The sequence below is a fragment of the Hibiscus syriacus genome, unplaced genomic scaffold (assembly GCF_006381635.1).
Source record: "Hibiscus syriacus cultivar Baekdansim isolate YM2019G1 unplaced genomic scaffold, ASM638163v2 tig00110201_pilon, whole genome shotgun sequence".
Taxonomy (NCBI): Eukaryota; Viridiplantae; Streptophyta; class Magnoliopsida; order Malvales; family Malvaceae; genus Hibiscus; species Hibiscus syriacus.
In genome coordinates this window covers 1,793,070-1,865,158 of record NW_024062624.1, presented here as the reverse complement: position 1 = coordinate 1,865,158, position 72,089 = coordinate 1,793,070, and the positions used below count along the sequence as shown (strand labels likewise).

At 34.0% G+C, this 72,089-nt stretch overlaps 5 protein-coding genes and 3 pseudogenes across 5 annotated transcripts; 4 read left to right on the top strand and 4 right to left on the bottom strand.

The window, feature by feature from the left end:
* Positions 1 to 6,975: 6,975 nt before the first annotated feature.
* LOC120218821 (serine/threonine-protein kinase VPS15-like) lies at positions 6,976 to 14,990 on the bottom strand. Its single transcript, XM_039215720.1, has 11 exons — positions 14,601 to 14,990; positions 14,252 to 14,374; positions 14,117 to 14,162; positions 13,861 to 14,021; positions 12,640 to 12,719; positions 12,094 to 12,199; positions 11,698 to 11,874; positions 8,461 to 11,613; positions 7,798 to 8,045; positions 7,616 to 7,715; positions 6,976 to 7,385 (listed from the first exon to the last, which is right to left on the bottom strand). The coding sequence occupies exons 1-11, from the start codon at positions 14,871 to 14,873 to the stop codon at positions 7,209 to 7,211; spliced, it is 4,644 nt and encodes a 1,547-aa protein (XP_039071651.1). The 5' UTR covers positions 14,874 to 14,990; the 3' UTR covers positions 6,976 to 7,208.
* A 5,315-nt stretch (positions 14,991 to 20,305) lies between these two features.
* On the top strand, positions 20,306 to 22,091 carry LOC120218819 (glucan endo-1,3-beta-glucosidase 13-like). Its single transcript, XM_039215719.1, has 2 exons — positions 20,306 to 20,501; positions 20,768 to 22,091. Exon 2 carries the CDS (start codon positions 21,297 to 21,299, stop codon positions 22,080 to 22,082), a length of 786 nt encoding a protein of 261 aa, XP_039071650.1. The 5' UTR covers positions 20,306 to 20,501; positions 20,768 to 21,296; the 3' UTR covers positions 22,083 to 22,091.
* Positions 22,092 to 22,178: 87 nt separating this feature from the next.
* On the top strand, positions 22,179 to 24,897 carry LOC120218817 (annotated as a pseudogene).
* A 435-nt stretch (positions 24,898 to 25,332) lies between these two features.
* Positions 25,333 to 26,322, bottom strand: LOC120218920 (profilin-1-like). The gene is made up of 3 exons (XM_039215806.1): positions 26,311 to 26,322; positions 26,066 to 26,203; positions 25,333 to 25,636 (listed from the first exon to the last, which is right to left on the bottom strand). Exons 1-3 carry the CDS (start codon positions 26,320 to 26,322, stop codon positions 25,502 to 25,504), a joined length of 285 nt encoding a protein of 94 aa, XP_039071737.1. The 3' UTR covers positions 25,333 to 25,501.
* A 4,429-nt stretch (positions 26,323 to 30,751) lies between these two features.
* On the bottom strand, positions 30,752 to 35,461 carry LOC120218820 (annotated as a pseudogene).
* A 4,599-nt stretch (positions 35,462 to 40,060) lies between these two features.
* On the top strand, positions 40,061 to 42,857 carry LOC120218818 (glucan endo-1,3-beta-glucosidase 13-like). Its single transcript, XM_039215718.1, has 6 exons — positions 40,061 to 40,211; positions 40,474 to 41,820; positions 41,908 to 41,931; positions 42,029 to 42,292; positions 42,415 to 42,438; positions 42,584 to 42,857. Coding segments are annotated over exons 1-6 (1,716 nt in total). The 5' UTR covers positions 40,061 to 40,156; the 3' UTR covers positions 42,586 to 42,857.
* An 8,317-nt stretch (positions 42,858 to 51,174) lies between these two features.
* Positions 51,175 to 53,592, top strand: LOC120218816 (annotated as a pseudogene).
* A 6,884-nt stretch (positions 53,593 to 60,476) lies between these two features.
* LOC120218918 (leucine-rich repeat extensin-like protein 4) lies at positions 60,477 to 61,472 on the bottom strand. The gene is made up of 2 exons (XM_039215805.1): positions 61,467 to 61,472; positions 60,477 to 61,268 (listed from the first exon to the last, which is right to left on the bottom strand). Exons 1-2 carry the CDS (start codon positions 61,470 to 61,472, stop codon positions 60,771 to 60,773), a joined length of 504 nt encoding a protein of 167 aa, XP_039071736.1. The 3' UTR covers positions 60,477 to 60,770.
* Between the last annotated feature and the right edge of the window lie 10,617 nt (positions 61,473 to 72,089).

Below are 72,089 nucleotides of genomic sequence, written 5' to 3'. Positions count from 1 at the left end.
GTTTATTTAAGTCTCCGTGCCTTGGTTGCCTAAAAGCTGTACAGAATGTAACTCTTTTGGTCACCATGCTCAATCATGTACTGTGGCTAAACAGTCTTTGCAGAAGCCTAAGGAGATTCAGGTTTGGAGGAAAAAATGATATGTCTTCTTTGGGTAATAGTAGCAAGGATGTTATTGCAGCAATTGCGTCTGCTTCTGAGGTGTTACCTAAAAATTCCAATATTTCTAAAGTAGCCATCAATAGCTCTGAGCCTCATTCTGCCAACATTCATAAGGCTACTGAAATTGTGCAAAACATGGATCTGCAGGTTGGTACCGCAATTGAGTTATCAGTTAAAGACTTGCAGGAGGGTTGTGGGGTAAATGTGGAGTTAGAGGACCCTGCTAAGCTTTCTCTAGCTGGTATTGTTCTCCAAAATAAATCAGAACCTCATATGACTGAGATTGTTCCTGTTAATGATCCTTCACATGATGTTCACCATGGGGATTTTCGTTCGCTTCAAGACTCTTTTAAGAGAAAGACGAAAGGTAGGAAGAAGGAGATTGTTGGCTCTTCTAGTAAAACTGAAGGTGTGGCTGAAGGTCCTAGAAAAGCTAGAGTTACTTCCTTGGGGGTGGTTGTGTTGCTTAATGAAATAAAGTCGAAAAAGAAAGACCATTTTGAGAAAGCCAAGAGTGCTATGGTGAATTTGGGTACTGGTGGTGCTGTGCATTCCATCCCTTCTTAATGATAATAGGATTTTGGAATGTTAGGGGGTTTAACAACTCCCTTAAATAACTGAAAGTGTTTAGAAGATTAGATAAATATGGTGTGGACGTTATTTGTTTGATGGAGTCTTATATTAGGAGGGACAATGCTGATAGTTTCTGCTCTACATTGTCTGTTGATTGGCATTTTGCTGAAAATTATGACTTTATTGATGAGGGTCAACTGTGGATTTTTTGGATGAAGCATTTGTTTTTTTCTATACTGAGAAAACATGACCAAGCTATTACTATTTGGGGGACAATTGATGGGCATACGACATTTATAACTGCTGTCTATGGTAACAATAGTGGAGCTGCTAGAAGAGGACTTTGGGACCACTTAAATTCTGTTAGAAATGATATTGGTTCCTCCTCTTGGATCCTTGGAGTGGATTTCAACATCATAGCCAAAGCAGAGGAGAGCTCTGACTTTGATGTCATGGGTATTCATTGCACCTCAGACATGAAAGATTTTCAAGACTGCTTGGAGAGTCTTGACCTCATGGATCATCTGTTTCTTGGTCCTTTATTCACATGGTCCAATAAACACGAAGATTCCTATTTAGCGCGTAGATTGGATAGGATCTTAGTTAACAATCAGTGGTTGTTTGATTATCTAGAATCTTTTGCTGAATTTGCTGCTCAGGGAGTTTCAGACCATTGTCTCAAGTTATTGTGGACTCGTAAAGGAGGTTTGACCAAGAGGCCTCGACCTTTTAAATTTTTTAATTGTTGGGCTGGCCATAAGCTATTCTTGGCCACTGTTAGAGATTCTTGACAGGGTTCTTGTGGTGATAATGCCATGGATAGTCTGTTCCTAAAGTTGAGAAGGCTCAAACCTATCCTAAAGAATTTCAATAAGGAGTATTTTTCTGATATCTCGGGTAGGGTTACCAACAAAAGGGCCGAATTAGAACAGATCCAGATTTTTAATCTGGCTAACCATGATCAGAGGAGGATTGGTGATGAGAAGAGGATTCATGCTGAATTAATGGATTTAGAACTGGAAGAATCTGATTTTTATAAACAAAAGGCGAAAGCACATTGGCTGAGAGAGGGTGATTTAAATACCAGTTTTTTTCATCAAAGAACTCATGCCAATAAGAAAAGAAATACTATCAGGATCATCGTAGGTGAGGATGGGCTAAGACACGATTCCTTTGAAGGAATGGCTGCTGAGTTATTGAATTTTTTCACTAATCTTATTGGCTCCAGCGATCCTATGGTCAAGGGTTGCTCTACTGAGATTTTGAAGGATTTATTGGGGTATTCTCTGCCTGAGGGAGCAGATTCTGTTCTTACCAAGGAGGTGAGTGATCTAGAGATTAAGGAGGCATTATTCAGACAGGGGAAGGATAAAAGCCCTAGTCTAGATGGTTTTACATCTGGTTTCTTTAAGGTTGCTTGGGAAATTGTTGGTAATGACTTTATTTCTGCTGTTAGGCACTTTTTTCATACTTTTTGCTTGCTGCCTGCTTTTAATTCTATAACTTTGGTGTTGATCCCTAAGTCTTTAAATGCTTGCTTGACAAAAGATTTTAGACCCATATCTTATTGTTCAGTGGTCTACAAAACTATAACCAGGATTCTTGTAAACAGACTTATTCCATACTTCCCTGGTATGATTTCCCTCAATCAGACAGCTTTTGTCAAGGGTAGGAATATATTGGATAACACTCTATTAGCACAGGAAGTGGTTAAAGGTTACTCTAGGAAGAGTTTATCTCCTAGATGTGCTATCAAAATAGATCTCCAGAAGGCATTTGATTCTGTCAATTGGGAATTTTTGATGTATGTTCTTGGAGCCTTGGGACTTCCTGATAAATTCTGCAATTGGATTAGAGCATGCATTACTACACCCATGTATTCTGTTTCACTGAATGACAGCCTGGTGGGGTTTTTTAAGGGTGTAAAGGGGGTTAGGCAGGGTGATCCCTTATCACCCTACTTATTTGTCATGGTGATAAATGTTTTGTCATCTCTTTTGAATGCTGCAGCCATGAAGGGAATCTTTCGTTTTCACCCAAAATGTAAAAGAATTCAATTAACCCATCTTTGCTTTGCGGATGACCTTCTAGTTTTCTATCATGGGTCCCTTGAGTCTGTGCTTGGTGTTCAAAGTACTTTAGAAAACTTTTATGAGCTTTCAGGACTTAAGTTGAATGTCTCGAAAACTGAGTTCTTTGCTAGTGGCTTGAATCAAACTACCCTCGATCAGATCCGGCTAGCCACTGGGTTTAGAATGGCTCAGCTCCCTGTTAGGTATCTAGGGGTTCCCCTAGTTACCCGCAAGCTCACTGGTAAAGACTGCACTGCTCTGTTGGAAAGAATTAAGGACAAATTGAGGCAATGGTCCAGCAAAAAACTTAGTTTTGGAGGAAGATTGCAGTTAGTCAAATATGTTCTATTCAACATCTTTAATTTTTTGTGTAGGCAGCTTATCATTCCTAAAGGGATTATTAAGGAAGTGGAGAGACTTTGCATTCATTTTTTTTGGAAATGGTGTGACTCTCCGGCTAGAGGAGCCCGAGTAGGCTGGAGTCAGATTTGCTCCTTGAAGTCTGAGGGTGGGCTGGGACTCAGGGACCTTGCTCTATGGAGTAAATCGTGTTGCCTGATGCTAATTAGGAATATCCTAACTAATGCTAGTTCATTGTGGATAGCTTGGATAAAGGCTTACTGTCTTAAATCAGAAAGTTATTGGGAGGTTGTTAGTAAGCCTCAGTACAACTGGTTTTTAAGCAAACTACTGAGACTTCGAGATGATGTGAGGAGATTCTTTGTTCCTGGTACCGATTTGAGCCAAATCAATGGTAAATGGATATGGGATAGTATTCGAATTAGCAAAGAGAATGTGAGTTGGCACAAGATTATTTGGTTCCCTTCTCATATTCTAAATTTTTCCCTTATCGCGTGGATGGTTACCCTCGATAGGCTGCCAACTAAGGATAGGCTTGTTCATTTTGGTTTGGATATTGATGATGTATGTATGGTATGTGGTTATGGCAGGGAATCACGTGATCATCTATTTGCTGACTGCCCTTATGCTAAGGATGTTTGGAGTGTTGTTCTACGGCTGTGTGGGATTCGCTGTGTGGATTTCAGTTGGGATCAGCGCCTTAATTGGTTGATCGAGAACTTGAAGGGCAAAACCCTTCGCAGTCGGATCCTTAAGCTTGCTTGGATCGGGTTCCTTTATTATATTTGGGAAGAACGCAACCACATGCAGTTTCGAGGTCTTTCAAGCACTAGTGAGGTAATTGTAAATAGAATTAAGGTAGCGGTGAAAACCAAAATGTATAGCCTTAGTACACTCAAGTTGATAATGGCAATGGATACTTGTACACAAATTGAGACTGGTCTAGGTTGAGGCAGGTTGTTTGTAGCAGCTAATGCTGTTTCTTTTGGATGAAATATAATTTACTTATCCAAAAAAAGTACATTATCATATTTAAAAAAGTATTATATATAAATTTAGAGATTATAAAATATAATCTTTTTTCTTGGTTACCAAAAGTTTAACAAAATTAAAAGCGACCATTTATTTTTGAGATGTAGAACTTTTAATTAATAGATGAAAAATAAAATAATAGAATGAAATTATGATCGGAGAAGGGAGGAGTTTTAGATTGTGAAGATAAAAATGATTAATTTTTGATTTGACAAATGAGTTTAGGAGACAAAGAGAGGGAGACACCATTTGGCTTGCAGCATCGATTCAAAACTTTGTGATGGGTTTAGTTTAGGGTTAGAGGATTAAGTCAGGTAAACACTTGTCAGTGCTGTGGCAGAGCATATGGCCGGAATTTTTTTCCAGAAAAAGGAGCCGAAACTTTAGGAATCTCCTCCACTCAGAGCTTGGCCTGAAAAATAAACGCTACCTACCTGCCCTACGCCCAATGACACGAGCCTTTTGTGTTTTTTTTTTCACCCTTGAAAATGATTTCTCCATTGAATTTTACACCTAAGATCAAAGGCTAGTCGCAAGCCGTGTACTTCTTTGATATGAAAAAAGGGACAGGGTTTGGCCTTTTGTGGTATGGGTAACCTTATAGCACAATTCCATTATTTTGAGGGCGAATTTGCCTGATTAGGCTTAGGTTCCTACTACAAACTCACGAAAACATAGGCGGTAAGATTCGTCACACGATGTGACAGAAACTTATTTAAGCTCCATGCCTCCATGTTTGAAACAACCACCGACTTATCTCTACACTTTGAAATGTATGGGTAAGGATGACAACGGCCGGGTTCGGAGTAGATTCTTTATTTTATTTTTATACCCTAATTATAAATTTTGACTCAATTTTTATTTAATAATAATAGTAATTGATTTTCATATAATATAAATTTAAAAAATATTTTTTGTTCAACCTGACAGTTTTATTTAAAACTTCGATTCCAGTCTGATATAATTTAAATTTTAGTTTTTCACATAATTTATCAAAACAAAAAACAATGAAATAAAACATTTATTTAATTTAATAACATAAAATCAAAATAAATTTTAATATTTTATATACTATATATATAAACCTAATAATATATAAATGCATTAAATGTTATTTTTCACAATTATCCCAAAGAATGAGTTGTCTTAAATTCAAAATTGATTCAACTCAAAAACCCAAATTTTATACAAGAAATTATCCTTATCGGATCAGATATAAGTTTATTTAGCATGGGAGTAAAGCGATATACAGACACATTTCGATGAATGCAACGCAGGTGCTGCAGGGGAAAAAGGATTGGTGATCCTTGTACGGTAAGCACTAGCTAACCTATAATTTACATGTCTAAATTAAAACTGAACATACAGATTATCCTGCCTGCAGATAACCTGTGAAGATATAGAATAAATAGCAGAAAGTTTCCAATATGTTATTCAAGGCATACATAAATGCATTAATTTAGACTAATGTAAACAACTATATGAACAATAAATGCCAAACCAAGTAGGCATTCTCCATTCACTGCACTGAAAGAAATTATTCATTCTCTCCTCGCACCAGGTCGATAAAAAAACAATACCATAAGCGTTATGACATGAGATAATAGAACAACCGGTACTCCGATGAAGACGGTAGAATCTGAAATGATTGCCGGTAATTTTTATTTTGGCTTAATACAAAATTAAGTGTCTAAATTTTGCTTTGACAAATGTTTTAATAGAATTTTTTGTTAAATAAAGGTTTTTAACGTTTTTTCAATTATACTTTTAAGTGTCTACCGTTATATTTTTTAATTTCTAAAATTTTTAATAATAAAAATATTATTTTTAAAAAATAAAAAAAAAGCTTAATTTATTTTTAAAAAACCCAATATTTTAATGAATTTATAAAAAAACTCTAAAAAACTAAAATATATCATTTTAACCCCATTACCAACCGTCGCCGATCATCTCCGACCAGCATCGTCGCCGACCATTTGGGTTTTGATCACAATTACACGGTGATTCAAATGGTGGCGGAGGCATGGCTTATAAACGTCGGGATCGATCGGAATTGATGAGAAACAACAACGGATGTTTAAAACCCGACGAACCTTTGAACATTTCTCCATGGAAAATGATGGCAGTTTATAACGAAAGGTCAACTTAGGTTTGCTCGAGAGTCGACGCCGGTGCTGATGAAGGCGGCAGTGACGGTCACGGCTGGCCGGTTGGTGACTATGGAAGGAGGGAATAGGGTAGGGGAAAGGAGGAGAAGCACGGGTGGGTTATTTCCTTTTTTAATAAAAAATATTTTTTAAATAAATTCTCAAAATTATCAGAACTTGACACGTGGCTCTTAACGGATAAATTTAACGAATGTTACGGTCCAAACACCTAAAAATCTCCGCTGAAAACGTATTTTTAACAAAAAAATTCTTAAAGAACTAAAATGTTTTTCGAGGCAAAATTTAGTTACTTATTTTTGTATTAAGCCTTTTTATGTTTTACCATCAGGAATGACTCAAAACCCATAATACTGTTTAATCAGATCTGAAAGATCATCACTCCTATGCATTTGAACTGGATAAAACAATGCCAAGTGCTGCGGATTCAGAGATCTCATTGTTTGCAACCATAACACTGTTTAATCAGAGCATATCAAGAGAGCATTAATTTAATAACTACAAACAAATAGAACTAATGCAAAAGAAAATGTAGATTGGACATAAAAAGGGTTCGGATTTAATATCAATGAACTTTGCACATAAATGCAAGAAACTGTACGGAGATACAAGTTCTGTTTTCTCCCTTTCATTGATAAATAAGGGATTGTATTAATAATAATAATAATTAAGAAACATCCTACGTAAACCTACAAGCGTACGAACTGTACAATAATACGATCCAAAGGAGGTAAATGGTTAGGCTGCAGAATTTAAGATCTGAATCTGAATGTACAATTTCACCATGTACAATTTTACTACTGTAACTAAATATGTGTATTAAAGCACTCAAGCTTTTGGGTTATTCACTTCCAAACCTTAATAGCTCCATCTCTACTGCTTGATATCAAGTGTCTCTGGTTCAATTTCACAGAAGCCAAAGAGAGGACCGAATCGTGGTGGCATCCCGCAGAATCAGTAGCAGCAGCAGCAAGAACTGCTTTTGCTGTCAACTTTGTTGTTAGAGGTCGTCTCTTAGTCTCCTGTTTGCCCAAGAAAACAAAACATAAATATTAGAAGCAGCAGAGCGTAAAGCAACACTTCCAGAAGGCACACTTGCGTTCTAGTGAAAAGGTAGTTGAGAGAATTTGCACAAAAAAGCATGATAGAAAATGAGTGAAAAGTGAAAACGATAATACATGGTAATCCAATAAATTTCTGAAACATAAAACACAAGAATGAGGTTTCACGTAAATCTATCATCAGATGATACCTGTACAACTTGTGCCCCAAAACTTGATCTTGCTTCATAGAAATCATCATTTCCAACTCCCTTAAAATTTGGGCCACAAATACAGTAACTTCTATCAGGGCTGCAATGGGAATAACGTAAATAATGCAAAAAAAATTCCATAAGATCACTGAAAAGGGATAAAAAAGGAATTCAATAAAAACCTGCAATGGTCCCAGCGGCGAATCCTTAAGTCAGTGCCTCCAGTCAATAGATCACCACCAGGTAAAGGAAGTAATGCACGGATACCCGGAAGACGTGGTGGAGGTTCATTTAGTTCATCCACTCGATACTTTGGATTTGCATTCCTCCTTGGATCAGATTTAGAGCTTCTTTTAGTGGATGGCTTTGCCAAGGCCCATGGTAAATCAGACATTTCTGCATCAGTGTCATAATTTGCAGCCCTAAATACCTGGGGATAGAAGTTGGGAGGAAAAGAAATTCAATCACAATGAAAGATAGAAACAAAAACTAGCTCTTATTATAGAGAAACAAATCCAGGATTTTATATCCCTCAATTAGTTTCAGTTGTAAATTAATCTCTAACAATTTTTTTCAAAATATATAGCTAGAACAACATCTCTTCCATTCTCCCCTGTGCAATTTGGAAGGACCCTCACTTTTCTGTCCTACAAAGCATGATAAAATCCTCTCTTTCCTTTTTTACCATCGGCCCCTTTTAAGTCTCCAAATGTTTTCTCCTACCAAGCACAGTTTTAATACAAGGCTATTGCTAAAATTTTCTAATTATTTTCTCAAATACCAAAATTCTTTATTTCAATCATGCATACACTACGTCTGATTAATAGAAGCAAGTGCCTCTTTACCTGGTGACAGCTCCCATTCTCTGCATTCCAAAGTGAAACTTCATTGCAGCCAGCAGCCACATAAATAAGCGGCCTTGCAGTTGTAGAAACTGAGACACTCGAAGGAGGAATAAAGAGACACATCTTTTCTACAGGGCATACAAGAGAATACTGCCATGAGTTCACAGGAATACGGAACCTCAAATCCCAAAGGGTAAGCACACCCCTAGAAGACCCTGAAACAAACCAGTTCCCGCAAGGGCCTGCAACAAGACACGATATATAACCTTCCTCTGGAACTGCTTTTAATGTCCATGCATTTGAACTTGATCTTGTATCCCAAAGATGAATACCACAATTTTGGGTGCTGTACATAAATGTCTGAATGCCACAGTTATCTACAGGGTAGTTCAGAAGGGTAAGTATTGCACCTTCCTTCACATCCTTCTTTTTTATATCAGCGATACCTGAATACTTTTCAACAACATTTCCAAGACCTCTAGAGACGTGATCAACAGAAAACATATGAATTGTTCCATCGCATGCTCCAACAACAACTTGAGCAGAACTTCGGAGCATTGCAGTGCATAGTGCTCGGCTTCCTTCCAAGTGATAAGTTAGCCTTGACCTAAATGATATATCCTTCTCCAACTTTCTTGAATCCCACACTTTGACAGTGGAATCATCAGATGCACTCACAAAGAAACTGTGATCATTTGAAACTGCAATATCATTGACAGCAGATCGGTGCTCCTGCAGGTGTGCAACCAACACTCCACGAGGTCTCCAACCTGAATCTGGAATTGATGAAGACCGAGCAAATGAGGGTAGTCCTGTAAAATCAGTTGAAGCAGAAGCATTTTCCATTGGGACAGAAGTTCCTTTCACTGTACCAGATAATCCCATGTCTTGAAATTTACTATTAACATAGGCTATTTGATCATTTTCACGACTTTCTGGTTCATGTACAACTCTGTAGAATTGTTTAGAACCACCAGTGATACCAAAAGAGCCTGAAACAAGCTTAGGTGCTGGAACTGAACTAGACATGCTAAATGATTTACTAACTGGATCTGTCCAAGGCAAAGGAGTATCAGAAGCTGCTGGAGGAGCTACCATAGCTCGCTTGTCCATGCTAAAAGAGTACAAAGGTATACCTTCTGAAGACTTATCACACATGAAACTGTTTAAACCATTGAGCTGCGGAGATGTTAAACCTGAAAACTGTAGCTTCTCTGAGCATAATGGATCACACATGTCAATTACACTAGAAGCATTTCGTATATGACCCCCAAGAACTCTCAGCTTGGTATCGTCATCATCAACTTCTGTTAGCCCAGATTGCTGCAATGCACTATCAATGGGTCTATGACCTCCAATAGACTGTTGTTTCTCAGACCAATACTTCATTGAGTCTAATTCCCCAGCCCCTCTCTTCAGTAAATCAGCAATTTCCCATTGTTTCGATTGCATTGATGAATTGTACCATATTTTTCTCTGTCTCTCCAACATGTCTGAACTCCTAGCATTTTCTAAGACTTCATAAAATACTTCCCTTGATACAGGTGGCTTTAAACAAGAAAGAAGAGCTTTTTCAGAGTCCAGAGATGCAGGTTGTCGACGTAGGAAAGGTTGTATAACTGGAGCAAGGAAAACATAAGAATCTACAGTACCCAAGCACTCACTACTAGCTGCGAGGAAAGTGACAACCGACCTCCTTACCCATTGACTAGGAAAACATAACAATGGAAAAGAACGTTCTATCATTTCAAGCAATATTCTTTTTCGTAAGAAACCACTCTTGCACAGAACAGCTAAACAATCCAGTGCATTGACTATAACAGCCTCTATTGCATCACCTAAAGCCTGCTCAATATAAGGTAAAAGATATTCCTCCACACTTCGTTGGCCCACAAAGAAGCAGACAAATACAATTTGCCCATAGAACACTGCCCTTAGCTGCTCATCTCTATCATTCAAGAAAGCTGGGAGTAAGGGCAACAAAAAATCATTACTCTGTCTCTGGCCAAAAAAGCAGCATAAGTTGCCAATGTCCTGAAGGAGTGCTCTTCTAATGTTTGGAGTTTGCTTTTGGCCCATTACAAGTTCCTGAACTACCTCTGCAATGGACTTCCTTAATTGGCCTAGCTGTGCATCACTATTTGACCTCTGAATACGCCCAAATGACTCACCAGATGATGCTAATGACTTCGAAGGCAAATTCAATTCATTAAGAACCCCGGCCTCACTAAGCCTTATTGAATGAATCAAGAATCCATAAGCCGTTAGAGCCAGCTTAGCTATATTGCTTGCATAACAAATTCTCACGCTTTCCTCTGGATCATCAGGAAGCATGGAAAGCATTGGAAGGATGTACTCTGGGAAAATTTTTGCATCACTTGGAGGAAAATCTCGAACTAAGGGTAGAATGTCACACAAAGTTTCAAGGGCAGCACACCGCACAATTGCTGCTGGGTCAGAAAGCATTGCAATTACATATGGAAGGACTCGCTGCAAGCGATCTTCATCATCAATGTATAATGAAGAGGTCTTCAGCAAAAGTATAGCCCCTCTCCTCAAATGAGGTAACTTAACATTACGTATGCAGGAGCAAAGCAAAGAGGCGATTAAAACCATCCCTTCACATGTCATACTATCTTCAGGTAATGGCAGAAAAGGCATTCCGAAGGTGTCTGATTGACTATCATAGTCAGACATCAATGAGTTTAAATCATCCATTGTAATCTTTTTCAGAAAAGGGTGATCCTTTTTCCTAAACAAATCAGAAATATTTTGATGAAGGAAGGCGGGAGATTGGATGCCGTGTTGTTTAAAATCTTGGGTTTTGGATGTATCCCCTTCTGTTGGATTCTCCCCAAGGTAATGATTGCTCTGTTCAACATCACCAAGTAGAGTATCAATGTTGCCAGGAAGCTTGAACCGATCCCTAACAGAACCATTATCCATCTTTTCTCTTTTTTTCAACAAGTGATTTGTTGAGCTCAACTTTTGTTTTGCAACAATCTCTTGTGGCTGTTGTTTTGAAACACTATCTTGCGTCTGTTTACCACTTAAGGTATGCAACTTGCCAAGACCCCCTCCCATCTCATCATTTGACCTCTTACTCATCATTTGCTTCAATATCTCGGGGAAAACCCTCTGGCACATTGCAATCTACAATAGAAATTACAGAGAAGGGGCATATATTAGATGCAAAAATGATGAACTTTCCAATTGCTAGATTAAAAACATGTTTACCCTCATATCAGAATGAAGAGGATTCCAGCAACAATAAAAACCATGCAGAAATGGTGAGAAGTAGCCAGGAAATACAGCAGCTACATAATTCTGTAGATAACTTTCGGCAGAGAGGCGAGACTCTGGTTCAAGCTGGATCATATGAAGTATCATCTTTTGTACTCCAATATCTGGGATCTGCACATGGAAAGCAAATTGTTAGAAAACCATGAACTGATTTTAACATGAAGAAAGTGAGAATAACTTCTTACGACTAACAAGAATTGCACTGATAGTAGTCTTGTGCAGGCAAGTAAATAGCAGCAATAAGATCAAATAAAACTCAATATGAAGAAAAAATCAGTGGAAAGGGATAGCAAATGCATCAAGTAGAAAGGCAGGGAAAGAAATAATCACCTTTTCAAGATGTTGACTAGGATCATATTGCCCTCTGCGATACGCAAGAAGCTGAGAAAGTTCAAACAGTGGCTGGCCCTCAAGGAAAACCTCCGCAATTACACATCTAAACAGTTGTATAGCAAGCGCATATTATGATATTGTCAGCAAAAAATGATATGGAAGTTACATTTTGTTAAAAACAAGTATATTGAAACCACTATTTCCTCATGAAAGATCAAACTATACCAAAAGGACTTAGAAACCTAGAAGAAACAAAATTTCACAGCAATCATTACTTCACTAGAGGACTTAACATTAGGCGATACTACTCAAAACATTAAGAACATGTTCAATCTTATCAGTTGGTAAGCTAATATCTTTAGAATGAAAAGTACAAATAAGCGGTATATACAATGTACAGTAGTTTATAATGCAATAATCTCCCACCAATCATTTATTTAGTAACATATGGTTCCAGATAAGAGATTGGAATGTCTTTGAAAAAGAAAAACAATTTTAGTAGTGTAGTTTCCACAAAAAAAAAACTATATTCAGAAAGCTCACCCAATAGCAAAGATGTCCATAGATGGCTTCAAAGGTGCATCTTGGGCAACTTGCATTTCACCTCCATGCTCATAAAATCTCTACATAGAAATAGGGAAAATCAGTATCGAAACTAAGAAAACATAATCATTATATTCCGTGAAATTTATTGACCAATATAATTTAAAAAATAGAAGCACATGCCATACACAGAATTTAATATGATTTCTCTTCAAGTGTAGTGCTGAAACTTAAACAAGACATGTTTTATGTATAGGTGAACACAATATAATTAACATATTATAACCAAACGATTACCCAGCTATACAAAATACTAAAACTACAAAACATGTGTCAAAAACCAGACGCGTCAACACGTGATTCACATGTAGTAATTATCATGTCTTAAGCTAGACATGTATATCAAAATAGAACCAAAATCAGTAGGAACTGCCTAATTGATCAATCATCAATTAAGCTAGACAGATGTAGTCATTGGGGAGGAAAAGAAAAATAATGTTCTTTTATGAGAGATGGCCCTAAACCATTTCCTGAATCAAACTAATAACCACATAAACAGGCAAAACATTGCATCAATTCTTTTTCTGAGCTCAACATAAACAGAAACGAATGCAATCACCAATTTTGCATAACTGTCAACCATTATCAAACCTACCTTCCTTGTACATGTAGGTTTAGAACAAAAAATTAAAGGGTGCAAATAAACCTATGTTACTCCAACCCTTCATTTTTCTTGATGTATCTGTGTCTAGCACTTGTGCTCAACACATAGTCGAAATAGATATGGGAATATGATGCTTTGCGGACCCTCCAAATACATGGAAATCTTGGAGAAAGTTAAACATACCCATGTCCAAAACTCATACCTAAGTCAGAGTAACATATAAGTAAACTGCAAGAATAATTGAAAATACTCATTAAGAGGTTTCATAAACCATAGAGCTATTTTGGCATCAGAGTATATATCCAAACTTAGTTGTTTGTGAGCAGTAATTTCAGAAGATCAATTCGAGTTCAGTTTCACTTCTAAAAGAATAGACCCAAATTGCTAGTCAAAAGTGAAAGGTGCAAATACGAAAACTCATATGTCAGTAATTTAGATGGCAATTCATTCTTGTACGATACAATTAGAACATGAGATTGTTCATCGAAACATCTATCACAGGAAACTAACAAAACAAAGAAACATGCAGCAATAACATAAGTGAAACTAGAATCAACCTCCGGTGCAAGATAACACAGCCTTCTTCCTCCAGTGTCAAAGAAAAAGGAGAAATCCGAAGGGTCATCATAAGGAATATATGTAGGCTTGAATGAGGCAAAATCAGCTAGATAAACCCAGTTCCACGAGGTAACCAACACATTCTCACACTTAATATCACCTAAAACAAATTTGAAAGTATAACGATTAAAAACATCATACACATTAAATCACAATATAAACGAAATAAATTCCTTTGTAACTAACTTAACTGACCATGGCATATCCCCTTCTCATGGCACTGCTTCGCTGCAAGAAGCAACTACAACACCACGAAAATAGAAAATATGAGACAACTTAATTCTTCAAAACCTAAGAGTGAGATACAAAGAGGAAGAAATGGAGACAGACCTGAAATGCTAACCACTTCTTTTCAACGAGACTCAAAAAGGGCCGAGTACTTAATCGATCATGTAGATTATTGAAAAAATATTGCCTTAATAAATATGCTGCCTTATCTGTTTCTTGCCAAAACTGTACGAAAACCAGCCATTACAATCAGAAGAGCGCCGGATATAAAATTAAAAAAAAAAACTTTCAATGGGATAATCTCAATCTCATGAATTAATGCTATGTAGATAGGTCCGGCAATAAAATTTTATATCATTGAATTTAAGTCAGGTCTAAGCTAAATTCAAATCAAACACTAAGAATCCAGGATTGTTTATAAAAAGAGAAGAATTAAGCGAAAACCGATGACCTGGAAGGGCCAAACATGGGGGTGGTCAAGTGACCGGAATATTTCTTTGATGTGAACTAGACGGCGCTCGTACTCACGGAGATCGATGGAATCGCCTCGTTTGAAGTAGACCTTAACGAGGACGAGCCCTTCGTCGTGCTTACACAGGATCGACTTGAAGAATCGGCCCCGGCCGAGAACCTCCTTCAGCACCAAATTGTACGAAGACGGCAGGTCGTGTAGGTAATACTCAGTCGCCGAGACTTGAGTCGTTCGAGCGATCTTGTTCCCCATTGAGCATTCGAGTTTTAGCTTCGATTTTGCAAAATTATATTATTTGTTTTCTACGCGAGCATCGTCTCATGGAGTCTGCAGGATTTGGCTTTGTTGGAAAGTTGTGCTTCGGATTTGGTGTTATAAAGATTGAGACATTCAGCAGGATTAGGAGTTTGAAGAGATGAGCTACAACGTTGCGTGGGAAGACGGGATTTGGCTTTGTTGGAAAGTTGTGCTTCGGATTTGGTGTTATAAAGATTGAGACATTCAGCAGGATTAGGAGTTTGAAGAGATGAGCTACAACGTTGCGTGGGAAGACGGGTAAACTATATCGGGTCCGTTAAGACATCAAAGGATCCAATTATCTTTGATATTTGGATCTACGTACATCCGGTTCCACTATATTATGCATCTCATCCCCCGAGATCTATCAAAAAAAATAGAATTATTGTGTTTGATTAAAGGAATAAAAGATTATTAGAATGTATATTTAATCAAATTTTCTTTATTATATATTTGTATAATATTATAAGTTAGAAAATATTTATATATTTTCTTTAAAAAATTTAAATTCATAAAATTTATATAATTTTTTACAAAATTAAAAATATAAAAAAAGTTTAATAAAAGGGTAAAATTTTATTTTAACCCTTGAACTTCATATAAAATTTTAGTTATATACTTTTTTGTAAATCTAAAATAGTTTAAGGATAAATTTGTAATTTAACATTCGTAAAATTTTTATTATTCAATGACAGAAGAATGATATTTTTAGAGAAAAAAAAATTTAAGGGCATTTTAGTCCAAAACGCTGGTAATATTATAATACCTAAAAGAATGAAGATAATGACATTCCTGATAATATACCCTAAAAAATTAACTATTGGTAATAAAACATTACCTGGAATGACATTTCCGGCCAACCAAACGGGGAAATGTGGATTCCATTTCCGGAGAATCCCACATTCCCCCATCCAAACGACCCCTTAGGTTACAACTATGTTACTTGTTTCCAAAGATTAGTCATTTTATTATTACTGTTTGTATTATGCATAAACTTTGAATTCAATTCTTACATCTTAGTTACATAAATCAACTTATTAAAGAGATGATTGTTATTTTTAGAAGTCTCAAGTTTGAGCATCAACAATTATAAGAGAGTATTTGAGCTTTCATTATAAATTGATATATAAATTAATATTTATATTATTAATATTTGTATTATATATAAATTAACTCATATAGAAAAAATATAGTTCAATTCTATGATTTTAAAAAGATAATATGATGAAATTATAAAAGTTAAACATTCAAAGAAACGTTTCACTCGTTTAACCATGCTCACTCAAACACTCCCGTATTAGATTCTTTCATATCAAACAATTAATTAAAATAAAAAAAATAAAAAAATAATTATAAATTGAAATTCACTTATAAATTAATTAAATATAATTATAAATCAAACTTCTTACTTTAAATCAAATAAATATAATTATATTACGTTCAATATGCAAGTAATGCCTTTAAAATAATAATAATAATTGTAATAATATGAATTTTAAAACAGTTTATTATAATATAGAGAAAAATCAATATAAATATAAATTTGATATTAGAAAGATAAATAAAAATTTAAGTAAAAATAATACCTCCTTGTAATAAGCAAAACATGCTCTTTTTTTCTTTCAAATTATGTCATTGAATGGTTAAAATTTATCAAATGAAATTATTATTTTTATTAATTCATATATTAAAACATATAAAAATATATTATTAGTATTTGTATTATATATAAATGCATAAACTTGTTTTAGACATGTACTTTAATTTGGTTACCTTTATTATTTATATTTTTAAAATTTTAATCATTATCTAAAATAATATATAAAATTTGTTAAATTAAATTCTATCACTAATCCATATTTTATATGTTATTTCTACATTTGATTCGTATTCTTCGTATTTAATTCATATTCTTCATTTTGATGATTTTAAACTATATATGTAATTTAATTATATTTTTTCTATGTTATTAAAATTGAAATTTAAAAAGAACATGAATAAAATTTATACCACTATTACATTTGTACATCATGTTAAATTTAATTTTTCAGTCCTGTGAAGAATTCGTCACCGTTCACTATTACATTTGTACACCCAACTTTCGATAAAAAAAATCGAATATTCAATCATTTTACTATCATTTATTACAAAATTATTATCATCTTCTCAAGAAAATACATTTATATGACATTATCGTTTTTAAATTTGATGATCTTAATTCCTTTCTATCACTCACATAGATAATTCATCTTGTTCTTTTATGCATTGGACGTGACAAAATAGCTGATCGAGTTCCTATTTGAATAGTTTCCCAACTTTGAAGATGATACTGAAACTGCCATTAGGGATCTACAAGTGAATGAATGCAGTCAAATTCCTTTGAACTTGAAGCTTAAGCAGAAAAATACTAATCATTGTAGCAAGGACCCATCAGATAATTAGGCTATACATTTTTACATTGTAGATGTTAACGAAGAACTTGTGTTATTCTTTTTCAATAATTTGGGTGATTATAAGATAAAATATATTTAAAATATTTCTTAATCACTGATAATATATATATATATATATATTGCAAACGTTACTGCTCGAACCCGAAATGTATTTGTTAATGCACGAGGATAGTCTTTGTTTGTATTTGTTCTTAAAATGATTTCTTATGCATTTGTTAATGCAAGTTTTACTGTTGGTATTACGAAATTCACTATTATCATCTGATTCTAGCCTCCTAATTTTTTTATGGTAGTGCTGCTTATTTGGTGTATATAAATTCATATAGTACTAATTTTTCTTGTGAAGAGGAAGCATAAATTCTTAGCATCATACATCAGAGATCGGGGCACTGAATGAGGATAGTCTTGGTTTGTATAGGGACTTGGCTCACTTGAGCAGTGTCGTCTTTAACAGGTTCCTCAGCAGAAAAATCTTTAAACCATGTACACAATTTGCAGTCCCCACAATTAGATAGAGCAAGAATTGCAAAGTGTTGACTTGGAAGAGTCAGGGAAGGTTAGAAATTGAGTCTAAATCTATTTCATAAAAATGGTTATATTAACTCATTATATTGCCGACGACACCCCATGCTTTGATGCTCAGTTTTCTTAACATCAATTTAGCTTAATAAAATAATTGAGTAAGCACATTTGATCTGTTGGATAAGTTGTTTATCTTTATTTTCTCATTTTTTTTAAGTTACGAGTTCTAAACTTACTAGGAGCACTCCACTTCCTTTCATAGAGTCTTATTTCCCCTCCTCTCTAGATAGTATTAGGATTTGATTTAAATTTTATCAAAAAAATTATAATAAAATCATTCTTATGGAATAATTTCACCTTCAACTTTCAAAAATTGATTTTAATTTTGTTTTTTATGCTTGTAATAGACAGTCGAATAAAAGAAATTGTATGATTTAAAAAGCTCATCAACGACAGATAATTTTATGAAGGACGTAATAAATCGATCTGAAAATAAAAATAAAATATAATATTTAACACATGTTTTGACAAAATAAAAAAAATGAAGAAAGAGTTTGCCACTTGTGTGTGCAAGTTGAAAACCTATTTTGTTTTTATTGGCTCCGGCACAGTTATTAAGTGCAGCCCCCTCAGAAGAAAAGTCAGTAGTCTAAAACCGGTCCAAAATTCATCAATTATTTAACATTATTATATTTATTTCTAAGGTTTTGAATTCATGATTTTTTATGAAGTCAGAACAATCTTAGCTGGCTGATTAGAGATGTACATATCATATTGTTTATTTTTGGAATACGCGTTTAGTTCACATGTAATATTATTTTTGAGAATACATTACTAAAAAGTAACATTGTTATAGGAATATTGTATTACTTTGTTTGATTTGTTTAACAACATTATAAAATTATAATATTTGGTTGGAAGAATATAAGAATATTTGGATGTATACTTTACCAAATTATTCTTGTGATGTATTTTTTTAAAGTTAAACTTTAATATTAATTTATAAATATTTGAATGAAAATTTTAATCGTTATAATATCTAACCTTTGAAGAGAAATTACATTTAATATATAATTAATATAATTAGTATATTAAATTTATATTTTTAAATAATGTTCATAAGTATCATATTTATTTATATAAAATATAATATAATATAATATAATATAACATAAAAATAATATTATAGTAGTAAAATATTATTTTAAATAATTACTTTGTTACAATAATATTATTTTTTATCCCATAAAATTATAAATAGAAAAATATTGAATATTAAAAATATAAAATATTTAAATTCTCAAAATTATCAATATTTTAGTAAATCAAACTCTTTGTATTATTATTTTTATAATTTTGAGTAAAATATAAAAAATCAGAATTTAGAAGAATAATTATAAAAACAATTTATTAGTCTAAAGGTATTATTGTCCAAAGTAGTGGGAATGTAAGATTACCTTAGAATTTGGAGTTAATAACATTCCCATAATTTTAACAAAAAAATGCTACTATTGGGAAAAAAATATTCTCGGTAATATAAGATTTCGTGAACTAAACGTGATAATATAATTTCGAAAAAAACATTTCCTTTAATAATATAAGATTCAGCGAACCAAACACACCAAGTTTGGTCTTGCGGTATGTTAAAATTTATGTTAAAAGTAAAACAGGCGTTTTAGACCTCGAGTGGCTCAATGTACGCACTAATATTTAATATATGAAATATTCAAAATACATTGACGAATTGATTGGTCTATTGATAAAATAGACTGCTGCAAAACGAGACGTTAGTAATGACTGAAAAATATTAAATAAAATATACAATCAGAATGATAACCGTGTCGTGGTAATCCACTGTCTTATAAGTAAATTCGTCCCGATGTGTGTAATCGCTACAATGGACGAACATCTCCTTAACACGGCTCTCCAAGATTTCGTACACCCGAAAACTGAAGTGAACTTGGTGGTATTGCTCTTCTCTCAACTCAAACAACACTAAAAAAAGAGGAGTGTTTCAAATCAAATGTTTGCTTGGGATATCTAAAAATAAATGAAATTGCTTACTATTTATAGACTAAATAGTGAGGACAAAATCATCATTTTCAATACTAGTGGTATAACCTAATTTGAGCATATTTCTAATACTAGTGGTATAACCTAATTTGAGCATATTTCTAATACATGGCTAGACTAGGGGGACTTAGAGGTGATTTGACCCTAAATCTAATGACTTAAATGTAACACATGGAAAAGAAATGGATCTAACTAAGATTAAACTAAAATCAGTTACTAAAACGCAAAAAGCTATGAAATAAGGAGGAGTTAATATGTGGTTTTACCAAAATTAAAATAAAATCAAACTTTTCCTTGTTAAATTCAAGAACACTATGAACCAAAACAAAAACCCCTTTTTCCAATTTTCATTTTCATTCTGCGCGATGGAACCCTAAAGTTTTATACCTCTTCTCTCGTTCCCTTCGCTCATTACCCCCACGGCAACAGCTCACCAACAAACCGGAGCAGCCTCATCGCCTCGACCGATAACCAAACAAAGGACCACCCCACACGGTGGTCCTTAAACCACAAATCAACACCCAACGATGGCAAGGTATTTCCCCTATCTTATGTTATTATTATTTTTAGATACTATGGAATTAGCATAAAACGTAGAACTAACAATAACAATTAAATTATTTCCTTTGTCGTAACCTGAGAACTGAAGAAATAAATCGAAAAAAAAACTAGAATACCTCTTTGCTCTGTATTTTTGATTGCTGAAAAAAAACGTTTATTCCTGTGAAAATTTTCTGTCTTTTATCATTGAGCGTTTTTCTTAGTTTTTTTTAATAAAAATCCCCCCTTACATTGTTTTAGTGCCTGGGTTTTATACCCTTACAGAGGAAGGAAAAACAAACAATAATGGAGCACTCATGGGCACGTTATGGGACTTGCACAACTTAGTGGAGCAGCATGGGTGAGACAAGTATGGGTGGTGTCCAGCATGGTGCTTCTTGTTGGTGCCTGACAGGTATGGGTGGGGCATGGGCAGCATTAGTGTAGTTGGTTGGTGAGGACAAAATTTGGTGTCTACAGGATGCTAATAATCTTCCATCACCTGATAAAGTAGCACGACTGGTTCAAAACCACAACATTCAATACGTCAGGATTTATGATACCGATCGCCAAGTTTGAACGCCTTTAAGAACACCGGCATTGAATTGACGGTGGGCGTTCATAATTCAGAATTACCGGCGTTCCAGTCCCAACCATACGTAGTTTCCTGGCTCACAAATAGCATCCTCCCATTCTACCCGGCTGCTAAGAGCCTAAGATCACCTACATAACTGTAGGTAACGAAGTGACCGAAAGCCCTGATGACTCAGCCAAATTGGTTGTGACTGCCATGAAAAACGTCGTTTCAGCATTGAAAACGTTTAACCTCCAAGATAGTATCAAGGTCTCAACTGCACTCTCCTTTGGGGTTTTATCTAATTCATTCCCACCTTCTGATGGGGCTTTTAATAGTAACCTTGCATTTGTCTTGGATCCTTTGTTGGAATTCCTGAATGAGAACAGATCACCTTTTATGGTCAATATATATCCTTATTTTACTGTTAAGGACGATTCCTCTTTGAAATTTGCTCTGTTTGAGCCATCCGACCGAGCCTTTGTAGATCGGAATGGTTTCCGTTATGACAACATGTTTGATGCTCAGTTAGATGCCGTGCATTTTGCCATCCTCAATCAATTCAGAAGAACCAGGAAGGTATCTGACGCCCAACTAGATGCTGTTCATTTTTCCTTGGCCGATCAAAACTACAATGACATGAAGACTGTTGTTATAGAATCAGGCTATCGTACGAGAGGTCCACCACGAGATAAGTATTCTACTATTGATAATGCCATGACTTATAATAAGAACTTGATTCATCATGTTACCTCTGTTTCTCGTACAACTGCCATGCCTGGTGAAGTTCATGTTATGTCTGGTACACCTGCTAGGCCTAATGTAGAGGTAGATGTGTACATTTTCTCCTTGTTTAATGAGAACCAGAAGGACGGATCAGAAATAGAGGGATACTGGGGTATATTTTATCCGGACATAACACCTGTATATAATCTGGAGTTCCCTGGAAAAGGAACCAATCCAACTCCAAGCGGGAGAAGCTGGTGTCATTTCCAATACTAGTGGTATAACCTAATTTGAGCATATTTCCAATACTAGTGGGTTAACCTAATTTGAGCATTATCAACATGGTCAATGTACCTTAAATGAATTTACAGGGCCATGAGCCAAAAATTTTCTCTATAAGAAGCAACTTTGGAGTCAGCAAGAGTAACGCAGAGAAGAAGACTCTTCAGCATTAATTATTAAGATATTATAAAAATGTGTTCGAGTTTGAAGCTTTTGTTAGCAGTTTCTGTGTTGCTTCAGCTTTTAGGTATGTTTCCCTTCCTTTTCTTATCTTCATTGTGTGTGTTTTTTTTTCTGCAATACTGACTTAACACCGCCGTATTTGACTGAGATTATGTAGGAAGCAAAAAAGGGAAGATTATAAGCCAATTTCTTGTTAAAACTTTTTTTCCCTGTAGATAAGATATGCAATATTATGTTTTTTGCGGTGGAAAATACATGTTAAATTCGTGTTTTTCCATATGTAAAGGTTTACTGAATTTCTATGCTAATTTCCGTGGGCAGATTTGAGTAGGGGAAACAGAGTAGGAGTTGACTATGGAAGGGATGCTAATAATCTTCCATCACCTGATAAAGTAGCACGACTGGTTCAAAACCACAACATTCAATACGTCAGGATTTATGATACCGATCGCCAAGTGTTGAACGCCTTTAAGAACACCGGCATTGAATTGACGGTGGGCGTTCATAATTCAGAATTACCGGCGTTCCAGTCCCAACCATACGTAGTTTCCTGGCTCACAAATAGCATCCTCCCATTCTACCCGGCTGCTAAGAGCCTAAGATCACCTACATAACTGTAGGTAACAAAGTGACCGAAAGCCCTGATGACTCAGCCAAATTGGTTGTGACTGCCATGAAAAACGTCGTTTCAGCATTGAAAACGTTTAACCTCCAAGATAGTATCAAGGTCTCAACTGCACTCTCCTTTGGGGTTTTATCTAATTCATTCCCACCTTCTGATGGGGCTTTTAATAGTAACCTTGCATTTGTCTTGGATCCTTTGTTGGAATTCCTGAATGAGAACAGATCACCTTTTATGGTCAATATATATCCTTATTTTACTGTTAAGGACGATTCCTCTTTGAAATTTGCTCTGTTTGAGCCATCCGACCGAGCCTTTGTAGATCGGAATGGTTTCCGTTATGACAACATGTTTGATGCTCAGTTAGATGCCGTGCATTTTGCCATCCTCAATCAATTCAGAAGAACCAGGAAGGTATCTGACGCCCAACTAGATGCTGTTCATTTTTCCTTGGCCGATCAAAACTACAATGACATGAAGACTGTTGTTACAGAATCAGGCTATCGTACGAGAGGTCCACCACGAGATAAGTATTCTACTATTGATAATGCCATGACTTATAATAAGAACTTGATTCATCATGTTACCTCTGTTTCTCGTACAACTGCCATGCCTGGTGAAGTTCATGTTATGTCTGGTACACCTGCTAGGCCTAATGTAGAGGTAGATGTGTACATTTTCTCCTTGTTTAATGAGAACCAGAAGGACGAATCAGAAATAGAGGGATACTGGGGTATATTTAATCCGGACATGACGCCTGTATATAACCTGGAGTTCCCTGGAAAAGGAACCAACCAACTCGAAGTGGGAGAAGCTGGTGCATTGCTTCTCATCTGGCTCCAAAATCGGATTTACAGAAGGCATTAGATTGGGTTTGTGGTCCTGGAAAAGCGGATTGTTCCGCCATTCAGCCTGGCGGTGGGCAATGTTTCGAACCAAATGATCTTGTTTCACACGCCTCATTTGCATTCAACAATTACTACCAGAAAAATGGGCTCTCTGATGAAGCATGCAGTTTTGGAGGAACTGGGATCAAAGTTTATAGTGACCCTAGTAAGTCAATTACTTTATGCAGAGTCTAATTACATGATTTTTCAAGGTCTAAAAGCTTTCCATCATCCCGTTTTATTATTTGTGCAGGCCATGGTAATTGCATCTATAACGGTAAGTACATCAGGTTATGGAACATCTCATCACATATACCATAACAGTATTTATTTTTATATCTGATTTCATGAGATAAACCGAGATTCTTTCACAGTAAAAAGTAATGATCAAAATGGTAGAACTTGGTGTGTTGCTTCTAGGCAGGCTTCTCAAACGAACTTACAGACTGCATTAGATTGGGGGCAGGCTTCTCAAACGAACTTACAGACTGCATTAGATTGGGCTTGTGGTCCTGGAAAAGCTGACTGTTCTTCAATTCAGCCTAACCTGCAGTGTTTTGAGCCAAATACTCTACTTTCTCATGCCTCTTTTGCATTCAACAATTACTACCAGAAAAATAGGGCTACCGATGTTTCCTGCAGTTTCCACGGAAATGCCATCAAAGTTGACAAAGATCCCAGTAAGTCTACTGTTTTAGCTGAACTCATTCCAATGTTGATGGTGTCAACTGCCATTTAGTATTCCGATATGAAAGGATCTTGCTTTCCCGGAAATGCTCATCTATTTAATTTATTTGTGCAGGCTATGGTAATTGCATCTATCACTGTAAGTACAAATCCTGAAACATCTCATGTACCATGATAACCTTCATTTTGTCTCCCTTCCTAGTTCCTATTGGATATCACCTTTGTTTTATGGTTGACTGCTGGAACTAATCTAATGTTAGGTAATTCTTGTGGTTCTCATGCAGGATTAGGAAAACTGAAGGTAATATGACCGAGGTGTGCGCATGAGATTGCTAGTTTCTTGCAAATGGTTTTTTAGTTCCTTTTCTTGTTTCAAGGTGTAATATGTTAAGTTGCGTCATTTCAAAGAACGTTGACAAGGTCGCCTCTAGTTTCCTCTTGGTATTTGGTAGTGCTAATTAAGCACTGAATAATGAGAACGTACGTCCACTGTTCTACAGGTTGTAACATGTTTTATCAATGCTATACTACTCATGCACACGAGGAAGTATCTCGACATGTATACGGTTTGATTTAAAAAAAAACCATATATTTCAAATTCTTAGAAATCATATCTCCATTTTCAAGTGTCAGACCCGAGTTTTGGATAAAGGTACTTCGTGAAAAATGGAGAGTCCAAACGATATAGAAGTTAAGGCCTTCCAATCGGATTTCTGTAACACAAATCCTAATGCTTTTAGCAACAAAATTCATGGCGGAATTCTTTGTAAATATAGACCAAAGTACCTCACTCCACAATCTTGATCATAATACCATTCATTAAACAAGTACAGAACCAAAGCAAGATCACAAGCATAAAACTGTTACAAAAATTAAGCCTATTGTTTCTGGATAAAGGTTCCCCGTGACTTTAAATACTAGTAATACTGTTAATTTAACTGCATCCAACCATTACTACGGGAAGTGGCCGATGTATTTTCGTATAGAAAAAAGAAGCCAAGAAGAAATGCGAAGATTAAGGCACACCAAAGAAATTAAAGACCCTGGTCAATGAGATAATAACCCAGCCTTTCAACAATCATGTTGCACTGGCCAGGAGTCATTGGCTCGTCATAGGTCCCGATGATCAAGGCTTGATTGGTCTTTTTAACAGTAACACCTCCAGGTCCCTGAAATTCAAATGACAAAAGGCTCAGAATGCAACCACCGAATAAAACCAATAGCACGAAAAGTTATGCAGTAGTGGCCATATAACTCTCCTTCCACACCCCTCCTTTCCTTCCTCAAGATTTCTCTATCTGGAGAAAATACAATCCCCTAAGGAATATCAGGGTTTGGGGACACAATATAACAGCTGCATATAAAAATGTAAACGGCAAATGCCGATTGCAAACGAAGTAGATATGAGATTTTGCAGTGTCATAAAACAAGTAGATAATAACACTTTCTTAGATGCTTCATGTATTAAAATTATGCTTGGAACAAAATGTATAAATGACAAATCTCTTTGCATCCAACACAATGTAAAAATGCATTTCAGCGTGAGATTTTTCAGTTTTATAGACAAAATAAAACTTGGAAGAAATGGAGAACATCACCTTTTTCCCTCGAATAACAGCTCCGGGTTCACCTTGGATTACCATGGATTTTGTGCCACCAAGGTATAATGCGGTGGGGGCAAGTGATCCAAGTTCAGCAAAGTCATTTATAATGGCAGAGATTTCTTCAAGCTTGAACTGAAATCGCCATAGAACCAAGAAAGACCTAAATATACAAAAGGTGTCCAACCTATGCCCGTTTTTCCAGTTTAGTGTATAACGTTTATTTTGTTCCAGTTTGATGCCTGACGTTTCATTCTGTTATTCAAAATGAGGCAATTCGTGACAGACCGTCGTTAAGTGACACGTGTCACAATCTAATAATTTTAAAAATTTTATATAAAATTTTAAAAAATAAAATTATATATTTTTTAAAAAGAAACTACAAAATTTTGAAATAACCCCAAAACTTTAAAAATCTTCATTTCAACCCCTAAACCCATGCTGCCCTTTGCAGTCGAGGAAGCTCCACCCAACCTCACCTTTCTCGACGACCAAAACTTATGAAATTATGACTGATCAACGGCCGATCGACGGCGAATCGACGTTTTATACCCCGCAAACCCTAAGATGAAAATCGTAATCCCAAGCGATTTTGACGGCCAATCGACGACAACTTAGACGACTTATAACTAGGATGATGACAATGACTACATTGGCGGCGGTGGTCGTGACCATAAAAGGTGGCGGCGATGGTTTAATTTTAGGATTTTAGGGTTTTTGAGGGTTTTTTGAAATTTAAAAGAAATAAGAGTTTTTTTTATAAATATAATAATATTTTTTAATATTAAAAAAAATCAAAATTACGAGATTGTGACACTTATCACTTAATGGAGAAAACTAACGGTCTCACATCTTGACCCAATTTGAATAACAGAATAAATCATTAAGCACTAAACTAAAAAAAACGGATATAGGTTAAACACCTTTTTATGTATTTAAGCCAGCCAACAAACAATAATAGTATGTTTATCACACAAAAAAATAGCAAAACATAACCTTTCTTTAAATCACACACACACACAAAAACTACCTTTAAAATCGAATAGACAGTATTAGCAGAAATATTTCACTCAGTTGTTACCTATATCATCATTGCTTATGGTCATGGTCATTTGCAGAGATCCATCAGCACAACTTATTTCATTTTATTGAAACGATGATTAATTCTTACAAAACGGACAAATAGAAACAAACCCGGAAATCATAAGGAATCTTATAATTTACACGCATGAAAAAGCAAATCTCTCAATACCGCATAAAACATAAACTAATAAATCATAGCCAAAGTTAAACTTTGGAGAAGAGGAAAAAGGCCTCAGTTTTGCTTTCAGCAAATTTGAACAAATACCAATCCTTAGGGAGCAAACCAGATCAGCTAATAAATCATGCAAAAGCGAAATTCAACCACAGGAATCGGATCTCTTTACTCAACTGCTTTGGAAACGGGAAAAGGTAAAAAATGATAAATCAAAGGGAAGGGGGGAATAGGGAGGAAGAACTTCAAAGAAGAAGAAAACAATCTGAGGGAAATTGGAGCTCTGGGCCCAAACGCTTCCGTCTTGACCGATGATGGCTGCGGTAGACAGAGTGTTGCCTTCGATTTCACACAACAAGTGATCATCTACATACGTTTGCCACGACATTTTCTCCTTCCTCTACTTCACTCGAATCTCTTCTTCTTCTTCTTCTTTGATGAAGTTCTGTTGTGTTTTCTTTAAGAAAACAAAATGAAGGCTGGGAAAGTATTTTGACTGAATCGACAAATGCAAATTCCTTTTTTTTTTGTCGTAACTTTAAGACATAAATTTAAAATTGAAAAAAAGAAGAAGGAAACGTTATATTATTATGAGTGTGGATTTTATTTAAATTTAAAACAAAATATATTATGAGATCATGTTAAAATATTAAAAAACATTTTAAATATAATTGGATTTTCTTTATTACTGGCAGAGAAGCTATTACATAACAATCTCTCCTCTTTGGTACTTTGGTACAAAATACAAAAGAAAAATGGTTATAATTTATTCAGTTACTAATTATTTGCTATTTTTAATTATTCTATCAAAAAGCAACTGGAAAGAGTCGTGGCAAACAAAAACAGCTAAGCTCCATTATACTAATGCAAATTATTAAAGGAAAAAGAGACAAGAAATCCATTTTATTTGAGCTCTTAGTTGTTCCCAATTATAATTCGGTGAAAAAAAAGACACATGTATGAGTTTGAGTATAATAAAAATATTTAGATAAAGTTTGAGTATGAATATTTAAACATTTATTGTTAAACGATTGAAGTTTTTAAAATAAATTTTATTTTATAATCTTCTTATATTAATAAAAATAATTTAAGTTGTACTTTTAAATAATGTTTGATAAATGAAATATTTTTAAAAATAAAATGTACTTTTAAAATTTAAAATTTTGTAGGTCTAGTGTAGGGCTGGCAATGGATCGGAGATGTGTCGGGTGGAGCTTCATCTGTCCCATCACCCGCGGTCCAAATCTCCATCCACACCATCTATCTCCCACAAAAAATTTCATCCATATCCGCTCCATCCATAATCCGCAGGTGAAGCGGATGAGAAATGGATGATACTATGAACAAAATCTATTTTTACATCCTAAGCTCAAATTCTTCTAACATTCATAGAAACAAAATATTGATACTCAAACATTCATAGAAACCAAAACATGAACAATAAATTTTCATCAAATTCAAACAAAAATAAAATGGAACACAATTTATATAGTCTAGTGCACTATGTTTGTGATACATTTTTCAAGTTAATAGATGCATCATATATAGTCTTGTACACCAAATATAATCTTCAAATCTTCATCAACAAACTATCACTTCTCAAAAGTCCTCTCCATCCTAGTATCAATAGGGATAAAACCAATATTAAAAAATTAGACATTTTCATCGGGTGATGGATCAAAAAAATTTCATCCATATCCGACCCGACCCATCACTCGTCAATCATCCGTTTCACAACGGATTTTCATCCATTTATTCGGGGGGCGGGTGAGTGGAATGGATAATTGCCAGCCCTAGTCTAGTGAGACCCATGGAAAGATGCAGCGTCAGTGTACAAGGATGGATCATAAGATAGGTTGAATTGAATGACAGATTTATTTATATTCCTAACACCACACCCAATGTATGGCCCATGTAGTTCTCAACTCGCTTTGCAATTCTTATGGTTTTGGGGTCCATTCAGTTCCATTTCTAGAAAAATGATATCTCATTTATTATTTATGCCCAACCATTTCTTTCCTTCGCGAAGCAATTTTTTTTAGCATTTAATATTGAATTTATCTATCATCAACCAATTAGTCTAATAGGATGAGGTACTAGATTCTTTAAGCAAGTTCAGTATTTCAACCCTAACATTTGTGAATAGAGCAAACTGGGTTGAAAAGGTTGTCTTTGCCTTTGTAGTACCTGGTCCGGATTAGTCGATTAAGAAATCGAAAACTAGTGGTTATATATATATATATATATATATATTGAATTTATTTAATTAAACTTATAGTTTTGTAGTTAATTAGTAAATACTTTATACTTTGGTTTTATGAATACAAAGGAAAATAAAATTTTGTTTCAACGATAAGGATTGCAAAATAAACTTTAAAAAATATGAATCAGATTACTTAACACTATTTTTTCCTTAGCTTATATTAATTTTAATTGATATAATAACCGTTTATAGTAAATTGAACTTTTTATTTATTATATTCAGTATGTACAAATGAGAAGAGATCCATTTCCACTATTTTAAAACTAAAACAATTTTTGTTTGTTTCACACCTTCATGTCATGTGCATTATCTTTATGAATAAAAATGATATATTACGATTTGGTTGTCAAAGTATAAATCATAAAAATATTACTACATATATTATTACTTAAATTCTTCACTAATGTAAATGGATTGCTTCCTCTGTAAATATGTATGAGAAATGAAAAAAAAATATGCAAGAAAGAATTGATTATATATTTTATATATAAACGAGGAGTCTTTTTTTAATGTATAAATTTTAATCTCATTATTTCAGATATATACGAGTAAATATATATATATATATATATAATTTTGTTATAAAGTTATAGTATAAAAATTTACAAGTGAAGAAACGAAAGATTTATGTTTTAAGTTGGGGTCTAAAGCACTCCAAAATTCAAACTACAGCCATCGAAGGCGAAGGCATTTGGGCCAAGGAGAGGCTAAGTTTAGCCTCTTTAAGAAGATTAAAGTCCATAATAAATTAGGCCATGCACGTAAGCAATCAGCAGTTAACAGAGTTCCAATATATAGGACGTGAAGGAAGTAGGAGGAAGCTTTATCATAATCTTTCCTGAAGGAATAGAAAATCCATATATTTTCGAAAATTACAAGTCAAAATGTGGAACAGGAAAAAAATGGCAGCAAGGAACATGAAATATGATCCTATCATATTGGTTCATACAATAAATGGGGCATATTCAAAGTTCTAACGTTCATTATATATATAATGGCATCAAATAGTGCCACCCCAAATAAACAAAACCCAAAACCCCACAATCACCGATGGCCGATGGGGGATTACAAATACAAATAAAACCCAACAATAATAAAGAAATAAAACAGGCAGATGTATCCATAAAATTACTTGAAACCTAAAGACTTACAAACTTTTAAAAAAGGGAAATGAAGGCACTGGATATTGATAGCTAGGTGGTCGACTACAGACCCTGTTCGGCAAGATAATCGCCCAACCTCTCCACAACCAGGTTGCATTGCCCTGGAGTCACCGGTTCTTCATAGATCCCAAACACCAGAGCCTGTGCAGTTTTCTTAATGGTGACTCCTCCTGAACCCTGCCCAGACCCCCCAGAAAAAAAATCCACAGTTTGAGATTTTTCAAGTCGGAATAGTTAGTGTTATTTGTACATCAATATTATTCACCTTTTTTCCACGAATGACAGCACCAGGCTCACCCTGGATGACCATAAACTTAGTACCACCAAGGTGCAAGGTGGCCGGGTTCGTCGAAATCCTTCATGACGTCAGTGATCTCCTTGGCCTGGCACTGCAATCAGATAATAAAGAATCGATGATATTGACGATGTAAAGATCAAATAATGTTAATGAATAAGGATTATATATGATTATGACCTTGGGGAAGTTAGAGCTCTGAGCCCAGATACTGCCGTCGTGGCCAACGATAGCAGCGGCGGAGAGGTGTTGGCCAGTGCCATCAATGTCGCACATCAAATGTTCATCTATCCACGACATGGTTGGTTTTTGTTTTTTTTTTTTGGGGGGGGGGGTGGGTGGGATATAAAGATGGTTTTATTAGGGTGAATTTGTGGTATTGGGGAAGAGAGAAACGGGGTGAATGAAATGAGATTTGGTAACGGTGAAAAGATTGAATGGGCATTGAATATGTTGATTTGATGATCTGTCAACCGTCCATTTTGCTTACTACCAGTTAGGTCCGCCTTTATTTTAGCAACCCATAAGCCCCATGACCCTTCCAAGTCCCCTCTTTTTTTTTTCCTTTTTTTTAATTTTCTTTTCACTCTGTCCTATTGCCCACATTCTTTTCTTCTACTTTTACGTTTAATATTATGTTTTAGAAAACATTAAAAGAAAAATAATTTATTTAAAAAGTAGAAACACTTGATTTTGTTTTTTATTGTACAATTAGGTACTTAATTTTGGTTATGAAAAGATATCCCTCTGCTTCGACCCCTCATCATTCCATCAATGTTCTAAAAATTCCAAGAAACAACCAATCCTATCGTGCCATGTCACCTTGCCACGCACGCATGACGCCCACATGACCGAGCCATGTTTGAACGTGACCCACGTATCCCCCCTCTCAAGAGTCAAGTTTCAACCCAGTTTATACGATTGAGGTCTTGAAGACGCTATGCTTTGAAGATGGTCCTACTATAATTTAACTTGTCAAGCTCCAAATTTGACTTTTGAAACATTCACCATCTCAACATCAGAATTATGCATCTAACATCATTTTAAGGAAAATTAATTAAACAAAATTTAAGAAACCCTATATATTCAAAAGCTATCGTTAATATAAACGCATTCAATTATTTAATATTTATTAACATACCTGCAGTGTTAAAGTTTTAATCTCATTCGAAAATTGATCAATAAATATTATTTTTAATTATCACGAAACTAATTAAACGCTTTGGCTTGTCAGTTGAACTGATTTTAAAATGAAGAAAGTGAGAATAACTTCTTACGACTAACAAGAATTGCACTGATAGTAGTCTTGTGCAGGCAAGTAAATAGCAGCAATAAGATCAAATAAAACTCAATATGAAGAAGAAAAAATCAGTGGAAAGGGATAGAAAATGCATCAAGTAGAAAGGCAGGGAAAGAAATAATCACCTTTTCAAGATGTTGACTAGGATCATATTGCCCTCTGCGATACGCAAGAAGCTGAGAAAGTTCAAACAGTGGCTGGCCCTCAAGGAAAACCTCCGCAATTACACATCTAAACAGTTGTATAGCAAGCGCATATTATGATATTGTAAGACAAAAAATGATATGGAATTTACATTTTGTTAAAAACAAGTAGATTGAAACCACTATTTCCTCATGAAAGATCAAACTATACCAAAAGGACTTAGAAACCTAGAAGAAACAAAATTTCACAGCAGTCATTACCTCACTAGAGGACTTAACATCAGGCGATACTACTCAAAACAGTCAGAACATGTTCAATCTTATCAGTTGGTAAGCTAATATCTTTAGAATGAATAGTACAGATAAGCGGTATATACAATGTACAGTAGTTTATAATGTAATAATCTCCCACCAATCATTTATTTAGTAATATATGGTTCCAGATAAGAGATTGGAATGTCTTTGAAAAAGAAAAACAATTTTAGTAGTTTAGTTTCCAAAAAAAACTATATTAAGAAAGCTCACCCAATAGCAAAGATGTCCATAGATGGCTTCAAAGGTGCATCTTGGGCAACCTGCATTTCACCTCCATGCTCATAAAATCTCTACATAGAAATAGGGAAAATCAGTATCGAAACTAAGAAAACATAATCATTATATTCCGTGGAATTTATTGAAGAAAACATAATCATTATATTCCGTGGAATTTATTGACCAATATAATTGAAAAAATAGAAGCACATGCCATACACAGAATATAATATGATCTCTCTTCAAGTATAGTGCTGAAACTTAAATAAGACATGTTTTATGTATAGGTGAACACGATATAATTAACATATTATAACCAAACAATTACCCAGCTGCACAAAATACTAAAACTACAAAACATGTGTCAAAAACCAGACACGTCAACACGTGATTCACATGTAGTAATTATCATGTCTTAAGCTAGACATGTATATCAAAATAGAACCAAAATCAGTAGGAACTGCCTAATTGATCAATTATCAATTAAGCTAGACAGATGTAGTCATTGGGGAGGAAAAGAAAAAAATGGTTCTTTTATGAGAGATGGCCCTAAACCATTTCCTGAATCAAACTAATAACCACATAAACAGGCAAAACATTGCATCAATTCTTTTTTTGAGCTCAACATAAACAGAAAAGAATCCAATCACCAATTTCGCACAACTGTCAACCCTTATCAAACCTACTTCCTTGTACAAGTAAGTTTAGAACAAAAAATTAAAGGGTGCAAATAAACCTATGCTACTCCAACCCTTCATTTTTCTTGATGTATCTGTGTCTAGCACTTGTGTTCAACACATAGTCAAAATAGATATGGCAATATGATGCTTTGTGGACCCTCCAAGTACATGGAAATCTTGGAAAAAGTTAAACATACCCATGTCCAAAACTCACACCTAAGTCAGAGTAACATATAAGTAAACTGCAAGAGTAATTGACAATACTCATTAAGAGATTTCATAAACCATAGAGCTATTTTGGCATCAAAGTATATATCCAAACTTGGTTGTTTGTGAGCAGTAATTTCAGAAGATCAATTCAAGTTCAGTTTCACTTCTAAAAGAATAGACCCAAATTGCTAGTCAAAGTGAAAGGTTCAAATACAAAAACTCATATGTCAGTAATTTAGATGGCACTTCATGCTTGTACGATACAATTAGAACACGAGACTGTTCATCAAAACATCTATCACGGGAAACTAACAAAACAAAGAAACATGCAGCAATAAAATAAGTGAAACCAGAATCAACCTCCGGTGCAAGAACACAGCCTTCTTCCTCCAGTGTCAAAGAAAAAGGAGAAATCCTAAGGGTCATCGTAAGGAATATATGTAGGCTTGAATGAGGCAAAATCAGCTAGATAAACCCAGTTCCACGGGTTAACCAACACATTCTCACACTTAATATCACCTAAAACAAATTTGAAAGTACAACTATTAAAAACATCATACACATTAAATCAGAAGATAAACGAAATAAATTCCTTTGTAACTAACTTAACTGACCATGGCATATCCCCTTCTCATGGCACTGCTTCGCTGCAAGAAGCAACTACAACACCACGAAAATAGAAAATATGAGACGAACTTCACTCTTCAAAACCTAAGAGAGTAAAATGCAAAGGGGAAGAAATGGAGACAGACCTAAAATGCTAACCACTTCTTTTCAACGAGACTCAAAAAGGGCCGAGTACTTAATCGATCATGTAGATTGTTGAAAAAATATTGCCTTAATAAATATGCTGCCTTATCTGTTTCTTGCCAAAACTGTACGAAAACCAGCCATTACAATCAGAAGAGCGCCGGATATAAAATTTAAAAAAAAAAATCAATGGGATAATCTCAATCTCAATCTCATGAATTAATGCTATGTAGATAGGTCCGGCAATAAAATTTTATATCATTGAATTTAAGTCGGGTCTAAGCTAAATTCAAATCAAACACTAAGAATCCAGGATTGTTTATAAAAAGAGAAGAATTAAGAGAAAACCGGTGACCTGGGAGGGCCAAACATGGGGGTGGTCAAGTGACCGGAATATTTCTTTGATGTGAACTAGACGGCGCTCGTACTCACGGAGATCGATGGAATCGCCTCGTTTGAAGTAGACCTTAACGAGGACGAGCCCTTCGTCGTGCTTACACAGGATCGACTTGAAGAATCGGCCCCGGCCGAGAACCTCCTTCAGCACCAAATTGTACGTAGACGGCAGGTCGTGCAGGTAAAACTCAGTCGCCGAGACTTGAGTCGTTCGAGCGATCTTGTTCCCCATTGAGCATTCGAGTTTTAGCTTCGATTTTGCAAAATTATATTATATTATTTATTTTCTACGCGAGCATCGTCTCATGGAGTCTGCAGGATTTGGCTTTGTTGGAAAGTTGTGCTTCGGATTTGGTGTTATAAAGATTGAGACATTCAGCAGGATTAAGAGTTTGAAGAGATGAGCTACAACGTTGCGTGGGAAGACGAGTAAACTATCTCGGGTCCGTTAAGACATCAATGGATCCAATTATCTTTGATATTTGGATCTATGTACATCCGGTTCCATTATATTATGCATCTCATACCCCGAGATCTACCGTTGTTAAAATTTAAGATGTATTTGGTTCACAGAATGTAAGATTATTAGTGGGGATAAAAGATTATCAGTAAATAAAATTACTGGGAATGTTGTATTTTTTGTTTGGTTAGTTTAACAGGAATGTAAGATTATCATGTCTGGTTAAAGAAATAAAAGATTATTGGAATGTATATTTGATCAAATTGTCATTATTATATATTTGTATAATATTACAAGTTAAAAAATATTTATATATTTTCTTTAAAAAAATTAAATTCATAAAATTTATATAATTTTTTTACAAAATAAAAAATATAAAAAAATTTAATAAAAGGGAAAAAATTTTATTTTAATCCCTGAACTTCATATAAAATTTTAGTTAGACTTTTTTGTAAATCTAAAATAGTTTAAGGATAAATTTGTAATTTAACCTTCGTAGAATTTTTATTATTCAATGACAGGAATTATATTTTTGAGAGAAAAAAAATTTAAGGGTATTTTAGTCCTAAACGTCAGTAATGTTATAATACCTAAGAGAATGGAGGTAATAACATTCCCGATAATATATCATAAAAAATCAACTATTGGTAATAAAATATTACCTTGAATGATATTCCCGACCAACCAAACGGGGGAATGTAGATTCTATTCCTGAGGAATCCCACATTCCCCATCCAAACGGCACCTTAGGTTAAAACTATGTTACTTGTTTCCAAAGATTAGTCATTTTATTACTACTGTTTGTATTATGCATAAACTTTGAATTCAATTCTTACATCTTAGTTGCTTGAACCAAGTTATTAAAGAGATGGTTGTTATTTCTAGAGGTCTCAAGTTCGAACATCAATGATTGTGAGCGAGTATTTGAGCTTTCATTATAAATTGATATATAAATTAATATTTCTATTATATATAAATTAACTCATATAGAAAAAATATAGTTCAATTCTATGATTTTAAAAAAATAATATGACGAAATTATAAAAGTTAAACATTCAAAGAAATGTTTCACTCATTTAACCATGCTCACTCAAACACTCCCGTATTAGATTTTTTCATATCAAACAATTAATTAAAATATAAAAAATAAAAAATAATTATAAATTGAAATTCACTTATAAATTAATTAAATATAATTATAAATCAAACTTCTTACTTTAAATCAAATAAATATAATTATATTACGTTCAATATGCAAGTAATGCCTTTAAAATAATAATAATAATAATATTAAATAATAATAGTAATAATATGAATTTTAAAACAGTTTATTATAATATAGAGAAAAATCAATATAAATATAAATTTGATATTAGAAAGATAAATAAAAATTTAAGTAAAAATAATACCTCCTTGTAATAAGCAAAACATGCTCTTTTTTTCTTTCAAATTATGTCATTGAATGGTTAAAATTTATCAAATGAAATTAATTTTTTTATTAATTCATATATTAAAACATAGAAAAATATATTATTAGTATTTGTATTATATATAAATGCATAAACTTGTTTTAGACATGTACTTTAATTTGGTTACTTTTAGTATTTATATTTTTAAAATTTTAATCATTATCTAAAATAATATATAAAATTTGTTAAATTAAATTTAATCATTAATCCATATTTTATATGTTATTTCTACATTTGATTCGTATTCTTCGTATTTAATTCATATTCTTCACTTTGATGATTTTAAATTATATATGTAATTTAATTATATTTTTTCTATGTTATTAAAATTGAAATTGAAATTTAAAAAGTATATGAATAAAATTTATACCACTATTACATTTGTACATCAAGTTAAATTTAATTTTTCAATCTTGTGAAGAATTCGTCACCGTTCACTATTACATTTGTACACCCAACTTTTGATAAAAAAATCGAATATTCAATCATTTTACTATCATTTATTACAAAATTATTATCATCTTCTCAAGAAAATACATTTATATGACATTATCGTTTTTAAATTTGATTATCTTAATTCCTTTCTATCACTCACATAGATAATTCATCTTGTTCTTTTATGCATTGGACTTGACAAAATAGTTGATCGAGTTCCTATTTGAATAGTTTCCCAACTTTGAAGATGATACTGAAACTGCCATTAGAGATCTACAAGTGAATGAATGCAGTCAAATTCCTTTGAACTTGAAGCTTAAGCAGAAATATACTAATCATTGTAGCAAGGACCCATCAGATAATTAGGCTATATGTTTTTACATTGTAGATGTTAACGAAGAACTTGTGTTATTCTTTTTTAATAATTTGGGTGATTATAAGATAAAATATATTTAAAATATTTCTTAATCACTGATAATATATATATATATATATATATATATATATATTGCAAACGTTACTGCTCGAACCCGAAATGTATTTGTTAATGCACGAGGATAGTCTTTGTTTGTATTTGTTCTTAAAACGATTTCTTATGTATTTGTTAATGCAAGTTTTACTGTTGGTATTACGAAATTCACTATTATTATCTGATTCTAGCCTCCTAATTTTTTATGGTAGTTCTGTTTATTTGGTGTATATAAATTCATATAGTACTAATTTTTCTTGTGAAGAGGAAGCATAAATTCTTAGCATCATACATCAGAGATCGGGGCACTGAATGAGGATAGTCTTGGTTTGTATAGGGACTTGGCTCACTTGAGCAGTGTCGTCTTTAACAGGTTCCTCAGCAGGAAAATCTTTAAACCATGTACACAATTTGCAGTACCCACAATTAGATAGAGCAATAATTGCAAAGTGTTGACTTGGAAGAGTCAGGGAAGGTTAGAAATTGAGTCTAAATCTATTTCATAAAAATGGTTATATTAACTCATTATATTGCCGACGACACCCCATGCTTTGATGCTCACTTTTCTTAACATCGAATTTAGCTTAATAAAATAATTGAGTAAGCATATTTGATCTGTTGGATAAGTTGTTTATCTTTATTTTCTCATTTCCCTTTAAGTTATGGGTTCTAAACCTACTAGGAGCACTCTACTTCCTTCCATAGAGTCTCATTTCCCCTCATCTCTAGGTAGGATTATGATTTGATTTAAAATTTATCAAAAAAATTATAATAAAATCATTCTTATGGAATAATTTCACCTTCGACTTTCAAAAATTGATTTTAATTTTGTTTTTTATGCTTGTAATAGAGAGTCGAATAAAAGAAATTGTAGGCTTTAAAAAACTCATCAATGACAGATAATTTTATAAAGGTCGTAATGCCTGTGTGTGCAAGTTGAAAACCTATTTTGTTTTTATTGGCTCCGGTACAGTTATTAAGTGCAGCCCCCTCAGAAGAAAAGTCAGTAGTCTAAAACCGATCCAAAATTCATCAATTATTTAACATTATTATATTTATTTCTAAGGTTTTGAACTCAGGATTTTTTATGAAGTCAGAACAATCTTAGCTGGCTGATCAAAGATGTACATATCATATTGGTTATTTTTGGAATACTTTAAGCTTCGTTTGATTCACGGAATGTAAGATTATCTTTGAGAATATCATTAATGGAATGTAACATTACTATGAGAATATTGTATTAATTTGTTTGGTTTATTTAGCAGGAATGTAATATTACGGTGTTTGGTTAGAAGAATATAAGATTATTTGAATGCATATTTTATCAAATTATTATTGTAATATATTTTTTTTAAAGTTAAACTTTAATATTAATTTATAAATATTTGAATGAAAATTCATAAAAATATTTTAATCGTTATAATATCTAACTTTTGAGGAGAAATTACATTTAATATATAATTAATATAATTAGTATATTAAATATATATTTTTAAATAATGTTCATAAGTATCATATTTATTTATATAAAATATAATATAATATAAAAAAATAATATTATGGTAGTAAAATATTATTTTAAATAATTACATTTTTATAATAATACTATTTTTTTCATCCATAAAATTATAAATAGTGAAATATTGAATATTAAAAATATAAAATATTTTAAATTCTCAAAATTATTAATATTTTAGTAAATCAAACTCTTTGTATATTTTATTTTTATAATTTTGAGTAAAGTATAAAAAATTAGAATTTAGAAGGATCATTATAAAAATAATTCATTAGTCCATGAATATTCTTGTCCAAAGTAGTGGGAATGTAATATTACCTAAGAATTTGGAGCGAATGACATTCTCATAATTTTAACAAAAAAATACCTTTATTGAAAAAAGAGTATTCTCGGTAATGTAAGATTTCGTTAACTAAATGTGAGAATACAATTCCGAAAAAAAACGTCCTTTAAGATTCCGTCAACTAAACGCATCTTAGGAAGTTTCCACGTTTGGTCCTGCAGTATGTTAAAATTTCTGTTAAAAGTAAAACAGGCGTTCTAGACCTCAAGTGGCTCAATGTACGTACTAATATTTAATATATGAAATATTCAAAATACATTGACAAATTGACTCGTCTTTGGTCAATGTACCTTAAATGAATTTACAGGGCCACGAGCCAAAAATTTTCTCTATAAGAAGCAACTTTGGAGCCAGCAAGAGTAACGCAGAGGAGAAGACTCTTCGGCATTAATTATCAAGATATTATAAAAATGTGTTCGAGTTTGAAGCTTTTGTTAGCAGTTTCTGTGTTGCTTCAGCTTTTAGGTATGTTTCCCTTCCTTTTCTTATCTTCATTGTGTGTGTGTGTTTTTTTTTCTGCAATACTGACTTAACACCGCCGTATTTGACTGAGATTATGTAGGAAGCAAAAAAGGGAAGATTATAAGCCAATTTCTTGTTAAAACTTTTTTGTCCCTGTAGATAAGATATGCAATATTATGTTTTTTGCGGCGGAAAATACATGTTAAATTCGTGTTTTTCCATACGTAAAGGTTTACTGAATTTCTATGCTAATTTCCGTGGGCAGATTTGAGTAGGGGAAACAAAGTAGGAGTTGACTATGGAAGGGATGCTAATAATCTTCCATCACCTGATAAAGTAGCACAACTGGTTCAAAACCACAACATTCAATACGTCAGGATTTATGATACCGATCCCCAAGTGTTGAACTCATTTAAGAACACCGGCATTGAATTGACGGTGGGCGTTCATAATTCGGAATTACCGGCGTTCCAGTCCCAACCATACGTAGATTCCTGGCTCAAAAATAGCATCCTCCCATTCTACCCGGCTACTAAGATCACCTACATAACTGTAGGTAACGAAGTGACCGAAAGCCCTGATGACTCAGCCAAATTGGTTGTGACTGCCATGAAAAACGTCGTTTCAGCATTGAAAAAGTCTAACCTCCAAGATAGTATCAAGGTCTCAACTGCACTCTCCTTTGGGGTTTTATCTAATTCATTCCCACCTTCTGAAGGGGCTTTTAATAGTAACCTTGCATTTGTCTTGGACCCTTTGTTGGAATTCCTGAATGAGAACCGATCACCTTTTATGGTCAATATATATCCTTATTTTACTGTTAAGGACGATTCCTCTTTGAAATTTGCTCTGTTTGAGCCATCCGACCGAGCCTTTGTAGATCGGAATGGTTTCCGTTATGACAACATGTTTGATGCTCAGTTAGATGCCGTGCATTTTGCCATCCTCAATCAATTCAGAAGAACCAGGAAGGTATCTGACGCCCAACTAGATGCTATTCATTTTTCCTTGGCCGATCAAAACTACAATGACATGAAGATTATTGTTAAAGAAACAGGCTATCGTACGAGAGGTCCACCAGGAGATAAGTATTCTACTATTGATAATGCCATGACTTATAATAAGAACTTGATTCAGCATGTTACCTCTGTTTCTCGTACAACTGCCATGCCTGGTGAAGTTCATGTTATGTCTGGTACACCTGCTAGGCCTAATGTAGAGGTAGATGTGTACATTTTCTCCTTGTTTAATGAGAACCAGAAGGACGGATCAGAAATAGAGGGATACTGGGGTATATTTAATCCGGACATGACGCCTGTATATAACCTGGAGTTCCCTGGAAAAGGAACCAATCCAACTCCAAGTGGGAGAAGCTGGTGCATTGCTTCTCCCCTGGCTCCAAAATCGGATTTACAGAAGGCATTAGATTGGGTTTGTGGTCCTGGAAAAGCGGATTGTTCCGCCCTTCAGCCTGGTGGTGGGCAATGTTTCGAACCAAATGATCTTGTTTCACACGCCTCATTTGCATTCAACAATTACTACCAGAAAAAGGGACTCACTGATGAAGCATGCAGTTTTGGAGGAACTGGGATCAAAGTTTATAGTGACCCTAGTAAGTCAATTACTTTATGCAGAGTCTAATTACATGATTTTTCAAGGTCTAAAAGCTTTCCATCATCCCTTTTTATTATTTGTGCAGGCCATGGTAATTGCATCTATAACGGTAAGTACATCAGGTTATGGAACATCTCATCTCATATACCATAACAGTATTTATTTTTATATCTGATTTCATGAAATAAACCGATATTCTTTCACAGTAAAAAGTAGCGATCCAAATGGTAGAACTTGGTGTGTTGCTTCTAGGCAGGCTTCTCAAACGAACTTACAGACTGCATTAGATTGGGCTTGTGGTCCTGGAAAAGCTGACTGTTCTTCAATTCAGCCTAACCAGCAGTGTTTTGAGCCAAATACTCTACTTTCTCATGCCTCTTTTGCATTCAACAATTACTACCAGAAAAATGGGGCTACCGATGTTTCCTGCAGTTTCCACGGAAATGCCATCAAAGTTGACAAAGATCCCAGTAAGTCTACTGTTTTAGCTGAACTCTTTCCAATGTTGATGGTGTCAACTGTCATTTAGTATTCCTATATGGAAGGATCTTGCTTTCCCGGAAATGCTCATCTATTTAATTTATTTGTGCAGGCTATGGTAATTGCATCTATCACTGTAAGTACAAATCCTGAAACATCTCATGTACCATGATATCCTTCATTTTTTCGCCCTTCCTAGTTCCTATTGGATGTCACCGTTGTTTTATGGTTGACTGCTGGAGCTATGCTAATGTTAGGTAATTCTTGTGGTTCTCATGCAGGATTAGGGAAACTGAAGGTAATATGACCGAGGTGTGCGCATGAGATTGCTAGTTTCTTGCAAATGGTTTTTTAGTTCCTTTTCTTGTTTGAAGTTGTAATATGTTAAGTTGCATCATTTCAAAGAACGTTGACAAGGTCGCCTCTAGTTTCCTCTTGGTATTTGGTAGTGCTGATTAAGCACTGAATAATGAGAACGTACCTCCACTGTTCTACTGGTTGTAACATGTTTTATCAATGCTATACTACTCATGCACACGAGGAAGTATCTCGACACGTATACGGTTTGATTTAAAAAAAAAACCATATATTTCAAATTCTTAGAAATCATATCTCCTTATTCAAGTGTCAGACTCGAGTTTTAGATAAAGGTACTTCGTGAAACATGGAGAGTCCAAACGATATAGAAGTTAAGGCCTTCCAATCGGATTTCTGTAACACAAATTCTAATGCTTTTAGCAACAAAAACCATGGCGGAATTTAATTAATTAATGTGATTTTGTTGGTGTCGGTTGGTGGATCAACAACTAGGAAGAAAATATAACAATAGATGAAACCAATGTTTTTCAGTCTCCATTACAATGAAAATGATAGTTTACAGTTATTTTGACTTTTTTAATGGCTTATGCACTAAGAAAACCCCGAAATTTAAAAGAAAAATAAGAAAACAAGTTGGAATTGTGATTTTGCTGGTGTTCCAGAAATCGGTGCCTTTTGTTAAACCAAAGCTATAATAAGCTAGGATTGTCTCAGGAAAGGCGGATTAATATACGGCGTTACCAGATACATTAAAAGATATTTAATAAATTTGGTTTAGCGCTACCGGAAATGTTGACTAATAATAATAATGTAGTAGGTCTAAGTCATGAAGAAATATTAAAAAATTATGCAACCGGCAAACTTAACTTGTCGGTTCGTGTCGATCTAAATTAAAAATGTGTCGATCCAAAACGATATAACAGGTAAAACTATGACAAAACCGGTATTGAAATGATAAAACCGGTAAAGCGCTACCGGATACATTTAAAGTATCGGTACTTTAATATAAGGATCGACACTTCGTGAATTTAAAAGAGAAGCAGTTTTAAATCCTATAAAGTGTCGATACTTTTAAAAAAATGTATCGATCCAAAACGATATACCAGGTAAAAATATGATAAAACCGGTAACAAAATGATAAAACCGGTAAAACGTTACCGGATATATTGAAAGTGTCGATACTTTATATAAGGATCGACACTTTGTGAATTTAAAAGAGAAGCAGTTTTAGCGCCTATAATGTGTCGATACTTTAAAAAAATATATCGATCCACAACGATATAACAGGTAAAAATATGATAAAACCTGTATCAAAATGATAAAACCGGTAAAATGATACCGGATATATTGAAAGTGTCGATACTTTCGTAAGTACGTGTAATAAATTATCGACACTTTCAAAGAAATAGGTAATTATCCTTTCGAAAGTATCGACACCTGACATAAAAGTATCGACACTTTTGTATTTGTATCGATTAAATATAAATAACATATCCGATGTGAAATATAAAGGTCATAGCTAAATATCCTCTGAAAATAGATAGAACGGACGAGTTTTTGAAATCGAAGCGTAATTGTTGCTGTATTTCAGAAGGCGTTTCTAAAGCGAAGTTTGTTTGTTTGTTGCTGCAGTCGAATCGAAAAGTATGTTGTCGAAACCCTAATTTTTTATTATTACAGTAATCGCGATAGGTTTTTATGTGTTGTTTGGGTTTTGGAGTAAAGATACATTTGGGACCGATTGCAGGTAGAAAGTGATATTCAAGGAAAAATATAAATGTCGATACTTTAATTAAATATATAGGGTAGAAAATGATATTATAGGTTGTATAAATGTGCCGACACATTTTGGTGTGGCCATTCAAATTCTTTTGAAGAAAACCGTTTTACCACAAGAGTAGTTATCTATATTTGTATATTAAATAAAGTGTATGTAACAAAATAATTTGATTTGCGTAAACTGATATATGAAGAAAAAATGGAGTCAATGGGTTGGAAAATTGTTGGTGGAGCAGATGACTTTGAAATTGAGGCCGAGACTCGAAAGCAACCAAAGGGTTGGATTGTACTTCTAGTAAGTATCAATGTCTTTTTGTTATTATTGTTGAAATGGTAATTGGATTAAAGTATGGATAAACTTTAAATTGATTACAAATTTTAAATGTTGACAGTATGGCCGAATGCAAAAGGATGAAGGAAGATGGCACACAGAGCGGTTCGGTATGTAAATGAAATTGACATTGAGTAGTATTTAGTGTTATGTATTGATTAAGAAACGTTTATGTTTAATATTAGGTGACAAAAGATGTGAGGTCCAAATGGAATTCAATGAGTGATGCTGAAAAGGAACCTTACATCACACAGTCAAGGAATGATAGTAAAGAATACAAAGAACGGAGGAAAGAACATGAAATAAGGTATTCATTAAACTTGTAAATACGTTGATACAAATATATAAAGAACTATAACATTATATATTGTTAAAAAATGTAGGAAGTGTCGACAAGATGCAGCATTAAAAGGGTGAATTCATTAATTAAACACCTTAGGAGAATGGTCAATTGAATGTGCTGGGAGAATAGGTTTTGGATCGTTGGTAGAGTAAGGGATCGACCTATTCGGAGGGAATTGTGTCGATCCTTGATGGCGCAATTTGATGTCAGACAATGTATTGCTAAGTATGGTGATTTTTCATTTCCTCTCGGGATCCCATGTGCTGCAACCGTATTGGGGGTAGAAAATGAAGGCAAAAGTGTTGTAGAAGTCTGTAAGAGTAAGGACTGGAAAGCACTTGCCTCCAAATATGGTTTGAAGCAGAAGGTGACATATGCTGAAATTGAAGAGGAAATAAAAAGTGGATCTTACGTTGGGGATGAGCTGAAGGCCAGAGTTCTATTATACCTTGTCGGTATCTTTCTTTGTCCAACGGGTAATACGTCACGAACAAGGAACATATGAAGCTCATTGCGATGAAGGCTTGAAGGGTGAATTCAATTGGGCTGAATATATCCATTCGAGATTGATTGAATCAATAATCACCTTTAAAAAGGCAACCAGAGATACCTCAAAGGTGCATAGCATCTTAGAGGTAAATGAGTTGAAGAACTTTTTTGTGTTTTTATATAAAAATATAAATTTTATTATAAATGCAGGTTGCACTGTTCGATTTTTGGTCGGGCTGTGAGGCAGTGTCGGCTTATGAAAGAAACGGAGTGGCACACATCCGTGCATGAGGGAAGGAAGAGGTGGTTAGAGTGATGGTGAAGTTGAAGTTGGATAGAGCGAAGAAGCAAGAAAGGGTAATAAATGTAATTAAATAATATTAAAATATAATCAATGTCTTAATATTGAATTTAATTTTGAAGGTTATTGGCAAGGATGTAGAGGAGGCAGCGGAGGCAGAGGAGAATAAAGGAGAGATGGTTGTATTGGGGGATGACGGTGAGTGGGACGACGGTGAGGGAAAACGTAGTAACTTCGACATTTTGATGTCTGAATTGGCTGATATCAAAAAAATCCAATTGATATCATGCAAAGACATCAAGAGTCGAAGAGAAACTTGATAGAGTCGAAGAGAAACTTGAGAGAGTCGAAGATACCTTGAGAGGCATAAGGGGGTAGCGGAAGGAAAAAATGGAGTGGTGAAAGATAGAGGTTTGAGGGGTGAAGTTGTGAAAGAAATATGAAGAAGAAAAAGAGGGAGGAGGAAGAAGAAGAGATGGAAGAAATGGGGAGGAGGAAGGAAGTCGATGTTATTTATACACGGAGAGTGTTATAGCAGCAGATTTGGATTCGGAATGTCCTGTACCCCAGAAGAAGAAGCAGAAAGTAAGTTGAATAAAAAAAACTTAATTTGATTTTTATTATGTTGTTGTGACAAAATTGTATGCAAAATTGTAGGTTGAAAAAGCGATATTCCAAGGAATTGATGACATCGAAGCTGCAATTTGTAATTATTTATGGAATAGTGAGTTAGAATCGGAGTAAGTGAAATATATTGGTTTGTGAGTTATATTTAAATATTTCATGACAACATATTAATCCTAATGATTCATACAGATATTTTGTAATCTCAATAGGAAATCAATTCGCTAGTGTATACGACGTTGCAACGTTGAAGCCTACGAAATGGGTTGGCGTGTGGTAAGTATAAAGTAGAAAATGTTAAAACTTATTGAATATGTTATGATTGTGTAATTAATTTTGTTAGGTTATTGATTGCTCGCCTGGACAGTATGCTACGATTCTCAGAAGTCACTCAGGAGGATTGGCTACCTTCCATACCACTTAGCGTGAGTTAATTAATAAATGGAGATAAGTAGTGTTATAGACGATAAATTAATAATGTTTGTTGCGTAATTGCAGCAGCAGGCGTTGGATGCCAACAGCAAAGAAAGTGTTGAGAGTATTGGTACCTTCTGGGGTCCCATACTGAATAACTATGTGAAATTCACCGACTGTGAGAAGGTAAGACACCATACCAATTGCAAATGATGTTTTCGGATATAGAATGTTGAATTTTGTCAAATTGGGTGTGAAATTTGTTGCAGATCATGATCACAATAAACTACCATAATTCACATTGGTATCTGTTGGTGTTGGATATGGTAGATCGTGTTGCAACAATATATGATAGTATGTTTACAACTGAAGCAGCTAAACAGAGAGTGAAGGATGCTAAGAGATTGGTATGTATGTATGTATGAAAGGACATTATGTAAATTATAATGCATAATTTTTTTGGATCATAACTTCTATTTTAATGCAGATTAAAATATTAGATTTTTATAATAAGAAAAGGACATTATGTAAATTATAATGCATAATTTTTTTGGATCTAACTTCTATTTTAATGCAGATTAAAATATTAGATTTTTATAATAAGAAACGCATTTGGGTTGAATCCTGTGGATCTCTAGGAAAGTATCCTTTGAAAAATTTCAAATTTGTGGAGCATAAGAAGAATAAGCAATTGAATGGGTATGTATGAGATGTTATCACAAATAGAAAGCTTAATTTATGCAGTATTCATCATAATTGACATGTGTGGTTTTCAAATTTTGTAACAGACATGATTGCGGCTGTATGTGATGATGTGGATGGAATCGATCGTTCTACAGGGGCAACTGGTGATTTTTGTAAGTGAAAGAAAAATTCGTTGTGGTAAAATTGTTAAAAGTCGTAGATTGAATGCTGTAGTTTACAATACTTAACGTTCTGACAATTTGAATATAGGTTGTTGGAGAGTGAGATCGGTCACGAATATTAAACGATCTCGTAAGCCACAATCAAAATCAACGAAGAATGGAGATAACAAAAGCTGCCATGATACATAAGAATAACAAAAGGATGCAATGATGTAAATGTAGGGTTAATTTTGTATAAGATTTATAATTTTGTATACGATTTATAATTTTGTATGTGAATATAATTATGAATGAGATGAGAAAGTTAGCAGTATGTTGTTGTACATGTTTCTTATACACATTAAGGGTCATGTTGATACTTTAAAGTAAAAGGCAAATTTACAATATGACAAACAAGGTGCAACCATAAAGTGTCGATCCATATATAAAAAGTGTCGATCCCAAAAATATCGAAACCCAAAAGTATAATGTAATAGGTAATTTTTCAATCTAATCGGTGCAAGTATACCGGTTTTATGAGAGAATAGGTCTAAATAATGTATCGACACTTTTGTAGTTTGTGTCGATATTTCTGGTCCAGAATGAATGGCAAACAGGGTGCAACCATAAAGTGTCGATCTATATATAAAAAGTGTCGATCCCATAAACATCGAAAACCAAAAGAATAATGTAATATGTAATTTTTCAATCTAACCGGTACAAGTATACCGATTTTATGAGAGAATAGGTCTAAATAATGTATCGACACTTTTGTAGTTTGTGACGATATTTCTGGTCCAGAATGAATGGCAAACAGGGTGCAACCATAAAGTGTCGATCCATATATAAAAATTATCGATCCCATAAACATCGAAAACCAAAAGAATAATGTAATATGTAATTTTTCAATCTAACCGGTACAAGTATACCGGTTTTATGAGAGAATAAGTCTAAATAATGTATCGACACTTTTGTAGTTTGTGTTGATATTTCTAGTCCAGAATGAATGGCAAACATATATATTACATATTTATTATTATCTTTGGTTAATATTGTTAAATTTAAATACTAAATAATATTTTATAAAATATCAAAACAATCAAATAATTTTTTGTGTAAATGAAATTATTAAATTAATATTGTAGGTGAAAAACATGAAACACTATTAAAAAAATTGAAACATTAATTACATAACTTTAAAAAAGTATCGGTCCTTTTTATAAAAAGTATGGACACTTTCAATATAATAGGTAAAAATATGATGTAATAGGTAGCGCTTATATAATGTAATAGGTAGCGTTTAATAATGTAATAGGTAATACTTATATTGTAAAGTATCTATATTTTTTATAAAAGTGTCCATACTTTTTTCACTGTGGAAAACATTAATTTAAGGTTATATTTTGAGTGAGTTTTAAGATATTAATTTAGTAATTATAGGCGTATAATGATTTATTTTTTACAATACGGTATATATTATTATTAAATTAAAAACAATAAACATGTATATTATATTTTTATTATTATCTTTTGTTAATATTGTTAAATTTAATATAAATAATATTTTATAAAATATCAAAACAATCAATAATTTTTTGTGTAAATGAAATTATTAAATTAATATTGTAGGTGGAAAATATGAAACACTATTAAAAAAATTGAAACATTAATTACATAACTTTAAAAAATTATCGATATTTTTTATAAAAAGTATGGACACTTTCAATATAATAGGTAAAAATATGATGTAATAGGTAGCGCTTATATAATGTAATATGTAGCGTTTATATAATGTAATAGGTAGTGCTTATATTGTAAAGTATCTATCCTTTTTATAAAAGTGTCCATACTTTTTTCACTGTGGAAAACATTAATTTAAGGTTATCTTTTGAGTGAGTTTTAAGATATTAATTTAGTAATTATAGGCGTCTAATGATTTATTTTTACGTTACGATATATTATTATTAAATTAAAAACAATAAACATATATATTACATATTATTATTATCTTTGGTTAATTTTGTTAAATTTAAATTCTAAATATTATTTTATAAAATATCAAAACAATCAAATAATTTTTTGTGCAAATGACAATCAAATAATTTTTTGTGCAAATGAAATTATTAAATTAATATTGTAGGGGAAAACATGAAACACTATTAAAAAAAAATTGAAACATAAATTACATAACTTTAAAAAAAGTATTGATCATTTTTATAAAAAGTATGGACACTTTCAATATAATAGTAAAAATATGATGTAATAGGTAGCGCTTATATATGTAATAGGTAGCGTTTATATAATGTAATAGGTAGTGCTTATATTGTAAATATCTATCATTTTATAAAAGTGTCCATACTTATTTCACTGTGGAAAACATTAATTTAAGGTTATCTTTTGAGTGAGTTTTAAAATATCAATTTAGTAATTATATGTATTTAATGATTTATTTTTTATGTTACGGTATATATTATCATTAAATTAAAAACAATAAACATATATATTACATTTTTATATTATCTTTGGTTAATATTGTTAAATTTAAATTCTAAATATTATTTTATAAAATATCAAAACAATCAGATAATTTTTTGTGCAAATGAAATTATTAAATTAATATTGTAGGTGAAAAACATGAAACACTATTAAAAAATTGAAACATAAATTACATAACTTTAAAAAAGTATCGATCTTTTTTATAAAAAAGTATAGACACTTTTAACATATTATAATGTAATAGGTAAATTTACAATGCTATCGGTATAAATATACCGGTTTACTTATAAAATAGGTCAATATAAGCGCTACCTATTATATTATATAAGCGTTACCTAGTATGTTATTGTACTTTTTAATATTTTCGGTTAAATAATATAACATAACTGATCTAAATTTTAACCGATCACTTATTTAACCGATCACACCATATATTAACCGTTTTTTAGACGCCGCACCGCAGAACTACCCAATAAGCTAACCAACAATCAAAGGGAAGATAAAGCAAATAGAATAAAATTCTGTTAGCGCCGTCATGGGAAAAACGGCTAGTTTGGAAATCAGGAGACGGCAACGTCAACAATCCGCGAGGTATTGCTGCTATGAATGGGAAGAAAATTCCGTCAGTGAGGTCACCCAAACCGACCACCAAACCAAGGTCCTGCTACGCAAACCCTTCCAATTTTGCCAGCCTTAACCCAGCTGTCATGGTCCCCACATTCGGCCCGAATTTAATTTAATATTTCTTTTGTAAATTATCGAATTTAATTTGAGAGATAAAACAGATTATAAAAGGGGAAGCACCGAGAAAATGGGGTCAAATCACAGTCCCAATTCCTCGAGGAAATCAACAAAATTCCATTTGCCTTTTCCATATCCGTATATAATTTCCATTTTCCCGCGAGAACAAACAAACCAAAGCCAAAAAGAAACCACCACCATGTCTATAACAAAACACTACTGAAGTTCCTGAAGACACAGACAAAGGAAGCGAAACATTATAGAGGAGGTTTGTTGTAGAACCGACTTCCACAGTTCAACCATAGCGTAGATGTTGACGAAGCTCTTCACTGTCCACGGCGTTTATTTCGACCTATCTTCCTTCTTTTAAAAAATTCCCACCCACAATTCTCTTCAAACAACTGGAAAAAAGGCTGATTCGTACTATGGATCCATGCCCATTTGTTCGTCTGATCGTCGAATCATTGGCTCTAAAACTCCCACAAGCCACTAAACCAGCCGGTTCCGGCGTTTACCCGACAACGACACCGTGTTTTTGCAAGTTGAGACTTAAAAACTTCCCGTCTCAAACGGCTTTGTTACCTCTCAGCAACAACTCCGGCGATTCCCCGCCCGAATCCTCAACTTCCGTCGCCGGTTTCCACCTCGATGCCTTAACTTCCGGCGTCTATCTGGCAAACCAGTGACGTTGCGTATCGAAGTCTACATTGGGTGAATGGGCCACACGTGTGGAGTCAGTTCTGGGAAGCTGGTGGGTCGTGTTCAAGTCACTATGGACTTAGGTTTGTCACAAATCAGGCCCTCGGTATTCCAAAATGGGTGGATGAAACTGGGGAGCGAATCGGAAAAAACAACTGCTAAACTTCACTTAACGGTCAAGACTGAACCAGATCCCCGATTCGTCTTCCAATTCGGGGGAGAACCAGAATGTAGCCCCGTCGTGTTTCAAATTCAAGGCAACATTAGACAACCCGTGTTCAGTTGTAAGTTCAGCGCCGATCGTTCAAGATCTCGGTAAGTTCCTCTGTTTCTTTTTCACTTTCAATACGGAGCATTTCCAGTGAGTAATCACTTTCAATGGATACCAAAAGCCAGTCTAATGCGTTCTTGAATTTGATCTCTGTCACTGTTAGGCATCTGGGATTGTTGCATTTTCTTTAGTAATAGTTTACATAAACATGTCCAAGTTTCCCAACACCACTGGTTTTTAACACCTTATCTAATTTAAAATACATCAATGCCAAACTGATGATGGGGAAGTCCGTCTTTTGCCTCCTTTTTTTTCATTTGAGTACAAGCTGGATGTGGAATTGTCCTTTTTTTTTTAAATATTGACTTTAACTGAAGTTTTAATGAATGGGATTCCATGAAAATGAAAGGATCTATGGATTAGTACTTTTTGTGTAGAATCCAATCAGGATTTCCTTTGGTATGAAAATCACAGGCAAAAAGAGTGTAACTTTATTGTTATTCATGGAACCAGGTGATCATGGTTGAATATTTTTGATCTCTTATTTCCTCTGTCACTGCATTCTTTTTGCGGTCATCAAATTCCATTGGTGAACTCTGTGTCAACTTCAATTTTCTAAGAAAATGATCCGCCTGAGAACAAAATCTCTTATTATTGATACTTGATGTAGAATAATATCTCTTGGTCTCATGTTTAGTTGACGTCAAACGGACAATTTTCTTTTCAAATCTCCCTAACTACGATCTTTGATTCTCTCCCATGTGCACAGACACTTGATGATGATTTTTTGTTTTGGATATTCCTATTTGATGGAAACGTGTTTGTTTAATAGTTTTTCTTTTTATTTTTTCTTTATCAATTGCTTACATTTTTTTACCTCATTGTTGATTATGCGATCAGATCCCTCCCACAGGATTTTAGCAACAAGAATAGAGGATGGATGAGAACATTCTCAGGAGAAAAGGAAAGGCAAGGAAGGGAGAGGAAGGGATGGATGATAATGATACATGATCTCTCAGGCTCTCCCGTTGCAGCTGCTTCAATGATCACTCCATTTGTACCCTCCCCCGGCTCGGACCGTGTTTCCAGATCTAACCCTGGTGCATGGCTAATTCTCCGCCCCAATGGCTTCTCCATCAGGAGCTGGAAACCATGGGGTCGTCTTGAAGCATGGCGTGAACGGGGTCCTATCGATGGCTTAGGCTACAAGTTTGAACTTGTCACCGAAAACAGCTCAAACAACGGTATCCCTATTGCTGAAGCTACAATGAGTGTCAAAAAGGGTGGTCAATTTTGCATAGATAAGAGAGTATCAAGCAACTCGTTTGCAATGAGTTTTAGGTCACCGGTTAAAGGATTCGTTGTGGGGGCGACCGTGGAAGGTGAAGGAAAAATTAGCAAGTCTGTGGTACAAGTTGGGATGCAACATGTGACATGTATGGCTGATGCCGCATTGTTTATTTCACTTTCAGCTCTCATTGATCTTAGCATGGATGCTTGCCAACTTTTCTCGAGTAAACTCAGGAAGGAGCTTTGCCATGATTACGACAACGATTCTTTCTTTTTAAACCCTATTTAACTGTAAAGTTTCTCCTTCTTTCTTCCTTAATTATTTAGTTTTTTTTCTAGCTCATACTTTTTTTTTCAAAATTTATTTTGTACAATGTGTGTCTGTTGATCATCTGTTTTTCTTTTGAAGAGGCTCTTCTTCGGTTGACAACATTAATCCTTGCGTATAATTCACTCAGTTTTTTACCTTGTAGTTTTCTTCTTCTTTTGACACAATATACAATGAACAGTTATTTAATTTGATGTCGGGTTCATACCTACCTTGCAGACTGAAATTGTATATATAGAACACTTCAATTGTTTTTGTTCATGGTTTTTTACATTTCCATTCTTTACTTTCATTAACAGTTTTTATCTCCATGACCTGTTGAATTTACTTTATGATGATTAAATAATTATAGTGAGAATCGTTAGAGAGATTTCAATGATTAAAGAGAATTTTGTTCTCCGACCCGAATTCGAGTAACGTTATCTGCATGTATAAGTGAATTTAGATCTAGATCTTTTCAAGAAAAAAAAAGGGGTTAGATTACTTATTAGACTCATGTGAGGCCACTGTATCTCGATGTGCTCTCTGCTTGATTTTCAAGGATAAGGCTTTATGTATATCATATGCTCACTAAATTAGGATTTCGAGTAGTTGATAACTTGAGCCCACATTAATATACTTTTGTCAATAGGAAAATATCAACACAAAGAACTGAAAGTAGGGACAAAATAGGATGACAGTTCATGTATTAGTGTCGAGATTTACCAAGTATAGCCTAAAAAATTAAATACTACATTAATAACATGTATATACAATTTCTGTAATTGTGGCATAGTATTTAGCATTCTAAAATGGCTATAGGCTCATGGGGCATTGGGGTTTGGACAAGCGAGCTAATTTCAGTTGCATAGAAAATGATATTGAGACAGACTGGAAATGAGACAAACGAAGTACTATCTTTTATAATCGGATCCTTGATTTGGGTAGTAAAGATCCGATTATAAAGTACTTCATTCCTACCTGAATTTTCTATTATCATCTTTACAAATCCTTTTCTGGCTTTCTTCAGGTACCTGAACATACACGTCTTATCCATCCAAAGACGGATAACATTTGTAACAAAGATGCGACTCAAATCCATAAAGAAAACGCTAACTTCTTGTGTAATGAGATTCATGGAGACGATGATGACGTTAGATTAGCCCCCAAGCTCCCTAGCAATGCCCCACAAACAAGAGGTTGTGTTGCTGGAATTCTCAGACAACTCAACCCACTTCCGGGGATCACAGAGCACTCTGGTTGTGGTCTCCCGGGGATAGAATTGAGCGAGAAGTCGAAACCGACATTCTCGATGAACAATTTGGAGCATTCGTGGCTAAACCCTAAGAAGAAATTGTAGGCAACAGTCAGATTAATGAGGCTCCTCAAGGAACAAACCAAGTCAGGTAGCTCACTAGTGTTATGTGTGGCTTATAAAATTACAAGCCTACAAGTTGTAAAGTCAACAAATATTGGTCAAACTTGATAGTCATTGAAGAAGTCAATCTCGAATTTGTTACCACAACATTAAATTCAAGTTGACGAGTGGTTATGATGGATACCAAAGGTTGGCAAGTGGCCAACTTGTGCACATGTGAAAATTCATCTTTGGTCCCTAAACTATTAGATTATTTATAAATTTAGTTCTTAAAGCTCAAGTATAAATAGGCCTAAGCACTTCCATTTGAAATCATCCCAATAAGTTCTCTATCTCATTTGTTTTCTTCATTCTCTTATTTTGTAATATTTTGGGAGTTCTTAAGAATTCTATTTGTTGTAATATTTTGTTCGATAGTGAAGTTATCATCCGTTGGTGGTGCCCGAGGAGTAGGTGATATTTTCGTTAAACCTCGTAAATTTGGTGTGTTCTCTCCATTATTGTTCTTTATTGGGTTTTTACATTGTGTTTCAATATTCAATAGTTCGACGGGTTTATCTGCTGTGCAATTTTGGTAGTTTTGATCTTGACATTTTAGGTCAATTTTGGAACTACGTTCATGTACGAAATAACTCAATTTCCCCAATAATTGGTATTCGAGCTTCGGTTGAGGTTATTTTGGTGGTCCCATTGCTAAAAAAATACATTTCGTGCTATTGAATATTGTTCGTTAGAATTAAAATGCCAAAATATGGATTAGTTGAGACATCAAGCTCTTCATCTGGACCAGTGAGGAGGGTTATGTCAAATGCAAACTTGTCGGTGGAGTTGTTCGATTGATCCGATCATTTTGGCATGTGGCAAAGCGAGGTGTTAGACGTTTTATTCTAATAAGGTCTAGACATCGCCATTGAGGAATAAAAACTCGTAGATATAAAGGAGAAAGAATGGGGAATAATCAATCGTTTGGTGTGCAACATAATTCGATCTTGTCTTTCCAGGGAGCAGAAGTATGGCTACAAGAACGAGACTTCTGCAAGTAACCTGTGAAAAGCATTGGAGGAAAAATTCCTAAAGAAAAGCTCTCAGAATCGTTTCCACATGAAGAAAAAATTGGTTAGATTTGATTATCAACCAGACACCAGTATGAATGAACACATCACTGCATTCAATGAGTCAGTGACAAACTTATTGGGCATGGATGAAACCTTCAAAGATGAAGATTTGACTTTGATGTTGTTGTCATATCTTCTAGATGAATTTGAGCACCTTGAGACAACGCTACTTCATGGTAAGGATAAAGTTACCCTTAAAGATGTAATTAATTCTTTGTATAGTTATGAACTCATGAAAAAAACCAAAAAGGAGAGAAAGTACGGAGCAACAGAGACCATGGTGGCAAGAGGTCGCTCGAAAAGTCAAAAGCCAAAGAGGAGAGGGAGATCAAAGTCGAAGTCCAGAATGGGAAAAGATGAATGTGCCTTTTGTCATGAAAAATGCCATTGGAAGAAAGATTGTCCGAAACTGAAGAAGAAAGGAAAAACTGCTGTAGATGCATGTGTTGCAAAGCATAGTCCTAATGAATCTTACATATCATTGGTTGCTTCATTAACAACATTTTATTCAGATGAGTGGATATTAGATTCGAGTTGCACTTATCATATGTCCCCTAATCGGGAGTGATTCACCGATTTAGTAGAACTAAATGCAGGAGTTGTTTATATGGGCAATGAAAATGCCTGTAAAACTGTTGGGATATGTTCAATTCAATTGAAGAATCAAGATAGATCAACCAGAGTTCTGACTGATGTCCGGTACATGCCCAATTTGAAGAAAAATCTCATCTCTTTGGGAGCCATGGAATTCAAAGGCTCATTAGTCACTATGAGAGATAAAGTTTTAAAAGACACATCTGTCACACTTATGATGATGAAGGGCATTAGGAAAAATAATTTGTATTACTACCAATGTAGTACAATTATTGGAGTAGTTGCAACAGCTTCTGGGGGCAATGATTTGGACACAACCCAGTTGTGACATATGCGGTTGGGACATGCTGGAGAGAAATACTTGTAAATTTTGGCAAAAAAATTATTGTTGAAAGGTGCAAAGGCTTGCAAATTTAACTTTTGCGAGCATTGTGTTCTGGGAAAGCAGAAGAGAGTGAAGTTTGACACCACTATACATAATACAAAATATATTGTGAATTATATTCACTCAGATGTGTGGGGTCCTTTCAAGACACAATCTTTGGGAGGAAAATATTATTTTGTAACTTTTGTAGATGACTTTTCCAGAATAGTTTGGGTGTATCCGATGAAGTCTAAAGATGAAATGCTCCGAATTTTCCTTAAACGGAAAAATATGATCGATAACCAGACTGGTAGAAAGATCAAATGTCTTAGGATGGACAATGGAGGGGAATATAAAAGTGAATCATTCACCGACGTTTGTCATGAGTATGGTATTGTTCGACACTTCACTATTAGAGATACACCACAATAGAATGAGGTGACAGAGCGTATGAATCGAACACTATTGGAGAAAGTTCGATGCATGTTGTCTAATGTTGGATTAGGTAAGACATTTTGGGCTGATGCTGTGACATATGCTTGCCATCTCATCAATCATCTGTTATCATCAGCGATAGGAGGAAAAACACCATTGGAGGTATGGTATGGAAAACCTGCTACTGATTATGATTCCTTAAATGTATTTGGATCTACTAATTTTTATCATGTGAAGGAATCGAAGCTTGATCCGAGAGCAAAGAATGCCCTCTTTATGGGAATCACCCATGAAGTGAAGAGATTTCGTCTTTGGTGTTTGGACACTAAGAAAATAATTTGTAGCAGAGATGTTACCTTTGATGAATCTGCCCTAGTAAAGAAGGTAACAAATGAAGCTCTGCAGCAGATGGAGCATACTCCAAAACAGGTGGAGTTTCAACAGAAGATGATACAATTGATTCTTCAACTCCAATAGAAGAATCAGAAGATGAAGATGATCAAACCCAAGAAGCATTGGAGACACCAGAACCACTTGCAGTTACAAGGCCAAGGAGAGAAATTCGTAAACCTGCTCGTTTTGCTGATATGGTGGTCTATGCTCTTCCAGTTGTTGTTGATGACACCCCTATCACTTACCAAGAAGCAATACAAATCTTGGAAAGTGATAAGTGGAAAAGTATCATGAATGAAGAAATGCAATTTCTCCGAAAGAACAACACTTGGAAACTGGCAAAATTACAGAAAGTAAAAAAGTAATTGGATGCAAGTGGGTATTTACAAAGAAATATGGACCTCATAACAAGAAAGATGGACCTCATAACAAGAATGATGATCGCTACAAGGCAGAGTTAGTAGCTAAAGGATACGCTCAAAAGGAGGAAATCAACTACAATGAAGTATTTTCCCCTATTGTGAAGCATTCATTCATTAGAATATTATTGACCTTTGTAGCACAGTTGAATTTTGGAACTAGCTCAACTTGATGTAAAGATGACTTTCTTGCACGGTGATTTAAAAGAAGAGATCTATATGACTCAGCCAGAAGGATACAAAGATGGTGGTTGTGAGAAATAGGTTTGTAAGCTGAACAAATCGCTATATGGATTGAAGCAATCTTCGAGGCAATGGTACAAGCGATTTGATAGCTTTATGAGGAGGCAGAGTACACTATAAGCAAATATGATCATTGTGTGTATTTACAAAAGTTTAAAGATGAATCTTTCATTTATCTTCTCTTGTACGTTGACGATATGTTGATCGCTTCAAAGAGTCAAAAGGATATAGACAAATTAAAGGCTCAGTTGAATCAAGAGTTTGAGATGAAAGATTTAGGTGAGGCAAAGAAGATTCTTCGTTTGGAGATAAGCAGAGATAGACAGAGAGAAAAGCTTTGTTTAACACAAAAACAATATCTGAGAAATGTATTACAATCTTTTGGCATAAATGAAAATACCAAACATGTAAGTATCTCACTTGCCTCTCATTTTAAACTTAGTTCTCAATTATCTCCTAAAACTAATGGAGAACGAGAGTATATGGAAAAAGTTCCATATGCTAATGCAGTTGGGAGCTTGATGTATGCAATGGTGTGTACGCGTCCTGACATTTCACAAGCAGTTAGAGTTGTGAGCAGGTACATGCATGATCCTGGAAAAGGACATTGACAAGTTGTGAAATGGATTCTACGGTATCTCTAACAAACTGTGAATGTTGGTTTAGTTTTTGAACATGATGAAGCACTTGGTCAGTTTGTGGTTGAATATGTTGATTCTGACTATACTGGTGATTTGGATAAGCGTCGATCAACTACTGGGTATTTTTTTACTCTTGCTAAAGCCCCTATAAGTTGGAAGTCTACTTTGCAATCTACGGTGGCTTTGTCTACTCAGAGGTAGAATACATGGCAGTTTCAGAGGCTGTAAAGAAGCAATTTGGGTTAACGTGTTGATGGAAGACTTGAGAGTTGTTCAAAGACACATTAATCTCTATTGTGACAGTCAGAGCGCTATTCACTTAGCAAAAAATCAAGTCTATCATTCAAGGACTAAGTATATCGACGTGAGGTATCACTTTGTGCGTGAGATCTTTGAAGAATAAAATATTCTATTTCAAAAAATTGCGACAATAGAAAATCCTGCAGATATGATGTCCAAGTTGGTAACAGTAATCAAGTTCAATCATTGTTTGAACTTGATTAACACCCTTAAAGTTTGAGCACTTTGGGGTATATGACGCTTGTGAGCGCAATTAGAGGCACTACATAACAATAGTTTCATCAAATTTGGGGAGTTGAAGAAGTTGACTAGGCTTGGTAATTTTCAAGTCAAGGTGGAGATTTGTTATGTATGGCTTGTAAAATTACAAGCCTACAAGTTGTAAAGTCAACAAATGTTGGTCAAACTTGGTAGCCATTGAAGAATTCAAGTTCAAATTTGTTACCACAACATTAAATTCAAGTTGAGAAGTGGCTATGATGGACACCAAAGGCTGGCAAGTTGGCAAGTGGCTAACTTGTGTACATGGAAAAATTCATTTTTGGTTTCTAAACTATCAGGTTATTTATAAGTTTAGTCCTTAAAACTCAAATATAAATATGCCTAAACAATTCCATTTGAAATTATCCCAAAAAGTTCTTCCCCATTTGTTTTCTTCGTTCTCCCTCTCCCATTTGTTTTCTTCTTTAGGAATTCCATTTATTGTAATATTTTGTTCGATAGTGAAATTATCATCCGTTGGTGGTGCCCCGAAGAGTAGATGATATTTTCGTTGAACCTCGTAAATTTTATATGTTGTCTTCATTATTGTTCTTTATTTGGTTTTTTTATTGTTTTTCAATATTCAATAGTTCGACGAATTTGTCTACTGTGCAAATTTGATAGTTTTGATCTTGATATTTTAGGTTAATTTTAAAACTATGCAAGTTTGGGAAATACAAGCAGATAGTTGATTGTGTGCCATATTGAGAACCGTAATGTCACTCAGGCAAGAGATTGTCTGGTAAATGACCCATGAGTTGTGGCTCACATCTAAAACCTGCATCTCTGAGAACATCCAACGCCTTGTGGAATGCAGCCTGATAACTGGTTATTGAGAAGCAAAATCTCCTTCAATTTTGAACTCGTGAAGCCAAAACTAGCTGGGATGTTCCCACTGAATTTGTTGTTCGCCAAGTTTATCACCGAAGCAGGAGAATTCCCCATATTTTAAGGGATTTCACCCTCGAACTGGCTGTTGTCGAGGAAGATTGCATCTAGCCCCTTGTTGAATAGATCTTGAGGGACGGGTCCCGAGAAGCTGTTGAACCTAAGGTCCAAATAAACAAGATTTGGAATTTATAGAGTGACTGTAGGGAAAGGACCCGAGAGGTGATTGTTACCGAGATCCAACTCTTGAAGCGATGAAAGGCCTCTGAAAGTGTCGTGAACGGTGCCTGAGAACCTGTTGCTGTTAAGATGAATGATCGAAACATCTGTAAGAACAGAGAATTCACTAACAAGAATGCCTTGGAGATTTGCATGGTTGAGAGCTATGGCAGCAACAAATGTTTCAGAATCAGAATCCATAGCACAAAACACCCCTTTATAAGCACGCACATCTGAGCCAACCCAAGTCTTCAAAATCCCCAATGGGTCGTCAGTGATTGCAGATTTCCATGCTTGGAGAGCAGTGTAAGCACCGCTCAGCTTTGACACCGAAGGACCTGAAGGAGGAGTTTGGGTATTGCCGATTCCTCCACCAATCCAAACACCACCAACAACAACGTCGCCGCTATTGCCGATACTAATGCCAACACCACCACCCGCAGTGATGGCCGCTTCATTTGGAACAATCTATCGAAGGACTAAAAAAGCCAGTAGCGGGTGCCAGCTCTTCCTCGTTCTTCAATGTTGAAGACACCTAGCAGATGGTTTATTGTGATGCGGTTAGTTTTGCTTGTAGGGTTGTCAAATGGAGGCTTTCTGCAATCACCATTGATGAGAGAGGACATTTTAGGTATATTTCACAGTTTTATGCTTTTATTATTGTACCTCCATCTTTTCTGTACGCAAATATTGACTCGAGGCTATGGGTGTGCTCTTGGATGAAAAATAATTGCATATTAGTATTATGTAATCTAATTGCTAAATTTGAAAAAAAAAATACCTATACAATGATTGGGTTGCAAATGCACGAGAATAATGGGGTTCCAATTCCAGTACATAGGATGTTGATTTTTCATACTTGGGGCCAGAAATAGGCAATTATAACTGATTAAGTCAAGTTCACGAAGCAGGTAAAAAAGAAATTGGTAGAAATAATTGGCCGATCAAGAACGGACAACGGCTTAAATTTGTATTTTTCATACAAGTGTTCATTGCGCAATACTGGTGCACATGATTCCTATTCTTAGCTTTACAGGTAAACCTCTCGAGTAAAGGACAACTTTGATGGCATAATTTGGGATTTTCATGTTCACTTACATACTTTATCAGTAATTGTACAGGCGTGACAAATACAATTCAAGGGCTATTCCTTGTCGCGCGTTGCAATCAAAATGTTGGAAACATCCATGTCATGGGTTATGTAAAAGACGATGCATCCTTTACATTTGCGTTTATGACAACCTATCTATAATGTTGTTTTTCTTCTTACCTATATATTTTCATAATGTGATGGCCAAGACGAATATAGGAGACGACGACAACACTGTAACTGCATGTATTTTTTCGCACGGAACTTTGGGCCAAGACTGGGCAGAGGTCTGAATTCGTCTAATGGCCCACTTCCTATAATAAACTGAACTTGTAGGATTTTTATATTTATCATTTTAATCGGTCATGATTCTCATGAAGCACCAACCCAATGGCTAAATCCATTGTGGACCGTTGCCCGTCATCAATTCACCACCTACGCTCATAAATTTATGGCCTTCTCTAGTGTGAAATGTTAAAAGTAGATGGAAACTACCCATCACCCAGTAAAAAATATTTTTGTTACTTTCTAATTATATTATCTTTTAAGATTTATATTTATAAAAAAAATCTAACTAAACCTAATATTTGATTCATTACACAAAGATCTATATGCGAGTCCAAGAGTACATTATGTGACACATAATATATAAAAAAAAAATCATATGTCAATCTTGTTTATTTCTTGGTTGTGAATGGATATGAGCATGCAGATTTGGAGTATAGTAAGCAGCAACAGCCAGCGGCAGCTACACAAATTCTCCATAGCAGATGTAGTTATGATTGATTACAAAAGGAGATATTGAAGGCTATCATTGCACTTTTGATAGTATTAGTGGCAAGGAGCTTGTGGTCCTGGGTAGAATGGTGAGAGCCAGGCCCTCGATAGTTAGACTATCGTGCCTTTTCTCATCACCGAAAGTTTCCGGTGTTTCTGGACCTGTGTACCTCAAGCTGATTCCGGTGCTAATGGTCATGACATAGCTTGTACAGAAAATGCAAATAAAATAAAACTATAAAACAAAGAAAGCTAGAAGGTCTCTTCAATGACAATTAATGTGTATAAGATGAGTATCAATTATACACTCACTGTACTACTTTATATATCCATCTATAGATCATGTATTGATGGTAAGAAATAGCCTAATCCCCTGTTTATTTAACAATGTTCGGTGTAACAAACTAGACAATTAGCCTGTATTGTCGCCCAAAGGGAGAGGAATGTTGAATACCTTGCAAGTAGCAAAACCTTGTCTCATTTTGATTTGATGCCCGTTGTTTTTGTCAAAGAAATGAAATTTCCAGGCTCAAGTCTTGGAAACTTTCACCAATCGGACCAACCAGGAACAATGGTTTGAAAAGGATTTCAAAAGAGACTAACAAGCCCTCCTTGTTTAGCTACAATAGATAGAAGATCAACTTGTAATTAGATCGACCTTCGGAGTATCTAACCTTATTTCCTTGTCTTATACCATCAGGAACCTGTTCAAAGTAGCTTGGACATTGAAAAAGTAAAAATAGAGACAGAGAGAAGGAAACTTCATCACGGTCAGATTCTGGTTAAGAAACTACTCAAAGGGTACATTACACTTAATTAGTTTATTAAAGATTGACGAGCATCATTTTACTGTCAAATAAATTAATTCTTCTAAAAAATAAATAAAGAAAGAGAGTAGTAAAGAGAAGTAAGAGTCGGTCCACAGAGACTTTAGAGTTTCTGATGTAGTATGCTTTTTGATTCTGGATTTGGATAAAAGATAAGATAAGATGGGGATTTTATTTTGAAAAATTATAAAATAAATAAATAAATAAAGATAAAAATTCACTTATGATAAAAACAACATCAGACTTTAGCTTTGACTCAATTCCAACCGATCATCAAAATAGATTTTCACTTTGGATTACTGTCAGTTATAGTCTACAGGGCTCTACCACTAACTTGTTTCTCTCTCTTGTAAACCTACAATCCAAAAGCTATCTTTGAATTTCAGCCATTATGTGGACTAACAACGACTATCATTGTCAGTGCCAACTCAGTTTTAAAGTTTTGGAAAAACTCGACTGGGACTATGTTATCTCAATGAGAATTGAGCCCGATCTCAATTTTCCTTAGCGGACTGCCGCTAAGTGTTTTAATAGGAAGTCAAACTTGCTATCAATCGATTCTTTCTCCCAAAACTTTAAACAAAACAACATCCAAACCAACGAGTTCTTTTTGATTTAAAAGCGTTTTGATTTTTAAAGGAAAGGCCGATTGCCAATCCTAGTTTCCAGAAAATTTAGAATATAACTCGAAGGTATTAAGTGCTTTTCAATTCTCACAATCGGAATTGAGTCATTGCTTTAGCCCTTGGGTTATTGAAAAATTAGATAAGTGTGACAATCATACATAGCATTTTAAAAATAAAAATAAAAGAAAGCTTGGAAAATAAAGAAAGAAAGAACTTTTATAAAACTCCAAAGCAAAGAACAAAAGCAAATTTGAATGTGTTTTCAAGCTTACCCTGAGGAGTATTTATAACTTTCTAAATCCCTAAAAATAATGAAAAGATAATTCCTAAAGATAATTCTTGGAAATATTCAAATTAAAATCCTAAAAACAAGAGATAATTTCGAATTTGAATTTAAAAAATGTGGCTGATCCGTTCGTCCTTCTAGAAGCATTGACTAGACCTTTTGGAAGCTACTGACTTAACGCCATGTCAGATGCCCACTAATTCATCCTTGACTCTAAAATAAAAATAAAAACTGCAGAATTTTGTCCTTTCAGTGCAATTTCCATAATCTAATGCCCTACACAGAAAATGAATTAAAACGAACAAATCAACCACAAAAACAACACCCAATGAGCAAATTAAAGACAAAATAATAACTAAATAAACCATCTATCAAATTTCCCCTCACTTATTCAATGCTTGTCCTCAAGCATTCCTCAATTAACACATCAAAATCATAAGTTGCCATCTTTAATTTCACTTTATTCCTCAAATTTCCAAACAAATTAAGTTCATGACAATTGCCGAACTCAAGGTACAATCAACCAAAGACACAACTAAGAAGAATTTTAAGCAAAGCAATATATCTCAATTATTTGCCAACATCAATTAAACATGACTCAATACCTCACAAAGATTCACTCATTTTCACTCAAAGTGTTTATGGTAAAAGTAAATCGCTCAAACCAGAACTAACCAAAATATTACCATAGGCTTGGAATCCAATCAAGTCTCCACTACTAAAAGTGAGCATAATGAAATAATCAAGGGGTCTTTAAAATAAGGTGTAATAGGGCTTAGGTTAGGGTAGAGAAAATGCCATAATTATCGGTTTAAGTACCAAGACAAGAGATTTACAAATTATTCCTAACTTTATAAAATAAATAAAAGAAAATGTATAAACATATAAACATAAAGCAATTTTTTGAATATTTTCTATTTTTTATGTTGTTTTGTGCACTGCACTGCTTTAACTTCTGCACTGTTCGAACCAAATTTTTTCTTTTTTAAAAGGTAAATATAACAAAATAAAAACATACATCAAATTAAACAACTAATCTACTTGTCTTGATAAGGGTAGAAAAAGAGGGATAAAAATAAAGGCTTGAGTTTAATCATGTTGTAAAAATGAAGAAAAATGATAAAGGCTCAAAAAATGGTTCACTATTGGATATATATATGATTGTGTAGGCTATTTGGGAAAGAGTGAATTTAATCCTAAGTGTTTCTATCACATTAAAACATTAAGGTGGTGTTTGTTTTTACTGTGTAAGGTCTGTAAAGCTCTTATGTCTGCGCCGCGCAGATCACGCGCAGACATTGGGCTTCGCCGACCGTTTGTTTTTTATAAGACAGAAGCTCTTCTAACGTCTGCGCGAGGTCTTCTTGGTGCAGACATGGTTTTATGTCTTCAAAGGTCTTCAAACCTCTTCAAATAAATTAAAATTACTTAAATCTATTTTAAAATTTATTTTAAAATATTGATTGATTTATTTTAAAATATGGATTGATTTATTTTAAAATATGGAAAATTTTATTTTAAAATATGGATTGAATTATTTTAAAATATGGATTGATTTATTTTAAAATATGGTGTTAAAAGTATGGATTTTATTTAAAATATGGATTTTATTTTAAAATATGAAAAATTTTATTTTAAAATATGGATATTTATTTTAAAATTTATTTATTTTAAATATGGATGATTTATTTTAAAATATATTTATTTTTAAATTGTATTTTTAAAATATGGAAAATTTCATTTTAAAATATCGATTGATTTATTTTAAAATATGAATTGATTTATTTTAAAATATGGATTGATTTATTTAAAAAAAATTATTATTGTAGTTGTATGGATTATTTAAATTTCATTATTATAAAACTAAAATTATTTAAATTTCAGTATTGCAAAACTCTTTTAAGTTTAAAAAATCAGTTTATTTATATTTCAGTTTATTTAGCCTACTGCAGATGCTTGCAGATGTGGTCCGTAGACTAAAGACCTTTTACCTCTGCAAAAACAAACACCACTTAAGTCCAGCATGTAGTCTCGATATGCATTAAGATTACGAATTCTAGAATATCAAAATTAGTCTTGCACACTCAATCAAACAATGAGCACGAAAGAAAATTTATGTTCGTTAAGCTCAAATCTCACTAGAATGGCTAACATGTATTGAGTCAAAATCATTTCTTTCAACAAATGCATGAAATATCAATACTTAACAGAAAACCACCAGTTATGCCAATAATCATCATGCAAATTAAGTTTGATAAAAGTATGGTCACGATCCAAAATGAAGCAAAAGTATAGAGTAAATTTAAAAATAAGCAACAAGAGATTTCAACACATCAACATCAGAAAAACTTAATTCCAACCAATCAAATAAGCAAACGAAAATTTTGATAGCAAATTCTACTCTCCATCACTTAGACCATATTGTCCCAAAATGTAAAGAAAAATATAAGAGAGGGAACATAAATACATAGCCACGGCCTCAACGAGACTCGAATTGACTTTTTGTTGAAACCATGGTGTCTTGCAATCGACTAAAAGCGGTGAAGAGCAGAGAGTAGACCGGTACAGAGAGTGACATCGTTGAACGACGACAAAGTCCAACTTGTTGGGTTTTTAGTTACATACGAAAAGGGGATGGCGTGTGGTTGCGCCGCTTATTGAATTAAATATAATGTTGTCAACAAACATGAAACATTGCTCCAAAGCTTAATATTCAGTTGAAATTTGAATCTGTTCAAAGAAAATTAAAAGAATATAAAATAAGTACCTAATAAAATAAAATTTACTAAAAATAAATGAAATAAATTAAAATTTGCGAAAAATTAAATGAAATAAAATTTACTAAAAATGAAATAAAATGAAATGGGTTGTCTCCCATTTAGCGCTTTTGTTTAACATCGTTAGCTCGACGACCTGTTTCAGGCTACGAGTTATGAGAGAAATACTTCCTCCACTTCATACGCTTTTCGTAACTCTTTTATTTTTTTTTTGTACATTTTGGCATTCTCATAGGCTTTCCTTTGAATATTTTTTAGCTTTGAAAGCTTATCTGAAATAATAACCGATGAAGTAGCATTTTCTCTCAAAAATATCTTTAAGTGTTCCGGTAACTGCTTCAATTCTATTTGAGCTTGCAAAACAAAAGGTAACATTTTAAGATTTGAGGGAATAAAACATGAATCAAAATAAATTGAATTTTTTTCTCAAACTCCTTAATTTTATTTTCAAATTCCTCTATTTCCCTGTATAGATTATCAATAAAGTTATGTTCTATAAATTCTTCAATGGAAGGTTCAATAACATCAACAAAATTTAAACTGACAATTTTATCCGGATGTCGCATTGCTTTGTATAAATCAAATTTTACGATCTCGCCATTAAATTCCATTGCAAGAATTCTGTTTCTTACATCGACTTTTGTATTTGTTGTGCTAAGGAAGAGACGACCAAAAAGTATCTCTGAACAAGTATTTTTCCGGTCATTTCCCATGTCAATGGCATAGAAATATGCTGGAAATATAAGCTCATTTAGCTTTATTAAGACATCTTCCAAGATTCTTTCGGGATAAATTATTGATCGATCGGCCAGCTGTATTGTCACTCTTGTATCTTTCAAGGGTTCATTAGAAAGTAAGTTGTTCACATATAATGGTATTATGTTTATAGAAGCTCCTAAATCGCATATTGCATGTTTAATTCTAATTTTACGAATTTTGCAAGGTGTAGAGAACATACATTGGTCTTTTAACTTTGGTGGAAGCTTTCGTTGGAAAACAACTGAAATATGTTTTTCCAAATTCACCTTTTTAGTTCCGGTAAGCCATCTTTTTGTGGTACAGATGTCTTTAAGAAATCTAGCATACCTTGGTATTTTTTGGATTACATCAAGTAGAGGTATGTTGATCTTAACCTTCCGAAATACTTCCAAGATTTCCTTCTCTTAAGCTTGTTTGTCCCTTTTTACCAACCTTGAAGGAAAAGGAGACTGAGTGGCATAGGGAGATGGTGTCAGATCGGGTCTTAAAGCTTATTTATTTTTTCTTTGGGGATTTACGTCAATCCCCTATTCATTCTAGGGATCCATGTCAGTTGCTTCTTCTTCTATTTGGGATTTTGGTTATTCTTCATTCCTTTGTGGATTTATGCCAACTGCTTCTGGGATTGGCTGTGTCAGCTGCTTACATTCTCTATCGGATTTGACTATGTTTGAGAAGGTAATTTCCCTTATGATTATAATGTCCCCATGGTTTGAGCCAGGTGGCTGATATTCTTGTCTATTTCTTATAAATGGGCTTCAATGCGATTCTGGAACTTTTTTGGGACAATGTCAAATGTTCAACAATTGATTTCATAGAGGATTTTTACGGTTGAAACGTTTGTGGGGGTCTTGGTTGATAGGTTTGATTCGGCCTCGGGTTTTATCCATAGCTCAAAGTTGGATGATCTCTCTATCCCGGATTATAAGTATTAGAGTATGGGTTATAGGGCTTCAGGGGAGGTCCCAGAAAGTTCCCTACAATATTCACTTCTGCCCCATTTTCTTCCTGTAACAGTGGACAACAGTCCGTCGCATAATCTGGCATTGTGCATATTTCACATGCTCTTGTTGATCCAGTTTTTCTTGCAACAAGAAAATTAACTACATCAATTAACTTATTGATTTTGTTTTCTAAGAAAATAGTACTTATCTCTTGAACTCGTTGGCTGTGTTCACTTGAAGAGCAAAATTGCTGAGAGTTGACAACCATCGTTGATTACGCGTGGGGAAGGGTTAGCACCCCCATTGCACCCTAAATCGATACCTAGTCGATTAATTAGTTATTTTTGTAATGAAATTTACAAGTTCGAATTTAATTTAATTTAAGATCCCTTTAAATAATATTCCTTGAATTTTAGGACAGAAAATGGCAATATTTAATTATTTCCTATCGAGAAGAAAAGATCTATCATGCCTTAAAGCACTCAATTCTTACTCCAATCGAAATAAAGAAATATTACTATTCCCTTTGAAATTTAATTATTAATTCAAAATTTAAATGCATGAACAATGATAAAATAAATCAAGTTAGATTAGAAATTACCAATCCTTTTAGAAAGAAAAAAGGATGTTCAATTATTTAAAGATGTCGATATTGGGTCTTTTATAAGTCCTAACGATATTTTCTCGACGAATTTAAATAGATGAACATTTCTTTTTCTCTCGTTCCCAAATTTTACGTGTTGTCAAATTTTTAGGGTTTTACTTGACGGGACACACTTTCATTTTAAATTTATCGGAAGTGACTTTTTTATACGTTAAGACAGACACTCCATAAAAACCCTAAAATAAAGGATATTACCCTTAATCCAATTATTTGAATCCACTCTAGTTATGCTTGTGACATGTGTTTCATAAATTGTCCATTTGCATGCATATTAAAATGATTAATGATATTTTAATTTAGTCTAAACAAAATATATGTATACAAAATACTTAAGAACGTAGCAAATGTAATTAACATTAATTCATGGGATATTAAAAGGAAAAATTTATTGTACTATACTTAAAAGATAAAGAACAATGGTTAAATCATGCTTGGCCATCATTAATTTGGTTGACATTTTATATTAAATGCATAAGGTTCGAAACAAGGCCCAAAAAAACATAGGTTAATATTTATTGCAACATACGCATAAGCAGGGCAGTGGACCTAAAAAAATACAAAGAGACCAAATATGGCAACCCTAAGGTAAGTAATAGAAACTAGCACGCTCACTAAAATAAGGACTAAATAATAAGAAACAGAAACTTTAAAAGCTTAACATCAAACATAATAATTATCAGGGTAAAATCCTAATTCTTGTTGCATCTGGGTCGTTGGATCTCACCATATCCAACGGTGGACAGGCGGCTGTGCAGATAAGAAAATGAGGCTAGGGTTTCTTCCAAATCCTAGTAGCTTGGGCCGCTGTTGGGCTTCGCTGCTCTTGCTTCAGTTGGGCTTTTCAAGTTGAGTCGTTTGTTTCGAGCCCATTTTGACATTTGCACTTCGGCTTGTAATTTGGGCCTGTAAACTAAAGTTTTAATAAAAATTATCATTTTATTTCAGGTTAGTTCTTTATATATATATATACTTAACATAAATTATACGTTTATAATAACTACCACACGCCTACAACCATATTAACCCATATATATATATAAACACACGCATAACTAGATAGAGTAACTAATAATTAACCCAAGCAATTAATAATACTATAACATATATATATAACTAATAATAATATATAATCATAATCATAACTAATATTAATAATAACTAATAATTAACTCATATATATATATATATATATATATAACCCAAAAATTTGTTATATTTGAACTAATTAATAAGATAGATATATTTGTGTTGATATATATATATATAAACATAAATGAACTTGGATGAAACTCCAAAAAAAATGAGCATCTACATATACTCCCTAAGGTTTAATGCTTGAATAGACTATATTAAATTTTGTGAGATGGTTATGTGGGCCCTCACTATGAAGTCCATGGAATATAGGAAGAAGATGAATAAGGCTTGTTTTTAGTTGAAACGGAGTTTCTCCTTGAGGGAAAGTAATGTAGAGAGGTTGTTGAACGGCAAATGCCACATCTAACTGGTGAATTGTTTGTTCTGCAATTGGTTTTGGCGTGTTGTTTGCGCTTAATGTATATTCGATTATCGGTTCTTCGTTTGTGTTGGAAGAAGATGATTCTTCGGGATTTAATTCTAGATTTGATTGCTCCTGTTATCGTTTTCTTCTTTTTTTTCTCGAAGCGTTTTTTCGTGAATTCGTTGGGCTCGTGCTTCGATTTCTGGATCTGACTCTACCAAATCACCTGGATTACTCCTGATCATAAATAAAAAAGAAACAAATTTATCAGTTACTTTAGGCGAAGTCCCCTACAACGACTCAAATTTGACAAGCGTCGTTTTACTGTCAAACAAATTCATTTTCCTCAAAAAATAAATAAATAAATAAATAAATAGAGTAGTAAAGAAAAGTATGGGTCGATCCACATGGACTTTGGAGTTTCTGATGTAGTAGGCTTTTTTATTATGGATTTGGATAAAAGATTTGAAAAATTATAAAATAAAATAAAGAAATAAAGAAAATAAATTAAGATAAAAATTCACTTATGATAAAAACAGCCTCAGGCTTAGTTTTGCCTCAATTCCAACCGATCATCGAAATAGATTTTCACTTCGGATTACTGCCGGTTATAGTCTACAAGGCCTAACCCCTGTAACTTGTTTCTCTCTCTTGTAAACCGACAAGCCAAAAACTATCTTTGAATTTCAGTCCTTATGTGGACTAACAACAACTATCGTCTTCAGGGCCAACTCAGTTTTAAAGTTTTGGAAAAACTCAACTTGGATTATGTTGTCTCAATTAGAATCGAGCCCGATCTCAATTTCCCTTAGCGGACTGCCGCTAAGTGTGTTGACAGAAAGTCGAACTTGCTGCCAGTCGATTCTTCCTTTCAACTTTCAACCAAAACATCTATTTAAAAGCGTTCTGGAAGCTACTGACTTAACGCGATGTCATGCCCACTGATCCAGCATTGACTCCAAAATAAATAAAAAATCACAGAATTCTATCATTTTAAGTGTAACTTTCAGAATCTAATGACTTGTACAGAAAATGAATTAA

What these genes read in the sequence shown, in the direction of transcription:
- LOC120218821 (XM_039215720.1), bottom strand. Translation starts at nt 14,873, where the DNA reads ATGGGGAACAAGATCGCTCGAACGACTCAAGTCTCGGCGACTGAGTAT. An exon ending in TGAGAAGGGGATATGCCATG is followed by an intron (nt 14,022 to 14,116) that starts GTCAGTTAAGTT and finishes AATTTGTTTTAG; the next exon opens with GTGATATTAAGTGTGAGAAT. An exon ending in CTCTTCATTCTGATATGAGG is followed by an intron (nt 11,614 to 11,697) that starts GTAAACATGTTT and finishes TTTCTATTGTAG; the next exon opens with ATTGCAATGTGCCAGAGGGT.
- LOC120218819 (XM_039215719.1), top strand. Translation starts at nt 21,297, where the DNA reads ATGAAAAACGTCGTTTCAGCATTGAAAACGTTTAACCTCCAAGATAGT.
- LOC120218920 (XM_039215806.1), bottom strand. An exon ending in CTGTTATTCGAGGGAAAAAG is followed by an intron (nt 25,637 to 26,065) that starts GTGATGTTCTCC and finishes TTTGAATTTCAG; the next exon opens with GGACCTGGAGGTGTTACTGT.
- LOC120218818 (XM_039215718.1), top strand. Translation starts at nt 40,157, where the DNA reads ATGTGTTCGAGTTTGAAGCTTTTGTTAGCAGTTTCTGTGTTGCTTCAG. An exon ending in CAAAGTTTATAGTGACCCTA is followed by an intron (nt 41,821 to 41,907) that starts GTAAGTCAATTA and finishes TTATTTGTGCAG; the next exon opens with GCCATGGTAATTGCATCTAT. An exon ending in CAAAGTTGACAAAGATCCCA is followed by an intron (nt 42,293 to 42,414) that starts GTAAGTCTACTG and finishes TTATTTGTGCAG; the next exon opens with GCTATGGTAATTGCATCTAT.